Source organism: Perca fluviatilis, chromosome 9, assembly GCF_010015445.1.
Source record: "Perca fluviatilis chromosome 9, GENO_Pfluv_1.0, whole genome shotgun sequence".
NCBI lineage: Eukaryota > Metazoa > Chordata > Actinopteri > Perciformes > Percidae > Perca > Perca fluviatilis.
In genome coordinates, this window is record NC_053120.1 from 39316931 (window position 1) to 39389019 (window position 72089).

The 72089-nt window shown below is 41.5% G+C and overlaps 1 protein-coding gene across 2 annotated transcripts; it reads left to right on the forward strand.

The window, feature by feature from the left end:
• Nucleotides 1-6653: 6653 nt before the first annotated feature.
• On the forward strand, nucleotides 6654-44803 carry prdm5 (PR domain containing 5). 2 transcript variants are annotated; one of them, XM_039812444.1, is made up of 16 exons: nucleotides 6654-6958; nucleotides 7734-7817; nucleotides 8652-8774; nucleotides 10705-10870; nucleotides 11263-11440; nucleotides 12485-12577; nucleotides 12715-12836; nucleotides 13544-13623; nucleotides 17103-17187; nucleotides 17869-18026; nucleotides 18549-18642; nucleotides 22568-22728; nucleotides 26170-26263; nucleotides 33990-34075; nucleotides 37056-37135; nucleotides 39736-39807. In XM_039812444.1, the coding sequence occupies exons 1-15, from the start codon at nucleotides 6860-6862 to the stop codon at nucleotides 37110-37112; spliced, it is 1680 nt and encodes a 559-aa protein (XP_039668378.1). In that variant the 5' UTR covers nucleotides 6654-6859; the 3' UTR covers nucleotides 37113-37135; nucleotides 39736-39807. The 2 variants fall into 2 exon arrangements, with proteins under 2 accessions (XP_039668378.1, XP_039668377.1); XM_039812443.1 differs by lacking the exon at nucleotides 37056-37135 and adding an exon at nucleotides 42984-44803 and having other exon boundaries at nucleotides 6658-6958; nucleotides 39736-39840.
• Nucleotides 44804-72089: the final 27286 nt, after the last annotated feature.

A 72089-nucleotide genomic window follows, 5' to 3' on the forward strand; every position in this document is an offset into this window, starting at 1 on the left:
ATGATCCTGTAATGGGGTCTGGGCATTAGCAGAAGAGTTCTTCGTGTGTGTTTCTGTGTCTTTTGTGCAGGTGTTGGGAGATCAGAGCTGGTGAGGATAACCTGGGATCTTAGTGAAAGCTGAGTGAAAGTTAATGGGATGGAGGGTCCTCAGAGTGCACGAAGGAGAAAAGGGGTCATGACATTTAATCGTCCTGCCCCGACAGGCCAAGGCCCTGACAGCGAGGTCAGGGGGGACAGAAATGGACCAAGGAGGACATGGGTGGGGCAGACACACACAAAGACCCTCTCAGTGCAGTGATCAGGCCTGTCACCCGATAAGTCTCCTTGTAACCCTCTCCCGTGGCTTAACTCTCTGAAATACACCTGGAACATGACCCCGGGCTACTGACGTCACCATCTCAAATATAATAGTGATCTAAAGGGATTTAAAGGGTTCGAAGCGTAAACCCTTTAAAAACAGCAGTCTGGTGAGCTGTGGTCGAATGTCACAAAGTACATTTACTCAAGTACTGTAAGTAAAAATGTAAGATACTTGTACTTTACTTGAGTCTTTTCTTTTCATGCCACTTTTTATTACATTTCAGAGAGACATATTGTACTCCACATTCTCTACATTAATCTGACATTAATCTGACAGATTCAGTTACTAGTTACTTTACAAATTAAGATTGTTGCACACAAAACGTGTGTAGTTGATAAAATAAGCTGTTTTATTATAAATTAAACTACCCAACAACATACAGGCCTATAAGTACAGCTGAAATGATTAGACCATTAATCACTTAGTTGATTGATAGAACAGTGTTGATTGTTTCCGGTTTCTAAAATGAGGATTTTTCTGCATTGAGTACTACAATTTTACTTTTAATACTTTAAGTACATTTTCACGATGATACTTACATACCTATACTTGAGTAACATTTTCAATGCAGTATTAGTACTTTGTTTTTTCTTTGTTAGCTGTTTTCTTTGTTCTTTATTTTGTGCAAAGTAGAGTATGTTGTGTATGGACATTGGACCATGGATGAAATTACTTTTGTATTGGTGTCATGTAATTCTGTGTGGGATGGGCCACTTAGTGGCATGACACGTAAATAAAATATCATCATCATCATCATCATCAGTACTTTTACTTAAAGGACAAATCCGGCGCAAAATGAACCTAGGGGTTAATAACACGTGTACCGAGTCAACTGTTCTCTGGGATATGTTTTCATGCTAATCGGATGTGACCAGTTTTAGCGCAAACTGCTAATTAGGGCCCGAGCGCCGACAGCGGCGAAGGCCCTATTGAAACTGAAGGAATTATTCTTTCTTTCTTTCTTTCTTTCTTTCTTTCTTTCTTTCTTTTCTTTCTTTCTTTCTTTCTTTCTTTCTTTCTTTCTTTCTTTTTCCCGTCAAATGAATTGGCTTTTTGAGGGCCTTAACATATTCAAAAACTCACCAAATTTGGCGTATTGAGGATTTGGTATTTTAAGGGTTTCGGGAATAGGTGCACAAAAATGGCTCGCTAGCGCCCCCTAGAAAGTTAAGAAAATTGAGCCCCTGCAGTGCGTTTAACGTAGACTCACGAAACTTGGTACACATATGTATCATGTCAAGATGTACAAAAACCTTCATTAGAGCCATACCCTAAACCCAACAGGAAGTCCGCCATTTTGATTTCAAAGTTCGAAATTAGTGTGATTTTGGCCACTTCCACATGTCGTACTTTACCGAAACAGGAAGTGGGTGTAACTCGAGTGTACGTTGTCCGATTACCTCGAAACTTTTCAGGATTCATAAGAGTCCGACCCTGAGGACAAATAAAGGCCGATATTTACTTAAAGTCATAGCGCCCCCTAGTGGCAACAGGAAGTAGGCCTAAAAGTCAAGGTGCTATACTTTAACGAACTCCTCCTAGAGATTTCATCCGATGGACTTCAAACTTGGTCTGTACCATCCCAACACCTTAACGATGAAAAGTTATTAAAAGAAAAACTTTTCGTCAGACGGTGTGTGGGCGGGTGGGCGGCCATTTTGAGTGTTCAGCGATGAACAAAGAAGTTGTTGTAACTTCAGTGTACGTTGTCGTATTCGCTCCGAAATTTCTCATGATTGACAAGGGTCCAGGCCTGAGGACACCTACAGGCCAAAATTGACTTTTGGTCATAGCCCCCGCCGCTGGCAACAGGAAATCTGCCTTATATGACAAACATCATCCGATTTGCATGAAACTCAGAATGTGTGTCTGCGCGTGTGATACTGAGCCGCCCTATAATATGGCCACGCCCACTTACTCAGGCCACGCCCCTTTCATAACATTTGAACCATTTAAGGTAGAGTCTTGTGTGAGGTGTCATTGAACTCAGCAGAGACTTCTTTCTTCATTGGTGATGGTTTGACCGGCCCCTTATGCTTAAGCCCCCCCCCCCCTAAAATTTGAACCATTTAAGATAGACCCGTGTGAGGTATCAACGAAATCAACTCAGCAGAACTTCCTTCCTTATTCATTGGTGATGGTTTGGCCCGCCCTTATGCATTAGCCACGCCCCTTTTCACAGTTAATGAACCATATGAGTAGAGTCTTGTGTGAGGTATCGTTGAACTTGGGCGGGGAGTTCCCTTTTCATTGGTGACGATTTGCGCGTCTCTGAGTGCCGCGACGAATGTACGGTCGCAGGAGCGCGGCCCAACCGGTAATCCCAGCGACGCCGCAGCGCGAGGGCCCGTCCATCGCTGCTCGCAGCTTTAATTAGCTTATAAAGCTAGTCGCCGGGGCAGAGGGTAAAGTAAAAAGAAATCGCTATTTCTACACCACTAACAAGGCTCAAAATAGCACCACACTACCACGGTAGCATAGTGAGGGTCCCTACATGTAAACCAAAGAATTGAGAACTTCGTAAGTGTACAGACAGTTTATTGAAAAGATAGATTATAAAGACTATCGTTCACGTATACAGGCAGGCACCATCTTGGGAAAACAGTCACGACCAGTCGAATGACAAACACTGCGCTTGAGCCATGTTACTGGTTACTGGTTACACGTCGTTCGACGTTCGACTGGTCTTGACTGCATATATACGTGAGTGGTACTGTCTTTATAAACTATCTTTTTAATAAACTAGCGCTATAAGCTAATTAGCTGTTTGCGCTAAAACTGGTCACATTCGATTAGCATGAAAACACATCCCAGAGAACGGTCGACTCGGTACACATGTGTTATTGACCCCTAGGTTCATTTTGCGCTGGAATTTTCCTTTAAATAAAGGATCTGAATACTTCTTCCACCACTGCTGTTGAGGCTGACAAAGACACTGGAGCACACCAGCTCATTGACTCTGAGGTAAACATGTACATCATGATTCAGTCTTTGTGGTGATTGTCAACCAACGCCGGTCATCTGGACCAATCATAAAGCAGTTGTGGCGTAGAGCCACGACACAACAGGAAACATTGGCATAAACACGAGCTATAAACACAGTAAAGAGAACCGACATGACGCTGACACTGCTGATTAAAGGGGGAAGACGTTTGCTGAAGAGGTGTTCAACAACAGAATATACACAAACAGTCAGTGATGAGAGATGATGCTAATCTCTCCGCTCAGGGCAAAAGTCAACAAATCAAGGTGAGTAGGGATGAAAAAAACAAAAAAACCTAATGCAGAGGTCTGCTTGGGCGCCTGATAGTTTCAGCATTTTCACACAAGCATATCCATAAGTCACGTTTTACAGTACAGTTGAAACCACATCCACTGCTGAGCATTTCGACTAAGTGGTTTGTCAGCTAAGAAAGAAAAAAAGTCATCTGGTTTTACTTTGTGGACTTTTATTTCGAAATTTCAAGTTTTCCCTCTGATGTAGTTTGAGCTCCATCTTCTCGGCCTTAACGATGAACTGTGTAAGCTTAAATAAATGAATAAACCTCAGGTAGATATTTCAAATGGTACTACTAAGTTGTAGCAGTAGTTGTGGATAAAGAAAAAGGACTAATGTGACAATAGTTATTTCTGTGTAATGTGTAAATGACAACACTTAAATGCATTGACTTTAGAGTTATTAAGCAAAGGTTTAGTAAGAGGGCTTACGTTATGGAAATTTGACCTCTAATTTATATATAGCCTTGTATAATCAGCACTATGTGAAAGTAGTAATTATATAATCAAAATGTTACCAGTCCCCATCACTGGGACAGGTAGGTATGATCATAACTCCTGATGTAACCCTTGTGTTATCTTCCATTCAACCATGCACTTGCTGGTTGAAAACTGAAAATCAACACTTTTTCTAACGTTTTAGTTTTTTTTTTTTTTTTACATTTTTTGTGCTTTTTTCAATGTTTTTTGCGCTTTTTTGACATTTAACGCTTAATTTCACTACCATGTATAAACACCACTACCACCAACTTATTACCACTAGTTTTACACTTATTTTTGGAATTCATGGTCAATAAACCTCATTTATAGAAAATGATACCTAATTTTTGAGTTACAAGCAGAAGTTATGAATTATTTAGACTAATATTAAAGGAAGGATCATCACAGAAGGGTATAGGTCAACGTTCAGTCGGGATACAGTTTAGAAACATTTCCATTTTTTTTCAAATGCTAAAAAATTTAATTAAACACCCTTAAATTCAATGAAAGTGGAGATCCAATATTTTGTTGAACTTGCGAAGCCATTGTGCGGAATCATCCATGTTATTTTTGGGTAATCAAAATAAGGTAGTTAAAAAGAAACCCATATTTCTGATATAGTAATTTTGAAAATGGATCAAATTTGACCCAAAGACAACACAAGGGTTACGTTTTTCATCCTGGAATGTTTGGTTGAGATGGTTCCTTCAGGCCAGGAGAACCATCTGTCCCAGCAGCCTTAGGTTGTTGGTAAATTGTGGTTTCTGGCCCAAAGAGCCAACTGTTTAAAGCTGAAAAGGTCAGTCAGACCACTGGTCTACTGCTTGTTGGTACAGTGTGGTTATTGAATTATAGAACAGATAAAGGCTAGCCAAAACACACAGCCATCACAATATTCTGAGGTTTTAGAGGCTAATGGTGAATGAGGAAAATGATGGTGAGTGGTTTTTTTTCCTGAGCTATGTGAAATGCATGCATTGTCAGTGTAGTGACTTCTGCAACAGTTTACGGTGTAATAACCTGCCAGTATTAAGGGATCAGAATTTGCAATGATATCAAACTGTTACATCAACTTTTTCTGTAACATATGCACTGAGAAAAAGGGCATTAGAGCTGCTGCATTTGGAAAGTTTACAGAAGGCTACGTCTTTTTCTCATACGATATATGACAATGGGAATAACTTTTCAAAGTAACTTTTCCTAAATACTGATATTATTAATTTTCATATTACTGTGAATTATTCCGTGGCCCTTAAAGGAGAGTCTTTGTGGCAAAACTGGCATGAAAATTTCACTTTATGAGGTTTTTTAACATTAATATGCGTTCCCCCAGCCTGCCTATGGTGCCCCAGTGTCTAGAAATGGTGATAGGTGTAAACCGAGCCCTGGGTATCCTGCTCTGCCTTTGAGAAAATGAAAGCTCAGATGGGCCGATCTGGAATCTTCTCCTTATGAGGTCATAAGGAGCAAGGTTACCTCCCTGTTTCGCTGTGCCCAGAACAATTTGGCCCAACCATGAGAGAGAGACATCGGTTAAAAGAGCGTAAAGTCAAAGTGGCAGTTGGTCAGACACCCCCTCTCCTCCTCAAAAACTACAGACACAGAAATGGCACATCCTAAGGAAAGCTCATTGTGGGACTGGCTCTAGTGGCTGTAATTCTGTACCAAGGCTGAATTCGGGAAAGAGACTTCCAGATACAGTATTAGGGGGACCACTAAGGTCTATATAAAAGACTTCAGATACAGTATTAAGGGACCACTAAGGTCTATATAAAAGAGACTTCAGATACAGTATTAGGGGACCACTAAGGTCTATATAAAAGAGACTTCAGATACAGTATTAGGGGACCACTAAGGTCTATATAAAAGAGACTTCAGATACAGTATTAGGGGACCACTAAGGTCTATATAAAAGAGACTTCAGATACAGTATTAGGGGACCACTAAGGCCTATATAAAAGAGACTTCAGATACAGTATTAGGGGACCACTAAGGTCTATATAAAAGAGACTTCAGATACAGTATTAGGGGACCACTAAGGTCTATATAAAAGCATCCAAAGAGCACCATGTCATGAGACCTTTAATTTCTACATACCTTAACCTATTTAAACCAATTAGTAAATGATTCAGACATAACTATTATTATTTGTTATTGTTGTTATTATAATTATTGGAATAGGCCAACTCAATATAAATATTTCACTGAGTAATGTTCACCCACAAAATCATAACCAATAACTCAGCAGTCTCATTGACTCAACAGTCAATGTGAATTTCCCCACTGTGAGATTAATAAAGGATTTTAAATCTTTGAATCTTGAAAAAGTCTCAGGTGAGGGCTTTTATATCATTTATAATACTGTAGGCTACCCTATGTTAGTTACAAAGTTACTAAGATGCAGCGTGTGTGTATACACTAACAGTATGTAGTCGTACGTGTATAACTACAGTACTACTGCATCTCCAGTGCTGCTTTCATCCCGGGCATGCTGGGAGTGCAGCCTGAATGAAACACAGGCTGGACTGTTGCGCGACAGTAAAGGTAGCTTCTGGTTACAAACTTCGGACCAATCAGGACGCCGCTTTGGGTTCCTGCTGCAGGAGCAACAGAAGTTCAACCTGGACCGCTTCACGGAGAAGAAACTATCTGCTCTAAATTCAAACTGACAATGCGTATTCACTTCCGCTGACATTCCTAATAGCCAACAAATTGTCATTGAAGGAAACATTTCCGAGTAATGACAATGTTGGGTATGTATGTGCCAGACAGATTTTCTCTGAAATCGTCCAAGGTCCAGGATGGAATCGGTCTTTACACGGCGAGGCGAGTGAAAAAGGTTTGTTGTTTCTGACTGGGCCACTTTGTAACCGAGTTTACACGCGGGAAGCGTTTTATGTTACTTTTAAAATGAATTCTAAGCGTTGTAGATAGTTTTTCTGTTCGCCTTATTCCTTATAGTCGCTGTCAAAGTCTCAGTCTAAACCCAAGGCTCCTCTGACGTGAACTGCCACGTAGCTACAGTAACTCCAGTTGTTTCTCCCGTTCACTACAATACGATGTATTCATGTCGGCAAAGAAGGGTCTCGCGGCAACACAGTAGCCTACATACTATACATTAATGTTACATTCAGGTTAAAGCGCTCAGCTTTTTACGTCATTTTGCAAAACTGCAGACTTTTCCCCCCTGCTGCCAGATGTATAGAGAAGGCGTATGGAGTTGTGAAATATGTCATTGGGTGAATGGGTTCATATATCAGTAGGGATGTGTTCGCACTCAGAAGGCTATTGTTATTTAAATCGGTGGTACTGTGGTAAAGCAGGTTGAGGATGAACATGAATGCAACACGAAGAACACATTTTGACCACGCCCCCTGGAGTTTGGACTCTTCTGGGACATCAAAAGTAAAAAGAAATGTCCAGTTGTGAAGGATGTACTCACATGTCACATTAAACACTAGGCTATCCAACATTCACCCACAGTGCAAAAATCATGGTTTGGGCAGTCCACTGGAGCGTATCATGTTTTAATTCATAATAATTCATTTTGGGTGCCTGTCTGTTTTACAGTGGCATCGTGTTTGACGAATTGATCCCTGTGTTTTGTTTTAAAGGGAGAAAAGTTTGGCCCTTTTGCAGGTGAGAAAAAGCTGCCTGGCGAACTGGATGAAAGCTCGGACACCAGGCTTATGTGGGAGGTGAATGCACATACATTCTCATATGTTTACACCACATACATTCTCATATGTTTACACCACATACATTCTCATATGTTTACACCACATACATTCTCATATGTTTACACCACATACATTCTCATATGTTTACACCACATACATTCTCATATGTTTACACCACATACATTCTCATATGTTTACACCACATAAATTCTCATATGTTTACACCACATACATTCTCATATTTGTACACATTCAAAGGTTTCAGAACTCAAAGGTGTGAGTGGTTTTACAGCAAAATGTTGTCTCTAGAACCAAATGTGCGTTTTGCTGTTTGACAGAAGTAACTAATAGGGGACTTTATGTTGTTTGTAGTTACAATAAGATGTTCATACAGCATGTTAACACAAGCCTCACACCTGTTAAAGCTGTGTTAAATATGTAATGTGGTAATTAAAAGCTCATATTGCAGTTAAACACAACACACATCCTTTTTCATAGGACAGCTGTGGAAGAAAGACAGCTGCTTGCATTTCTGTCCAAATATGTTCTCAGTTTTTCCTGTGATAAAGAGAACATTTAATTACTTTGCAGATCAACTAACCATACTGGCTGATTTAAAGTGACTCTCATCTCATGTTGCGGGGAAGCCATTGCTGGTAACCACTGAAATAAAAGCTGTGATGTAGTTATCTGTAGCTGCCACATTGGGAGGTACCAGCCTGTGCACATAGGCGTTCATATGTAAGGCCGACACACTTTGACGCACAGAAAACCAACCATGAAAATAACAAGAGAAGAAGAATCAGTTGTTCGCTTCTGACAACTCATGCAGTTCTTGTACTTTATTTCCAGGTCCGTGGCAGTAAAGGAGATGTGCTGTATATTCTGGATGCTAGTAACCCACGCTATGCCAACTGGCTGCGGTTTGTCCATCAGGCGCCTTCACAAGAGCAGAAGAACTTGGCAGCCATACAGGTATATTTCCTCTCAATGGAACATAAAGACCTACATAAAAAGACAGACTAGAGAAAGACAGACTAGAAAACAATACACATCTGTCAGGGTCGGCTATTGATTTCTTTTTGTAAATGTGGCTGTTAAGAGACCCCTAGGAGAGGTATTCTTTTACTTATACAGATAATAAATATTGGAATTTAGTTAGATGTTTTCATATTTAAAGTCTTATGAGTGTACAGACTCTCTCTTCTTAGCCTGAATAAAACCTTCAAAGCAAGATCTGAAAAGTCACTTTGTTTCAGTAGCGCAGGATAAAAATGGAAGCCTTGTATTGTCTTTGTTCTGTGAGACTACATCCACACTAAGACATTTTCATTTTTAAATGGCGTTTTGAAACAAAAACGATCTCCATACGCACAAGAGTTTTAGCTCCAGTAGCAGAACAAATCTCCGTCCATATTAACACGTCTGACGGCAGATATCACATGACCATTCGCATACACTGGGCATGTGCGTGCCGGTGTAAACAGGAAGCACATTGTCTGGCGTTACTCTGCGGTTGAAAACTATGGATGTATAAGGTGAAAATACAGAAAATACTTTGGAGAAAGAACACTGGCTTAAAGGAAGACCAGGAATTAATTTGTTTGTACTGACGACGAGGTGGAACTGTTACTGAATGGTGTGTAATCCTACCTAACCGATAAGACTGGGGTGCGTCGTCATTTCCAAAGGTCTCCGTTTGTGCCGTCCAAACTACAAAGCAACCCCGGAGTTTTTAAACCAAAACAGGGGCTGCAGTATTTCCAAATGTCTCCGTTATAGGGGCTCGGAAACAGCAACGTAGTGTGGATGTGAGGCATAAATGTAGCAGAAGATATCCGTTTTTAAAAGAAAATGTAGTAGTGTGGATGTAGATTTAGATATTCCAGATGACCACGCAAGATTACATAAATATTGAATAAATTACAATACGATAAACAGTTGTGAGAGAGTGAACTTGCATACTACATACCCCAGCATACTGGATCTGGGAAATTTTGCCTCTTGCACTTCTGTGCAAAAGATCAAACAGATTGCTTTCTCATGATGGAAGAAAAATAGAGTTGGAATGAAGAGGAGCCAGGGCCAAGTTCCTGCCGTTAATACACCGATGCCCAAAGTGATTGGTCGTTTAAAGGTCATCATGTGTGTCAAAGCTCTGTGTTCCATCAACAGTGACATTTATTGTGTAGCTTTCTTCTTAATCATTATTTATGTATATTTAGAATCCCATAGTTAAAACAAAATGACTGTTTGATTTTATTTGCATGACCTTTAAGGACAAGGAAGTTAATGACAACATTTTTAAGGGTTTGAGCTTTTGACCTGCGGCCTCAATCAGGCTTAACAGACTGTTGTCTGGGTGTAATGAGTTCAACCTTCAGCCAGTCTCAACTCAGTGTGCATTACCATAAACGGTAATACTGTAGCTGCATTTTAGCAGGAATGCTCCATTCTACTCAGGTTTGTCTGGTACCGCTTTGACAGGGCTCCATGGCATTGCTGTTATTGTGTGATTACTATATTATAACTAGGGCTGCACAATATATATCGTTTTGCAACAGACACAGACACATTTTTTGAGTTAGTTGAAAGAGAGTGTTGGTAGAAAACTACACTTTCAAACGTGAGTGTCATTCCTTTTTCAATGGGGCTTTTTATGTTCAATTTGTTCAGTAAAATAATGTTGGAAATTATTTTTTTTGTTATTCTAAAATGCAACAAGCAATTTGCTGTATTTGAGCAGAACACTCAAATCAGCAGAAAGGCAGAACTGAGTACACTTTAATATTTGTTTATTTATCGCAAATTATATCGTTATTGCGATATTCAGCAACGTCATCGCATTCCGCAAATTTTCCTCAGAACGTGCAGCTCTAATTATAAGCATGTTGTTGTTTCTTAGGATGGAGAGAACATCTTTTACCTGGCTGTGGATGACATAGAGACTGACACAGAGCTCCTGATAGGCTACCTGGATAGTGACATGGAGGAAGAGGAGGAGGAAGAAGAGGAGGAGGTCATCAAAGATGACGACGAAAACAGTAAAGAAGCTAGGCATCTTGAAATGGGTACAGTGGAATTATGTTACCTCATTTGTAATCCTGAACTGATAATTCATTTATCATATACTAGGGCTGTGCAATTAAGCGAAATTCATTATGCAAAAGTATGAATGGAAATGTCACAGTTCAAGGTGTTTTCACTTTTGATTTGTTGTTGTTTTTTAAGTTAAAAAACTGCAGCATCTTTCAAAAAGACAACGAGTAATCGTGTAAATAATCGAGATTTCAATATTGACCAAAATACTTGTGATAATGATTTTTTCCATAATCGAGCAATGCTATCATATACTTTTTCAAAGGCAATCAAACAAAAATGGCCGTATAATTGCCTGTGAGATCTTTGCTCATTGTGTGTGTGTGTGTGTGTGTGTGTGTGTGTGTGTGCCCCATCTCTACAGAGCTAATAATAAAGAAGGAGGACCACCCCTGCCTGCTGTGCGAGAGCAGCTTTCCCAGTGAGGAGATCCTGGCCGCCCACCTCCAGAGTCTGCACCAGAGGCCCAGCACAGAGGAGAAGGAGTTCAAATGCAAAAACTGTGGCAAGAAGTTCCCCATCAAGCAGGCTCTGCAGCGCCAGTGGGTTCTCTTTTCCATCACTAAGCTGCTTGTGGTGTAGTTTTATTTAACGTTGAGCTGTTCAATGAATCTGCAGGTCATTAAGAAGTCTGAAAAAGGTATTAAATCAGTTTGGCAGCAGTTAAGTTTCTTTTTATTAGACGGGATGGTTCAGTTTTTAATGGTTTTCACTTTGTTGCTTCTAATACAAAAAGGCATCCATTAATTCAGAAGGAGGATGTTGCTCGTTCCACAAAACAACAAAATAAGATGAAAAATAAAAAGGCATAGTTTGACATTTTATGTTTATGTGTTTCTTGCCGAGAGTTAAGCGAGAAGTTAGATACGACTCTCATATCTGTCTGTTAAATATAAAGCTACAGGCGGCAGCAAGTTAGCCTAGCTTAGCTTACTTAAGCACAAAGACTGGAAACGGGGAAACAGCAAGCATTGCTCTAACGGTAACAAAATCTGCCTATTACTGTAGCATCTCTAAAGCTCACTTATTAACATGCTATATATTGATGGTTTTAATCCTTCCTGGACTCTTCTCGTCACCATGACACCAAGAAACATTTCAGCTCATAACCAACCATAAAAGTTTATTTGATGGATTAAAAGCTGGAGGTGAGCTTTAGAGGTGCTGGTAGGCAGGGTTTTTTTACTTCAGAAAGAGCCATGCTAACTGTTGTCCCCTGTCTCCAGTCTTAATGCTAAGCTAGGCTAACCCTCTGCTGAATGTAGCTTTATATTTAACGTACAGACATGAGAGTGGTATTGATCTCTTCATCTAACTCTCTGCAAGAAATACATACATATACATATACAAATACATTTATTTCCCATAATCTCAAACTATATATACTACTATGTGTATTCTTCCACTCTACAGATGGTTTAAATTTAGGTCAAACCTGATAATGTGATAACTCCAGTAAGAATTATTCAAATGAATTTATCCTGTTTATCTGCTCATGACAAATTACCTTTGTTTAGCCATCACCCCGATGTGTTTCATTTCCTATTTGGTGCCTAATTTGTTTTTTATTTTGAATCCTTCCCCAGTGTTTTGCATTGTTCTGAGTCACTGGATCCATCCGGCGACTCTAAAGCACACCAGTGCTCCATCTGCCACAACACATTCAGATCAATATCCAGGTAATATACAGTTCATTGCTGTATACAGGGAATTTACCATCTCAATAACAAGCTGTACGATGTGTAATGGACACATGCCATTTACTTCCTAAGACGCACAGTTAGATAAAGTCTTCTTCTGTATCCTGTGTGTACAGTTTTGAACAGCATAAGGAAGCCTGCAAAGGAGATGCCAGGTTCATCTGTAAAGCAGAGAGCTGCGGCAAAAGATTCAAAAGCAAGGACGCTCTGAAGAAGCATAAAGGAAATGTTCACACAGGTTGGCGTCTCTGTCTCTCCCTGTATGCCTCTCCGTCATTTTTTATTCTGTCTCTAGCACACACATATTCACATGCATAGCATGCCTACTGTATTGTCCATTAGCAGCCTCAGCACTCAAGGAACTGCAATAACAGTACTTGACCTCGATCAGTTAAAATCTTGGCAACGTTGAGGCACATCTCTAATTACTTGTGCTACATAATTGTTGACCTGTGTGTTCTGGGGCGGCTCACTCCTTTAGATAATTGGACTTCCATAGCTATTTGTGATGGGATGTAGGGCAACGGGGATCTGCGCAGCCTGAATCAAGTATCAACCCAAGATTAAGACATTAATCTCAGAGGCTGATAGAGCTGAGATCCGGCCCTTTATGTTTTACCAATGTGGTCAGGACAAGGGTGTGTGTATGTGTGTGTGTGTGTGTGTGTGTGTGTGTGTGTGTGTGTGTGTGTGTGTGTGTGGGCGAGGGAGGAAGTGGATCAGACTCGTCAGATGTGGGTCATGCGATTCAGTTGAGGATAAGGGGAGGGTCCCAAAATGGTAAAATGGTGGGATGATGAGGAAAGTTCAGATTCCATTAAAACTTTGTTTTTCTGTTGCTGTGCCATGCTTGTCTTGAAATAGTTTTCGTGATTGCCCACTTCTGTTATCAGTCCTGTCGGTTAGGTTGGGTCATTTTTCATCTAGTTTTTCTTTCCTTTATAGGGAGTGCACGTCGGAAACTCACGTGCACCATATGCAACAGAAAATGCTCCTCCGCTCTGAATCTCCAAGAACACAGGAAGGTGAGTCTCTGCAACATCTACTGTACAGCTCAAATCACCCCGGCCAGACACTTTGCTTCGGATCTGAGAGGATTAACTCAGCTTACGCAGTTCTGCAGGATCCATTTTTACAGTGACGTCTCTTTTTTGCTGTACAGCTGAATCCATCATACTCCACTTTTTCTATAACCCAGTCTAACCCCTAATCTAGCTTTCGGCTCTGCTTCCTGAGCTTCTGAGTTCACTTTGTTCGGTTATTCCGGGTTATTCCCTCTCCACGTGAGGCTGTCTTTATGATCAAGTTGTTACAAATATATTCTGGGTGACAAAGTGCAGAGGTCTGGCTTCTTTTTCACTGGCTCATCCCACACGTCTCGTGAAATTTAAGAGGCTCTGTTGGCAGACAATAAGGTTTTAACCTTGGCGTCAAGATTCTCCCTCTTATTGATGGATCACAGAACTGAACAGGGCTGTGTAAATACCATTCTAAAAATGTTTTTGTACAAAGAGATATCTGTGTTGGTACTGTGTATTACCACTATCAGCCTTTGTTGAGTTCATGAACGCTTTTACATTTGGTGTTTAGACATCTTCAAGTGGGCTACACTTTGTTGTGCACAAAGTAGGCTAATATTTATTCCACTTAAAGCAACATTAAATAAAAGAAGAGTGCAATTCACTCATACACCGCTGTTGTAAAAATGGACAGCTGTATGCGTGCATTTGTTATGATTACAAAATGTTAAAAAACTAGCGAGTCAATAACTTTGATAACCCAGCCAAACATCAAGCAAGTGCAACAACACAATACATAGCAAGTCAGCCAATATTACTTATCCAGCAACAGTAAGATGGCCTGCTCAGCATCTGTCTTGCAGCCTTTTATTTTGCGAAGCTCTGGCCAACGACTAAAATCTAGTTTTTCTCTTGTCCCTGCGGCCTCTTGCTCAGACACTCACTCCTTTTCATTTCATTTCATTTTTTATTTATTAAACAGGAAAAGATTAAAGACAATCGGGCCTGACTCAGTGTAAAACTGATTTTCAGCAGGTTCCTGCTCTGCAGAACATAAACACCACATACACAACAAAAACTCCTAGACAGAACAGTAACAAACACACAGACCAGGAGAATGAGCAACAGGGCAAAGCCATAAAGCTGACTCAATGGTCACAGGTATAGGTAGGTTTTCTCTTCTTAGTTTTCTCTTCGTCCTCTTCGGTAGGGCTGGGTACCGTAGCCAATACTTTTTAGGCACCGACCGAATTGCCTCTAAAGGATCGAGTATCGAAAAATGCCTCGTCATTCAATACCCTAATGAGATTTACTAAGGAGTAAATCTCATCAGCGTCAGTGAGCCAATTAGGATCCAGCATGCTTCTACCAAGATCTAATAATGCTTGTGATTGTGAAATGCTTGTGATTGGCTGTCGTACACGTCGTAGAGACAAGCAGGAAAAACTCTACGTTACACCGAGACGGGGCTCACGTAGTAGGAGCTGAGAAATAAAAAAAAAAGATTTGCGCAGTAATGTTGTAATTTCCTTTTGTTTCATAAAATTGGTATCGAAAAAACTATTGTTTAGGAACCGGTATCGAAGTCACGGGATTGGTATTGGTACCGGTATCAAATATTTTTTAACGATACCCAGCCCTACTCTTCGGTCTCTTTGCCTCTCCCATGATGTCCGTAGAAGCTGCTGAACCTGGTTCCGGTTGTGGCGCCATTCCCGGCCACCATTAAAGCTTAAAGCTTTCTCCGTAAAAGTCAAGGCAGAACAGTTGGAGGACATCAGAGGGAAAACCAGAAAAATATTTTCACCAAAAATATGATCCAGTTCCACCAAAATCAGTGACATAGTTGGTGGTTTGTGACTTATTGCCATAAAGCGTTATGTACTTCTCCCGGGAGATTGTACTGCTCTCCAAAGTTACATTACATTACAGTGCAAGGAAAGGCAATTGGTGCGCAGAGTAGTAATGATGGAGGCACCATCAAGCCAGAGTAACATCAAAAGAATTTATTTTAAAGTGAAATATTTGCATAATTATGCTTTAAACATGTAATTCCAATGCAATGAATATAATTGTATTAAATAATTATCCAGAATACAGGAGATTGGTGTAGATATATTCAATATTCAAAGTTGCTCTTTGCTGTATTTATCGGGATTTAGAAAGAAAGAAAAAAAAAAGAATAGTTTTTTTTCAATGGATTAATCACTGTTGTTTTCTAGTTCAGAAATCAGGACAGCACTTTGGACGACGTTGGGCATTGGGTTATTATGCAAGTTGTCTCACAAATCGTCTTATTGGTTGCCATTCATTAACCAACATTCCTGATTAATTATCCCTGCTGGTTATTGTGAATTTTCATTTCCTCTTGTCATCATGTATCATCCAGATTAATCAACAGGCATGAATCCACCCTGTCACCTAATTCATCTTTGAGCCACCTCCAAACTCTTCAACACTTAAAGTCACCTGGAAGTTGTGACATAGTTCTGCAGTGCATCATTTAACCTACTTCACCTATGAGTCAGTATTCTCCTGTTTCAGACCTCCGGGGAATTTTAAAATAGGCGTATGTAATATTGTAATATTATGTGGCCTCCTTATGTGTCTTTGTGCCATTCCTGCTATTATATGTGGCTCATGATAGCAGAAAAGATTTCCAATCATGCACTATTTATACATGCACACATTGGGCCCTATCTTGCAAATGCACCTGCGCCCATCTTTGCTCCCATGGGCGTGCTGGTCTTACAGGGAGGTGTGTTCAGCTCAACCCTTTTGAACCATGCGCCCGGCGCCCGGACCCTTTTTTTCCGCCGTCACGGCGTGCACTTAGATAGTTAAAATAGGGCCCTCAGTCTGAACCATTGTCTGTCATAACATTAGGAGGTCTGAAAGGGAGAATGTGTTTTTATAAATTTAGGTCAGCATTATATTCAATTTGACAAATTATGTTTTCCAGTAAAACATTTTAATAAAGTTGTTCATAATAATTGAGTCCTACTTAAACACAAAGTGTTATAATAAATATGTCACACATTGTGCTCTTATAGCTTCCATCAAAGACATTGGGGCATGAAGTATTATTCTCGCAGAGGAGCAATCAAACTTTCCATAATGACACGTTAGCTCCGAAGCAGCTTAAAGCTGCCATTATCATCATTTAGCTGAACAAGCTTTTGCAGTATCAGCTTTACAAGAGGAGCTGCTTTGCATTAGCATATGCTATTGTAGCTGTACGCCGGGGAACTATTGAATGTGCAATTATTGGAGCTATGCTCTGAAGCAGAAAAAGGATTGGAACTTTTCATCACTTTAATTGCTTTTCTGTCAGTAGACATCACTCTAATGTAAACGGACTCGATTTACTTTCTGTTGACTATCGCAGACCGTGATCCTCCAACTTTTCTGTGCTCTTTACACTAAGTTTTTTATTTAAAATTACCAGCAAGACCAAAACTTTCTCTTTTACTCTTTTGTTGTAGGTACATGAAATACTTGACTGCCACGCATGTGACAAGAAGTTCATTTCTACAAATCAGCTAAAACGTCATATGATCACACACTCAGGTAAGAAAATGGTGCCTTAAATACATCAGTCCTTAAAGAAATAGTTCAGATTCTTTAAAGTCGGGTTGTACGAGGTACTTATCCATAGTCAGTGCATTACTTACAGGAGATGGTGGTTTGAAAAAGCAGGCAGGAGTACCGGCAAGGATGCTAAGCAATGTACTGCTGTGGACGGTGGCAGCAGCTTAATGTATTTTAGACACCTGAAAAAGGCCCACTTCAAAAAAATCAATATCTGTTTCAGTGAATGCTATATTTAGAATATTTTCAGCTCTTTACCTTGCCGTCAGACAGCCCTTTTCCGACGGGGAACTGAAGCCGTTATCTATGCTCTCTTCAAAGCCTCCAGACTCCTTTGACAAAAACAGTAATTTTACTTTGCAGAACACTGGAGTAGCTGGTCTACTGCTGCCTCGATCAAGGATAGCTTGTCTGTGTTAAAGTGTGACTTTGGTTTTTTTAAAGGGTTATTTCGGATTCGCCAAAGAGCTTAGATAACGGCTTTAGTTCCCTGTCAGAAAGGGCTGTCTGACATCAAGGTAAATATAGTGTACACTTAAACAGATATTGATTTTCTTAGGTGCTTAGGTGCTGCCCCGGTCCACAGCAGTACATTGCTTTTCTTCCGTATCGGTACTCCAGTCTGTTTCTCCAAACTTCTCTTAATCTTCCAATGATTAGAGAAGCGGCCATATACCTGTGAGATCTGCAGTCGTTCGTTCAAGCGTCTGGACCAGGTGACGGCTCATAAGATCATCCACAGCGAGGACAAACCGTACAAATGTAAGCTGTGTGGGAAAGAGTTTGCCCACCGCAACGTGTACAAGAATCACAAGAAGGTGAGCAGATGTGGTATCACACACACACACACATAACATTACACTGGGGGAGGTCATTGTAATTAGGCTTTCACAACAGCGGAAATGACTTTCTTGATACGATTACATGTAGCTGATTGGCGTTTGCTGAGAAGAGGCATTAATTGAAAGGCAGAGTCACTTCAAAGCTAGAATTATTAGTGAGGCTGTAATCAATCAGGGTCTCGTTGGTGGCGGGTATCTGTGGGGTCTCTGGCCTGCTCCACCCAATGAGCTCCCCCATGTTTACTTTTGGGATTGAGGTGTCACTCAGATAGATAGGCCGGGGATGGAGGGGGGGGGGCAGAAAAACAGAAGCACTTTGAACTTAAAGCCCCTCGAGCTGCTTGTGTTCATCAAGTCAACAAACCAAATTGGCTACAGAGCCTTCTGCATGATCCTCTCACATCAATTTAAGAAGCTTCATCAACATCCACGCGGAGGCAGGCAGCGGCTCGCCTTACACATTATAAACAAGCTGACGCTGCTCTGCTCTCTCTGCAGACCCACTCCGAGGAAAGACCCTTCCAGTGTGAGGAGTGCAAAGCTCTGTTCCGCACCCCCTTCTCTCTACAGCGTCACTTACTCATCCACAACAGTAAGTATAGTAGAGTGGGAGAGCCCCTGTGTGTTGTAGGGCTGTGCAATTAATCAAAATGTCACGATTACGATTCCGGCTCCTAATGATCACAAAAACGATTATTTTGCACATTTCCTTTTGCAAGTAAGATGTGTTCAAACGAGGAAAAGTACCAAGGGAAATTTCACAGCTCGAGGTGTTTTCACTGTTGGTTTGTTAACTGTTTCACTGTTTTTTTTAAGTTCAATAATTGCTTCTAAAAGTCAACGAGTAATCCTGTTAAATAAGTGTGATTTCAATATTGACCAAAATAATTGTTGTTGTGACCCCGCTCACAATGAATACATAAGTAGAGCTTCAACGATGTCTTGCAGTTGCAGCCCTACCCATATTGAAGTGCCAAGAAAGTTAGTGATATTTTTTTAAATTTTACATTTTCAGTTAAAAATAACAAAACAAATCAAGTTATAATGATATTTTATGCATAACATGCAATAACTAAATGAGCCTTGTGAAATATGCAGTGGTTTTTGAGGACAAATGACCTTGGAATAGATTATTTTATCAAGCCATCTAAAAATGTTGACCATCTTAATATCTCTTAGGAAAAAAGTTTCAAAACAAGCCTAGCATCTAGTTTTTATTTGATAGACTGCTATATTTCCATCTGCCTTCAACTCATCCTTACCCCTGTGGATATTTCTCTTAATAATAGACATCATAACTCTTTTAAACATTTCACCAAGGAGACATTACAGAGCGTTCAGGTTGTCTGCTGGTCCCTGGCTGCTGTGACCCAGCAGAAACTTTCCTTCCCCAGACAGTCGAGCCTTGGCAGGATGCAGCGCTGGTCCTCCAATTGAGCCAGATAACAAAGAGATTGTAAAGCTCAAGGCATTTCCTGCCGCTGTCTCAAGAGGCAGGCCATATAATACCAAGACTCGTATTCTGTATCAAGTTCTAGATAGCATGTGGGGCGGGAGGATCCAGTGTGGGATTTCACTGTAGGTAAGAGAATAGACATGCCATTGAATTATTGTGCCTGTCTCTGTGAGTTAACGTTAGTGCAAATACACGTTAGCTCTCTAGCGATTGTCTCAAAATGAGAAAATGAAGCACAGATGTTGCAGAATTTTTAGGTGAAATCACATTTTTTTCTCAAAACTAATGCAAGAACAGTTTCATATTTTTATTCTGAATGCCTTACCTTTTTTGTTTTTTGTCTTGGACTCTCTTTAACTGGACACACTTGCCCTAAATTGCTTGTTTCAAATTGATGAATGCCAAGTGTTTGTAAGATTTGATTATAAGCGTAATCCATGCCCACAAATTTCTACCTAAGGCTTCTTGCTCCACTCCATTTGTTTACGTTTCATTCACAAAAATATCACGTAATATCAGTAAAAAGAAGACTTTAATACTGCTGAGTCCTGAATCAGCGAGATAATATTATGACAGCTGCCATCATACAGTACACCGTTAGGTGTTAGAATGGAGGATGACCCTTATGTTGGAGTGGGAAAATAACATCTACTGAACTTGAATCATGAAATGAAACAAGAAACAAGAAACCTCACAGCTGTCCGTGAATTGGCAAGTCAAGATTCAATTTGGACAATGTTTATTTTAGGCTTATTTTTTATTTAAGTTGATTTCTGCAACATATTTAAACCCCAAATCCATTCAGATTCTGAAGTCAGTTTTTCCCGGTTAGGACTCCTACAGCGTTCATCGTTCAGGAGTTTTTTTTCCCATCTCCGAACAAATGAACCAGAGGATTAAAACTAGTAAAAAAAACACTGAATAAAGCCGTTTTCATGTTAAAAATCTACAATGAGTTAAAAATCGGAGCGGCTGGAGCCAAGCTGCCACAAGCTGATAACTTTAGATCCAGACGTCCGATGACTAAAAAAAACAAGATCTAAAAAGTGTATTGTTAAAAAATGTGGCTTGAAACTGATCAAAAGTAAATTCATGACAGATTCTGGCAGACAACCACAACGCTTGACGCATACGTAAAAGGTATATGACGCCACTGACAGGCTACCAAATGACAAAGACCGTGTCCTTGATTAAAATTTCAGATTTCTCTCGGTTTGATCATTGTTGGAAACATTTGGGAGTATGTAAGTACTCAACTCAACAAACTATATAACAGGAGTAAGACAAGAAACATTTCTGTCAATGTGCCAGTGTTAATTTTCAACTGTGTTGCTTGGGCGACCAAGATGTTTTGAGACCAGAGCAGTTCAAGTCAAACAAAAGTAGTTTTTTATCGTTGAGAAAGGCAGACTTACTGTTACTACATGTTATTGATATGATCTCAATGAAATTGAAAATGAAGTTCATTTTGCTTTGTATTGTCCATATTAACATGATTTAAAATTGCAATTATGTAACAAAGTTGAAGTTAAAGAGATGGGGCAGGATATAGATCTACTAGTTTGGTTGTTTGAACATAAAACATTTTCATTTGCAGACTTTTTAGAACAAGCATGGGCTGAAAGAAAGACAGCTTTGTATCAATGGTTCTCTTTCTGGAAGTGACATACCTTGTTTATTTAATTATTTATTTTTCTGTGGCTGTGGTTTTGTTTTATGTATGACATGTTTAGTTGTAGTTGGACAATTTATGGGTAACACGATTGTGTTGTGGCTGCTGTAATATGTTTTCTTTGTTCTTTATTTTATGCAACGTAGAGTATGTTGTGTGTGGACATTGGACCAGAAACTGTGGATGAAATTACTTCTGTTTTGGTGTCATGTAATTCCGTGTGGGATGGGCCACTTAGTGGCATGACACGTAAAATATCATATAAAATCATATCATATCATATCATACATGAGTCCTATCTGGACAGATCTGGACTACTGGAGTTTTGTTCAAGAAAATTCTAAAAACAAGAAAACGAATGCGACAAGTTCTCGTTAATTATCCGTATGAGCCACTTCAGAACGAATCTGTTAGTATGTGCGGTTCTTGCCCAAAGAAACAGGCACAGCACATTTACGTAGAGTTACGTGTCAGTTGTGGCCTTCTAGTTGTTTCAAGACCCCCGAGAACATTCCTGTGTGTATGTTAACGTATAAATCACTATCATTGCATGGTTTAATACCAGACTGAAGCCCTGCTGCAAGTAATAATGAAATCTTTATGCGTGGGTGTCGTTGACATTAATTATCATCAAGTGGATGTTTCGATTTGATTAAAAACACAATGGACCTCAGCTTTCACTGGTGTTCCAGTTTATTGAGCTGACCATCATCGGCCTTGGTAACAGGAGAATGAGCACAAGCTTGTAACCACTTGCTCCTGCCAAACACATGCGCACGCACACACACACAACAAAAAAAAAAAAACCACACACACACCAAACTACTCTGTGAAAAATTGAATGATCTCCATATAATGGAAACAACTACTCCGCAACAATAGAGGCTGTTGTATGGAGACAGAGCGCAGAGGCGTGAAGGAAAACATCAGGCTGCACTCTGTGAACAGCTGAGATTGTGCCCCAACGTACTGTCGGTGTACTGTCTGTCTGGCATTTTAGTGCTTGTCAGTGGAATGATTAATACAATAAGGGATGTTTTTTTTGCACTGTAGAAAAGTAAGACAGAACCATTTGACATTCAGCTGAAACATATGGCAGAGCAGTTTGCTTTACTGTTTCCCCTGGGATGTGTTACAGCTACAGATGCACAATAAAGGATAACTCCTGTTAAAAAAAAGAAAAAATTACCCAGAACCAGAGTTTTCTAAAGACTATTGTTCAGGGTTGTCTGGTGCAGCGAAACACCCCTCTTTGTATGGTCCTGCCCACACAATCGCCCCGGTGAAATTGGGTCCACTCTCGCTGTGCGTGATGACTGTGCGTTTAGAGGCACAACAATAGAGGAACTGCAAATGGCTCTTACAAATGTTCCTCTATGCTCGCTGCAGGTGAGAGGACATTCAAGTGTGACCATTGCGACGCCACCTTCAAGAGGAAGGACACGCTCAACGTTCACATCCAGGTGGTGCACGACGGCCATAAGAAGTATAAGTGCGACCTGTGTGAGAAGGCCTTTGTCACTCCTTCTGTCCTCAAGAGCCACAAGAAGGTGAGTGTTTGCTGGAGCCAGACGACCTCAATCACAGCCAGTGATTGCATGTCTGCCAGGGCTGTCACTTTGTCCCGAAATTGAGTTCAAGCTTCATTTATGTTGCATTTATTTGAAATGCACATAGTTCAAATGTAACGGTTAGAAAATAGCGTATGAAACCTTGCAAAATGAAGTTGACTGATACAATTATCTTAGCACAAAAGTACGTATAGTTGCTAAGAATATACTTCTGCATTCTTCGTCAGATTAATCATTAGGGGTGGGGGAAATAATCCATTCACTTATGTATCATGATTTTCTTTGCAACGATTTTTAAAATCAATTATTTATATATATATATATTTTTTTACCAACGATTCACCTAAATATTTTCTGTTTGAATGCTAGCACTGACGGCGACTACATTGTATCTGTTTCCAGCAAAACAGACTGAAAGCGGAAAATGCAAAAAATCCATTTTCTAAACTTCTTTACAAATTAAATAAATGTCAGACATACTGTATAATGTGCATTCTTCTTAGAGAACAATGACTTTTTAGAAATGTCTCATGAAACATTGTCTCTAGAAGTGTATTATTCAACTTTTGTTTTTGTTAAAGAAGGAAAAAAAAATTGCAATACTCAGTACTATCAAATCCCAATACTTCTAGAATCGCAATAAATGAAAATCGCAATACAAATCGGATCGGCATCCATGGATCGTGAAAGAATCGAATCGGGACAAAAGCATATCATCAAAGCCCTATTATTCATCATAAATCTTCTGCTGTCAAACTAAATTTAAAATCCAATCTAATCCAATCCATTTTATTTATATAGCACATTTAAAAAAGTGCTGAACAAGAGATAACACATAAAAACACAAATAAACACATAGAACACATAAATCAGCATACGATCACACAGTTCTCATGCTGGGAAGGAAAGGGAAGAAATAACAGCCCGAACATCTACTTTACCAAAATGTGTCCATTGTTTCACATCCAGTTAGTCCTCGTCTCATGAAAGTGATGCAGCTAACTGTTCTAATATCGTGGACTGTCAAACCTGACGGGGACATCCATCTTGACCGATGCTGCCCATGAAGGCTTGGAAATCAATTCCTATGATGATTAGAAATGGCAGTTAGCCCATTAGCTCTGCAGGGTTTCAAAGCCCCAAACAGATCTCGCTGCAGATTATGAGTCCTAAATCTGACAACGTCCGGTGTGATTATGGATCAAGATTGAAACCAAACAGCGTCTTGGCACACGGCTAAAGAAAATGTCTTGGAGGTTGTCTCAGAACAGTAGGGCCGAAGACAGGCCTGTTGAACTGTCTCGCTGCTTACAGGCTTTTGGAGGCTGCTGGGAGATCTGGCCTTGATCAAAGCCAGGTTGCCGAGGAGATGACAACTTACTGGCCGTGTTTACACTCGCAGAGTAACCCTGCTTTTGGCCATACTATTGTTGAGGTCTTAATTAATGTACACCTTGATACTCCGCAACTGTTTGTCTGAGTTAACTTTGGCCCCCCAAACAATCCCATACAGTTTCCACAGCCATCTTTTGTTAGTATCAAATCTAACCATAGCTCCGTGCACCGTGTCTGATTCTGCACATATGATGGAAATCAGACGTTACATGGAGTAAGATAAAGTGACTTTTTGAACATCATGAAAGCCAAAACATCTGATCCAGGTTTGTTAGGATCACAGTATGAGCTTACCGCCATTATTCTAACAGTTATGATGCTTTTGAGTATGATTATTTCCATTATAGATTCCTCTGCCATTTCTTTTTCATATAATCAATTAATCATTCAGTCTTTGAAATAGAAACATTGTTTAAAAAGTAGTCAGAAAATGCCAAGGTGACTTTTTTTTTAAAAACGTTTTTGTTTTACTCAACCAACATCAGAACACGAATATGTTAAATTTATACAATGATACTGTATGTAACAGAGAGAAGCACATTTGAGAATCTGGAACCAGTGAATGTTTAGCATTTTTGATTGAAAAATGACTGAACTAATTGATGGGAAGATGGGACAGAGCGGATGTATACCTTTGTGTCTTTCTTTGTGTCACGCAGTATTTGCTGTTGCAGCACTTGCTTGTGCAAATGAACAGTAGTGCGGCCCATGTCTGGCAGAACGGGCCTGAGTTATTCGTGGAGCGCTCTTGTGTTACAGTCGATGCTTTCTCCTCAGTGAGCCTGGATTCGTGTTATATGAGAGGGCGTGTGTGTCAGCATGTATGTGCATGTATTGTATGTTTTGCACATTATACAAGATAGTCTCACCTCTGTCAGTGCTATTCTGGAAGAATTCAACCATGACTGAAAATTACAGGGTTGGATTTTGAGTAGTTACAGGCACACAGGTCAATTATATATAAAAACTTTGAATCATTACCTATAATTCCCAATAAATTCCACACTTATGATTTGGAACGTGGTGTTCCCAAGTGAAATTGCTAGCATTCCCCCCTGGCTGTCTGCCTGTGAAGGTAGAATAGCAGTGATGTTTGCTCTGTTGTACAAACAACTAACTAAATAATGCAACACTGCTCCATCTGGGACACATGTGTTCATAAATATGTGGATTTGTTTGTTGTGTGTGTGTGTGTGTGTGTGTGTGTGTGTGTGTGTGTGTGTGTGTGTGTGTATGTGTGTGGATGGAGCCTTTGTAACGAAACACCCGAGGTGTGTCTCAGGGGGACACAGTTGTGTTGATGGAAGGAATGGATTTTTTTTTTTTAAAGGTTTTTTTTTTTATGAGGATGGAATGGAATTGAATGTATGCAACAAGGAGAGGGGGGGGGGGGGGGGAGGGGGGAGAGAAGGGGGAGTTTTTTTTTTTTTTTTTTTTTTTTTTTAGGGCGGGTGGGAAGGGAAAAAAGGCAAAATTGTGGACTGCTGGGGGTGAGAAAGGAAGAGGGAAGAGGGAGGAGGAGGATGCATACGTGCACCCTGGCCTTTAGTCCCCCGGGCTTTGGACCCTGGCAAATCTGCATCGTCTGTGTTCTTTGATCCTGCCTTCAGGGCAGCTCAGTGGATCCACTGTCATGTGAACATGTGCATCTCCATTCCATTTGTTAGTGGTGCATTATGGGAGAAAACTACATTTAGTGTATTCTTTACCCAATCAGAGCAGATCAAGTTTTAATCTAAAGAGACTGGCATTTATAGTGGAACTAGATGATGGAGGGCTTTTTTTACCAAGCAAAAAAATACCAAAATCAGATTACATTTGTATGAATGGGTTGAAGACACAGTATGCCAGAGTTAAATTTTCTACTTTTGACGAGTATCTGATATGTATAATGTCCGGACGTTGAATTCCAGCTATCACAGTAGATCACTTTTTACTTTGTAATGTAGGAACGATGTGAGGATGAATGTTACAAATGTTTTTCTTAATATCAACCACATGTCTGTTTTATCATTTCGGTGCCAGACACACACGGGGGAGAAGGAGAAGATCTGCCCATACTGCGGACAAAAGTTTGCCAGCAACGGCACGCTAAGGGTCCACATCCGCAGCCATACAGGTCAGTGGCCCTCCACAGGTCAATGCTTTGTTAATCCACCTTCCATCAGCTGCCATTAACATCACCTACTACAGCCCTAATGATTAGAGGTCTGGACCCGGGATACTAAATACCAACACCTTGTATTAATTGTCATTTGCATTATGTATGATGCTCAGCTCTTACTGTACCACCTTCACACCATGCTCACCGCTCAGGTCACGACTATCCACCTAACAACGTAACATATTACACATTTTAATATTAGAAAACGCCAACATGATACAGCACTGCTTGTTCCAGTCTTTGCTTTGCCACAAAAATAGAGCCCTGGATGTTCATTAAACTGCCTTAAACTGGAAAGCCACACATTCCTGTGTGTTTCCTTACCAACAGACTGGTGCAGAGACCTGGCACGGCCACACACGCAACACACACACACACACACACACACACACACACACACACACACACACACACACACACACACACACAATTATTGGCCTCTAAACTCACTCTCTTTTCCCCTCTCTTCTGTCTTACTGCTGGCTCTCCCTCCTCCTGGCTGTCTCCCTCTTTTTCTCACTCCTACTGAACTTCATCTCTTTCTCTCTCTCTCATGTTGTCTTCCCATTGTCCTGTTGTTTTTTAGGAGTTTGAAGACATCACTTTACTGTGCTTGCTCTCTTGCTTCAGACTTGCATGCTGAAATGCACTTAAGTTCTGTAGATTTCCTATGAACCATGCCAATCCTCCTCACAGGTCTTGATCTTCTAAACTTCCTATTGAATCCAGGTAGACTCTGTCATCATTACCAGCCCACATAGACCCCCTAGTTGGTAAATCCGTTACCTAATATAATCAGTTTTTAAATAACGCTCAGTCAGCTTCATTCACTCCATGTCTTGTGCTGAGTCCATACCACACTTAAAGAAATATTTTGCTGATTTAAATCCAGCACTGTGTCATGGCAGTGTGGGCTGCGTGTTGAGATAAAGAGTGGTTGGCTTCCCTCCGTGGCGCCAGTGCACAGAGCTCCCTGCGGAGCAGAGCAAGTGGCGCGAGAGTGACACGAAACGTGTCGCAGAGGTCCGCCGAAACACGTCGTTTTGAATCATCTGGTGGGTCTCGACAGACGTCTGCCCCCTCCACTGAGGGAAGCCAAACACCGTTCATCTAAAGACACTGCCCCACAAAGATGACACAGAGCTGGATTAATATCGGTAAAGTAAACCTTTAAAACATATGTGTAGCCTCTTCAAACATTCCTGTCAGGTGTTGACAGGATTAGTGTGTCAAAAAGTGTGTGTCTATTTCAGTGCTAGCCGGACAATGGTCCTACCACACTTTGTCAACAGCGTCCTTTGTATCCGTGTGTGCGCGAGCTGCGTATGTGTGTGTTTTTATCGTACATGTGTGTGCGAAGGACAAACCAACAGAAAGAGAGAAAGTATTCCAGTGTGAGCTGCGGCCCAGTCTGATTGTATTTATATAGAATAAACAAAAGAGAGGAATGCTGGGGGAGGGGTGGGAGCCGAGGGGACACCTAAAAGAAAGAAAGGAGTAAAGAGAGAAAAGACCACTCCAAGAAAGCATCCAGCCGGATGACCCTTGACCCTGACTGGCTGTAAATCTGTCCCCTCATTCTATAGACTGGGATTTTTTTTGTTTGTTGCCTTTTTGTGTGGGAGGAAAAAATAAGCTTTGGTGAAAAGTGCGAGTCGTTCCCTGAGCGACAATCCAGACAAGACTCATCTTGTTCTCAAATAGAGGGAGTATTTAGTTTACTACATTATGTAGATTGTGTGAGAAATGTGTAAATCATAAAACGACGATGTTTATTTAAGAAAAACTTTAAACACGGGTAGTTTTTTTTCTGTCAGTAATCTCTTAAAGAAGGCCAGCAGCTGAGGTAAAGACCTTTAAATCGACAGCAGCTCGTTTGTCTTCCTGCTTCACAGGAACAAGTCAGTGTTGATTATTGACCTGCTAAACACAGAGGACTTTGTACAGATTACTTGGAGATTTCCTTCCCCTATCATTTTACCATGAAACACCAAAGAGCATTATGGGAGAAATGGGGAAAGTGAGAAATAGATGAAAGAGAAATTTTAAAACATCTACTTGAGAGCGTTAAGTAGCTGGCAAGACGTGTACTGTATATTTGGCTTGGATTTTGTTTCAGTTTAATTTGGTTAAAACATGGTGCTCAAACAAATTAGTTGTAGTGCCACAGAGGCAGGCGTCTTCTCAGAGAGCAGCTTTTATGAGATCACCGACAACCCATAAAATGTGAGCTGTCAAAAACTTGGACTGGATGTTGGAGACATTGTGGAACTCAGGAGTCATGATGGATGTTTCTATCATTTTCTAAACAGTTCTTTTTGGCCCTGTGATGTGTCCTTCTCCACATCACAGCTCGGTGAGAGTCGATTTTCCCACCATGTGTGCCATGATGTGGTAAATAACCATAGTGGGGTCATGAAAATTATTTGTGCCAAGGGAAATGTTGACAGAACCCAGTGCCTCGGTGTCACACTGACATCATAGGACATGTCATGTGTGGGCACAGTGATCAGTGCAAAGCCATGAGCTGTGTTACAACAAATTGGTGTGGCATTTTAACCCTCGAAAATGCTGATGTAGTGTTTATGTTGTATAATGAATGTGAACCCTTCAGTATTTAGACTTTTTCCACATGCACAGACAGACCAAGGTCTCCAGTGTGTTTGCACATGTTCAGTAATCAAAAAGGGAACACTTGGATACTCATAACATCATCATCATGAACAACAAATAAAATATTTATTTCCTGTAAATTTAACAAGCAGAAACATGAGGCAGAACAAAACAAAAAGCAAACACCATACCAATGTGTCAACTTTACTCAGCTGTCTGAGAGGGGGTATATTTAAGCCACCATGGTTTGAAAGGCCGCACCAATTTTCCCTGGGATTGTCACATATTTTTCTACAAACAAAAACATATGCCTTTACAATTATTTGAAGATATAACAACAAAAAATGTGCACATAGTGGCATTAAAGGGCCACAATTTAGTTTAGTTAGCAATTTAGTTTGACAGCATTAGTTTTTTTTTTCTCGAGACAGAAAGCTCCCTCCTGAGGCACAGAAGCAATTATACAACTTGTAACATAAAGATCTGCGCCCCTTTAATGTACTGATCAGAGAAAGAGCAACAGGCCTAACGTCTCACAGGCCTATGCCACAGGGTATTTATTATTGTCAAATCCCATATTCTGTTATTATCAGGTTATATACAGTAGATAAAATACATACAGGCCATAGCCTGGTGTCTGGTTTTTCTCAGAGACTTAGAGAAAGGAATGGTTGGGCTAACTTTTGTATTAACAGATGACAAGAAAAGTAGATCTGCCTCACTGAACTTGAAGCTTGTGTTACAGTTGTGTACAACCTGAAGCATTTTCAGTAAATACATTTCATCTAAACTTTGAAATATTTGTATAATTACACAAAAGGCCATGCCAGACAACTTCATACAAAACATTCTATGTACATTTTCAGTGGTGTGTTTTCCGGTGAATTGCTATAATAGAGATTGCTCTGAGGCCACTGCTCTTTGTGTGATTGTGGGTTTCTCAGTGAGACCGAAATTGATATTAAAACAATATACAATACAATCAATATTTCTTTCCTTTTCACTAATGGAAAAGAGGAAGAGAAAATAACACCAGGACTTGTTCATGGAAAATACCATCTTTATTTTATAAACACGCACTTGCTATCCCACTAGCACCGGACAAAGGATACTAATTGTCTCGATAATGGTGTCATTTGTTACAGTAATTATACACAGCCATATTTTGATGTTTTAAAAAGCTACACATTGCAGCTTTAGGTGATCTCACAACAGAACAACTGCCCTCAAATTGACATCTGGTAGAACTCTGGAATCACTGAAGCTATTTACGCACAGATGATTTTGTTTGTCTTTACTGTGGTCATGGTTACAATCTTGAAAAGTAAAATCACTATTTACTGAATTATTGTCTCTGTGATAAATAGTGCTGCACTATCGCAGCTTGGGTTCTGTTTTTTCGGGTGCCGTGCAGATGCTTAATTTGGATTGAGGATGGAGTTTTGAGACGCGTGTCAGGAGTTGGGATCTGCTGCATGTGCGGTAAGGCGAGTCTGTCTGATACCTTCACATGGGCGAGTTTAAGGGAATTGTTTGAGGAAGTGGAGAAATCTACCGAGACCCTGGCTATAATGGAAAGGTCAAGTGTAGAAGTTGTTGGGCGTTCTTACAGCTCATCAAAGGCGATCTCTTATCATCTCCAACACACTGATATCACATTACCTCCGTGGCCCCTGTCGGCATGTGACACAGGGCAGAGAGAAGGACAGTGGAGGGCCACTGTCTGGCTGAACTGGAGGAAGATGGGAATTAATTTTTTGACGGACAGCACTAATGTCTTTCAGACCGGAGCCCCGAAGCTACAAAGCGTTCTCCATAACAGGAACGCTGTGCGGCAGGCAAGACGACAAAGCCGGCCATCTGCTAACCAGACACACGGGCGTACGCACACATATACAACACACAAGGGGTGCCAAACGGATCGATTAGCAGACAAGGAGTGTGAGGGCCACAGCGGGGGCCGGGGGAGACACCCAGGGTCAAAGAGATGGTGTACTGTTTCAGCACATGCTAAATCAGTTACCATCTCCACACACATAAAGCCCTGGCTCAGTGCTGCAGCCACCCCTCATAATCCCCAAACAATCTGGCTCAATCTGGAGAATAAGTGGAGGGTTTCTAGTTACAGTAACACTCCGCCAAACAGACACGAAGCCTCTCGCACGAATAACAGAGACCCATGTTGCAAGAATGTTACTACTTAGGTTCCTGAGTAATATTTGTTTATTTCCTGTTTCGCTAAAGGATTGAGTTGCTCATGATTCATTAAGAGCAGGTTGAACCAGTGGAAAATCAATGACTGTTGAATTAAAGCAGTTTTGAGAGGGATATGTGCTCTATAAGTGATCATATTTATGAATGACCTCTTTTGGAATATATGGATAATTATCCAGATGAGGCGCACATGTCCAGAATCAGAGAGTGCATAGGTTAAGTAGGTGAATTGGTGTGCACTTATTGCGAGCCTCCACCCTAGCTGGGTGTGGTGTATTAACTGACAATAGCCAGCTCCTGGGAGGGATGTGAGCCAAGCTACAGAAGTACACTGGCACACTGCGCTCGGGCGCAATTAGCACACTAATGCCTTCCCCAGGACTCCCCAAGGCTAACGCTGGGACCTTAACCCGATACCACACATGCTACAGAAGACATAGGATTTGCTCTCCTCTTTCTCAAAACACATCTGGGATTCAGATTTTCCTGTTTGTCAACAAAACCCCCCTAGAGCTGAAATTGCGCAGAATGGGACAGAATGGCGAGCTGCCGTCTGCACATGTTTCAGTATGGGTAATCAGTGCACATCTGTCACGTTAACCCTTTCCGACACCAACGTAAGGGTTACACATTTCATTACTTTGTGTCACAGCGCTCCTCAGTGTGATCCGCTGAAGCCCTCTTGTGGGGGGTTTACGGTGGGTTTAGACTCCGACTTGAATGTCGTGACAGCTGTCACAGCTTCTCTGTTAACAGACACAGGATTTGTGTATCACAAATGGTTTTGTAGTCCTTTGACAATCCAAAGTTGGAATAATAAAAATGTATGAAGTCGAAGTAGTAGTCGGACACAAATGGATAAATGGGTAAATCTGCCCAGTCTCATCTAGTCAGGGATAGAAAACAGCAGCAATATTAAAATTAACACATGTAAAATATCAAAACAAAATGATACGAAAAATGTACTGCGTATCTCAATCAAACCTTACTTCCTTGCTGTAAAGAACAGAAGAGAAACATTCCTTCAGCACAGTTGTGTTCATAGCACTGGGAGATAATATTACTTTTCTCATATGCTCCCTAGATGGATCTTCTTTGCATTTTGAATCCCAAAGAAACACAGCTAATTAACCTTATTACTTAAAGGGGCAAAACATCTCCCCCATCAATAAAATGACTTGCTTGCCTGTTCAACAATTAGCCACTAAAGAGAGATTACTACAAAGCAGATAAGAAATTAGATTGTTGTACTGACGGAATGAACACAGATGTGTAGCTGTAGGTATCTATTTTTAGCAGAGTTTCATTAGATTGTACTGTGTACACTTGCAGGCATATATTTAAATTCAGAAAAGAGTCATTTCCTATATCACGAGGAAGGGGACTTCAGAAAATGCTTTTTTAAGTTTGATTCCCTACTCTATTTTCTGAACACAGCATATTTATTTAGTTTGCTCTAGCTTCCTGATTAAGAGTATATCTATGAAATAAATTAAGCAATTATTGAACCCAGAATCTTTTCCTGTCTGAGACTTTAATTTCAGTATGGTTCTATAGGTTACCTCATATCCCTTCTATAGATTAATCAGCTCTGGTGCTCCTATCTGGCCTTTGGATCGGCACATGGTAAACAGATCCATGTGTCAGTGGACTGTTTGACTGACAGCCTGTCACTTTCTCTTTGTCATCATCGGTGGGTGCTCAGATAAGATCTGCAGGAGTTTGGCCCGACTGCTTTTGATCCAACTGGGATAAGCCACATTGCCTCTGATGTGCTCCTAAACTGTTGGCCAGTTGTAGCTCCGATAGCGAGCCATGAATTGTAGCCAATATAAGCTTTTGCTCTGCAGTGGAAAGTCAGTGTGTAGAAATGAATGGAGTGAAAGATATCTGGTGTACCAGCAGCCAGGTCAAATTTGCGTTAAGGCTGATTGATGCTTCTGCGTTAAATCGACGCCGTACGTAGGTACGTGGAAATACTCACCCTACGCCGGACCCTACCCCAGACCCTACGGCGTAGCCTGACGTGCACCTCTCAAAAAATGTAACTACATGTCGCGGCGACGCATGTCTCTCGGCCGTGGCTTGGTAGTGTTGCGTTTCCCCCAACTCATTTCCGGGTTGTCCTTCTCCATAAACAACATGAAATCAAGGAGAGGGTTCACTTTTCCTGCTCCAGATTTCCCACCGTGATCAGAAAGCAAAGGGGAGACATTTTGTTTCTCTCACTATGACTCTCTAGAGTCCTCGCTCTGAAGTGAATCACCGTCACTCTCTCACTCACTCTACCACACACTCCCCACCCACACACACATGCCGGCCGTGCTATTCTCCTAACGAGATCGACGCGCACACCAACGCACAAGTATAAACTTCAGGCCACTTACGTAGGCTACAGCGAAAGCTCTGCGTGGAGCCTCCGCAGAACCATAAATCAGCCTTTAGATCAAGTCAGGAAGGGACAGGACAGAGGCAACAACACACACAACTCAACCATCTGTGAGCCAAGGCATTGCATAAATGCCCATTATTTATATTTTTTTCTATCATCTACTTCAGACTTGAAAAAGGAAGATCCCACACTCTACACTCAACAAGAATTGTTGGATATGCGATTTTTGTCTTCGTAAAGTTTTCGGTCATCTGACATTGAAGGTCTGTCTTTAAGTTTGTCATGTTGGAGAATATATACATGTCATATTTTATATTGGTAAATGTGTGTGTGGCATATGTGAGCAAATGTGCAGCATATGTATAATAGAAAGCCTTCCCAAGTATGTCTTCCTGTTTAGAGTTGTAGTCCAGTATCAGTTTCATATGTGAATGATGTTGCCTAATTGTTTTGGTTCCCTAGGTGAGCGTCCATACCAGTGCCCCTACTGTGACAAAGCGTTCAGCAAGAACGATGGCCTGAAGATGCACATCCGCACACACACTCGTGTAAGTTTTCCCCCTTTCTGTGCTCCTGTTTGGAAGAACTTTATCTTTCGGTTATTGTGTGTGTATAGTGTACATTATTTTGTATTCTCCATTACATCATAAGTACAATCATACATTTGTTACATAAACTTGATTGGAGGCATATTGATAGTTTGGATGTATAGAATATTTGCTCTGGTGCATCAAATCAAGAGCTCCCTAAACACTCGTAAACTGTCCAATCACAGCCATTCGTGTCCAGCACACTGTGATTAGCCAATCCTTGCCTCCCAAAACACAGTAATGGATTTAGTGAAGTATTTTACAATGTAACTTATAAGTGTAACTTTTTTTTATCAATGTATCAATGTGTCCTCTTAATTTTGTTACATGCCATGGTGGCATTATTATATATTTACTGAAGCAATATCATTGTTGATGACAAAGCATCACCAAATGCACCATAGGCCTTTGGTATTTGGCCTTTGTAGGAAAAGCACAGATGTAAATAATCAGGCTGGCTCATGAACCAGTCGTACATGTAGCTAGGAAAAGAAATGCATTGTCATTCGTATGTATTCCACGAATTTATTACTGTATGCACCACATTGACTGCTGCTGTATAAGAAACAGGGGTTTTAAGCAGGGGAGGGGAATTCATGTCCCGGGAGTACTACTTAAGTAGCCTGACAACTGACAAGCCAGACCCACATCAATATGTTGGGTCTAGGAACTCACCATTGACAGGGCTCAATCCAAGGGGCGGAATGAACGGTTGTCTTTCCAATTCCCTCTGCACGCAATAGGATAGCGCTACAACCAGCCAGAGCAACGCTAGTTGATAGATTAAACTTTTGCCGTATCCGGTCGGCAAAACTCCGAACACATCTTCCTTTTTTAAGAATGACTTCAGTGCCGTTCTTTGTTCTTTTCTCAAAGAAAAGCTGAACTCCAAGTCTTCCAGAGTCGCGGCCAAAGCCGATTCCAAAGACCGCTGTTCGCCAGCAGCAGCAGCCATCTTCTTTGTTTTCAAGTAGCAAGGAATCCACGCGAACCATTGCAACTCTGTCATTAATTTAAGCCCGCCTACCGACTCTATACACAATGTGATTGGCCTGACCAGAATTTGGTTTTTCCAGCTCGCAAGCCAACGGAGAGTTGCTAGACGACCCTGGCTGCAAATTACATTTGCTGCCACTAGGGTGCGTCTAAAGGGGACCAGTGTTTGAACCCAAACCACAATTTCTTTTTATAATCTTAACTAGTGTTTGTTGCCTAAACTTAACTGTCGTTACTGCATGACAGTCAGCTTATGTCAGCTAAAGTATAGTCACTATCACGACTGTCACCTCACGGTGCCCGGTACCCAGCTCGCAGTACCCTTTTGTTGTCTCAACAACTGTAAAATAGATGCAGAAATGTGACCATAATTTTGTAGCCTGGGTAAACCCTGACGAACTTCCGGCAACTTGAGATTTGCTCTGCAAGTCAGTCTGGCGAAGAGCCCATTCAAACCCATTTCCAATGTCCCCAAAATCGAGGCACCAATCACAACCGTTGAGGCGGGCTTTACGCGATGACAAAAGCACATCGACGGCAAGCAGCTTTTTGTTTACATTCAACATGACGGCTACTGAAGCGCAGCGTCACCCGGATCGTTGGTCTGATTGGTTGAAGGACTATCCAATTGCGTCCAGAGGCATTTGAGCGGCGTCCGTTGGTGACGCCCCTTTGGAAATTAACTGTCAGTGAGCTTTCCCCAGACCCACTCTCAGTTACAACTGAGAAGGGTCTGGTGTCAACCAGGCTAGTAATTTTTTAGGATATCGTACAAATTGTTAAGTTTTCGTACGATAACAATATCATCGTTTCAGGGTCCTGATATTGTGCATGCTGGCTCACTGTCATGGCTTACTGGGACAATTGAATGGGCTTCCCCCTTTTAGTCTGTTAGTCAACTAATTGTTTTGGTCTTAGTCAACTAAGATTTCTCTAGTCGATTAGTCATTTTTTTTATGCTTTTCATGCTGAATGACTTATTTAAAAAAAAAAACGTATGAGCATATCTGGTAACCACAAGATTTGAAGTGGTGCATGATTCTTTTTAGCTTTACAGGTCTGTCGATTAAATCAGCTAATCGATTAGTCGATTAAGAACTTCATTAGTCGAGGACAGCCCTAGAACAGAGCCATTATTAATATTATGAGTAACACGTTTGCTTTTCAAAGTCAAAATGCTGTGAAAAAGGCCTATTAACACTTAATTGCAATATTTTTAGTGTTTTACCATATACCACAATGCAGTTGCAGTGAAAAGGTGTCGAGACAAAGCAAGAGAGAAAGGGATGCTCACACAGCGTCAGGTGTCCCACTGACTCAATCATTCAATCTGGGGCGCTTCGCTTCAGTTTTTCTGTCCAGCCTTCCTCTGAACTTCAGAGTGTGCGTAAAGAAATTCTTACACGTAAGTGACACTCCCTACCCATTTAATTATGAGGTAAATCCCACATTTGCAGGTTCTTTGATGAATCATCTAGTGATGCAAAAGGCAAGAGAAAATGACACACACTTTACTTGACTGGTGTTTGTTAGTGACATCCCCAGTTTTACTGCTTTAGAAACTGGGAGAAACTTTCCGACATAGGACATAGGAAACATTGTTTTAATGGCCCCAACATGTAAATGTAAAGGTAGCCAGGGCTCGGGGTGGAGAAAGGAAAAGGTAGGTTTCTCCCTGGACGTCATGAGGTCATATCCTGGGTCGGGACAGCACTCGTTTCCCAGCATCACTTGAAACAATTGAAGTTCTCTACCAAAGCGCCACTTTCCATGAGCTCTTTGTGAGCATTTGGACATGTGTTGGTGGCACTTTTGATAAATGCGACTTAATATGTATTTCATCACAGATTTCCATCATCAATTCATACAGTTATGACTGTGACATTCAGGGCCTGTCAACACTGTTCATTTCAAAGATTTGTCCTCTCTTAATGTTGTCCAGAGCACAGCGCTCTGCTGTTACCGTGTGCTGATAATGGACGTATCCTGCCCAGGTTGACGTCCCTCGGTAGAAACAGGCAGGTATAATTTTCTAGTGAGCTGCTGATTAAACTGACTGATGTTTTGCTCCTAATGTTCCCAGATCTGCCTTTGCTCACAGCACTCTGAAATATGGGCTGAACAGTTACAAACAGCAGAACCAGATGAAGTCACTGTCATTTGGCTGAGAGAGCTGCAGCTCACTCTTAATGTACACGACGATTTGAGATGTGTGTGTATACCACAAACCACATCGTCTGCTAACTCAAGTGGAACACATTTGATGCCGATATGAAATTCTGACATTTTGGATATTAAGAGATTTTTTTTACAATATGGTTTTGATCTCTGATGATGGCTGTTGTATGATTACAAACGCACATTTTATGTAAAAGGTTTTATCTTTCGTTCTCACGCACGAAGGCTGTTAGGACACTTGAGAGAGTTTAAAAGGTTAAACTTTTCCTTTTTTTAAATTTTCCTGATAGTGATTAAGGCAGACACACGCTAGTAGGAGAACCATTCTAACAATTCCAATTGGGGAAATTATTTGGTCTCTGTAAATTATAGAGTGTAGTTACTCTACCTGAAAAGTGTCCTAAAATAACGTCTATTATGATTTGACACCATGGGCCCTATTTTAACGATCTAAGGTCACGGCGTGAAGGTGCCTGAACCAGGTGCGTTTAGGGCATGTATGAATCCACTTTTGCTAGTTTGATGGCGGAAAAATGGTTCCGTGCGCCGGGCGCCTGGTTCTAAAGGGTTGTACTTAGTGTCTTCATTAATCAGAGGTGTGTTTTGGGCGTAACATGCAATCAACCAATCAGAGATCATCTCCCATTCCCTTTAAAAGCCAGGCGTGTTTGGACCTTGGAGCATTGCTGTTATGATGGAGGATTTGCACCGTAATATTTGTATTGTATTTGTATTTGTTTGTGTGCTGCTGTGCGTCCCTGTGTGTGTAACAAACATAGTGTGCGCGCACTGTGCACGAGCCTAGGAGCATTTTACTAATGCTCTGTTAAAATAACAATGAAATGCTGCGTTATTGACTTTAGAAATAAATACAGAAAACGCCCTATTAAGGTGGACCGGTGCTCTTTGTTGATTTCTAACTGCACCCTGAAGCCTGATAGAGCACAAAGACATCCCGTCGGCATGCTGCTTTACAAATACCCACATATTTCACTTGACACATGAGGCTCTTTTGGCGCAAATAAACACTCTCCATCCAAACTCCATCTTTGCATGTATATATGTGCTATTTGCTTGAGAGTGGTCAAACTCAGAGGAAAAGAACAGGCCACAGGCTAAAGGGTGAACAGCTGCTGAAGAGTGAAGGTCACCAGGTACAGATGTTCAATGTTACCGGGGTCATAGTGATGCATTCTGGGTACACCATATCACCTAAGTCCATCCATGTGTTTCCTGGCCTTTGAACTTTGACCCCTCATAGTTTTTTTTTTCTTTCTTGGTCATACAAGAGTTCCTCATAGAAAAAGAAATGATCCTTGTTAAAGCTGAAGATTTAAGTTGTAATTTGCATTACACAGATCATAACAGAGTCGAGGCGGGTTTCTATCTTACACACACACACACACAGTGTCACATGCACACAAACAGTTGCATACTTAAAGCCGCTCACACACGCATATGCAGTGAACCTGATCTTTACCTCCTTTTGTATCCTGTGTCACTGGGCACTCCTTGCCCCGCCCACATGATAGCGCCTTTCCCAGGACCCTTACTTCCTGCATTCACCCTGTTTCCATGACAACTAAGCTTTAAATGGGTAGAGCCTTTGCTATCAGCCAGACTTGTCAAAAACAGCTTCCCAAAGAGTGACGATCTCCACACTTCTTACTTCTCCTCAAGTCTTTTACAGTAGGTGTCACCGCTGTTTCCCTTCATACTGCAGGACACACCTACTCTTCAAGGCAGCCGTCCACCCTGTTGAACACACACACACCCACACACACACACACACTTGAGATAGCTGCTTTGACTGACACCGAGACAGGCCTCCGAAAGGCGCAGAGGAAATGTTCTTTGGTAAACTGATGAGGTGTGGAGACAGAGGAGTGATATTCTACAGCCCCAGAGAGCCAGTGCTCTGATACATGTTCAAAGGGATTTTCTGTGCTGTGTTTTCCTTACTCTTTTGAGGAATCCATGTGTTTTTGATGGCCCCTTTGCCGGTCATTTCCTCCCTACTGCAGGGGCTGTACAACCTTTCATTTCATATCTTCATAAACTCACAGGGAGAACACCGGGGTGTGAAGCAAGTGAGAGTTATCTGTGTGTGTGTGTGTGTGTGTGTGTGTGTGTGTGTGTGTGTGTGTGTGTGTGTGTGTGTGTGTGTGTGTTTGTGTGTGTGTGCACGCGTGTGTGCGTGTTACTGGGATATTTCCACATCTTGTGTTTTCCACTGTGCTGTGCGTGTCTGTTTGTTTTTCTGTGTGCATGCGTGCGTGTGTGCATGCACATGTGTGTGTCATTACCCTGGTGTATGCCATATGTGACCAAACTGGGCAAGTATTATTTTATGTATTGTTCTGCTGCACACTGACAGATCAAGTGCCCTCTTTAAACTTAGTGTGTATGTGTGTGTGTGTGTGTGTGTGTGTGTGTTGCTGCAGGAAAAGCCGTATAAATGCAGCGAGTGCAACAAAGCCTTTAGCCAGAAAAGAGGACTGGACGAGCACATGAGGACCCACACAGGAGAGAAACCTTTCCAATGTGATGTGAGTATCCAACTACGTCTACTTTATCTCTAATCCAACTTCTGTCTTCCCTGGATTCTTGCACGTGTTTGTCTGTGTGTACTTTCTATGTGACGGCACAAGGCCAGATGTGGGGAAGAGTTGGGGGGGCTCAGTAAGAGGCAGATAGTGATCTTGCTTCTCTGGAGGGGCAGAGTGGGCTGATCTCACGTAAACACATTGAGAGGATCAGAGGGAGAAATTACCCTCTGCTTATAATACTGCAGGAGAAATAATTATTCTCAGAGACTGGGGAGGGAACATGTGACAGAAGATGTTGATGTTATTGTAGACCAGAGGTTTTCAGACTAATGCTGCGTGAGGTAAAAGAGGCAGGTGCAAACTGTTCTAAAAAAGGACAGCAAGTCAAAGTAGTTTGGCTCGCTCAATAGCACGGTCAATTAAAGTGCTTAAGCTACTTCTTCTTGGAGTCATAACTTTTTAGATTCAGAGTGACTAAAATCTTTCACTGATATCATTGTGTCCATTGCAAAACAATGCCCATAAATCCACTTAGAAATCCTTGAAAGAAAGACAAACCTTGTAACTCAGAACTTGCTTGAGAATCATCATGTTTTTAAGTTTTCTTCAGTATCAAAGTAATCCAGCGATGGTTCACATGGACATTCATAGAAACTTTGCAAACAGGAACTGATAATAACTACTTCAGCATACTGTACTTTTACTGTAATGGTGCCATTTTGCTTACTAAATACAAATACAGACTTAAAAACACATTTTATCCCACAGTGTCCAAATTCAGAAGCACATCCAAAGCATTATTGGAACTGTAGTACCAAAACCTGCAAGATTATACCCCAAAATAGAAGTAAGACAAATAATAATAACAATACTAGGAGTTACAGCGCCGTTCAATACTTCTGTTGACATTACTCAGATATTTGCTTTGTTGAAAACCTGAGGACATTCAGACAAAAATCGAATGCCTATTTGAGCTAATAAACTAAAATGTGGGAGGCGCAGTGTCAGACTTTGAAAGCCTTTGATCTAGACAGCTCAGTCATGGACGATACTCTTAAATCGTAACTCTGGAGTCCAAATATCTCTTAATTCTTTGAAGAACATCAAAAAACAATCGTGTCTAATCCATCACCCAACTCTGGATTCTCAGACTCTCGTTTGAGCTTTAACACACTAATAAGCCTTAATCCGTGGCATCGCCTCACGTTCCAAACCAAAAAATGGGCATAGAGTTGTTGTTTGCGACCACAGAATCAGTTTCCTATTCATCGTCAGTGAAGCATCAGTAGACATCCAACATTCATCTGGCTTCTTTTTCCCAGCTGGGGAAGAGACATTCTCATGTAAATAATTCTACGCTAAACTAAAAAGATAATAGAAATAACATGTGGATTTTATTTCAGAGTGGATTTTGAGTCAGACAAAAGGATCGCACAGTTCCAGGAACATTTTCCAGACAAGCTAGAGGGGCTCTATAAGCAGCGTCTGTCATAACAGCATTAAAAATGTTGTAGAAGCATCCAGTAACATCTGGGTTAGGATGAGATGAGAAGGCCCTTCTCTCATCAGCTCCTGCCACTGGTGCATTTTATAAAATCTCTAATATTTTACTGACTGGATCAGATTTGTTGATTGTTTGACAGATATTTGGATAGCACAGCTAGGACATGATAGCACATCAATACGAGTTACTTGTAAATCTGATGATATGTTGCTGTAGCAGTGTTTTCACTGGGTTTGTGGAAGACTTAGGTGTACGTATTGGGCAAGGGGGTTAGGGGTCCTCAAGAAAATGTGACATTTATCAATTCAATTTCTCATTATTTTGGACCATTATCGTAACGTTGGAAAGATAATAAATAAAAAAAAATGTAAGTGTAAAGTCAAAACTTGCTAAAGAAGTTGAATGGGGACCAACTACAATCATAAGTCGCGCCTAACGGCAGAGACACGCTGGCCGCAGAGCCATCTTCATATCGCCGTCCATGTTATCCGATCTGTTCACACCGGCTGCGATCAGCGCCTGCTGCAGCGACCGTTTCGGCGTCTCTATCTCTATTTCTTCTGCGAAGAAACTAATTTCAAAATAAAACACGCAGGTTTATGGGGATTTTGGCTGCTTGATTTCTCGGCTGTGTCTAGAGCGAGACAAGCGATAAGGCACACAGAGAGACAGACAGACAGATAGAGAGTGAGACACCCCCCCACACACCCACACACACACACACACACACACACACACTGCTGGCAACAAAAGCTTTTTGTCTATTTGCCTACTACAGCCATTACTGTAGCAGGCCACACATGTAAAAATGCATGCATAGTTGTCATGAACACATTTACATTACAATTTCATGAGGTTATAAAGTTACCCATGATGAAAAAAATCCATTCTGTAGAGTGGAGAGGAACAGAATCGCTTTATGACCGGCGCAGAGAAATGCGCATCTGGTTTGAGCAGCCAGGCGCCCGATCGGGCACAAGTCTACGCTTCGCGGCCAGTGTGCCCCTACCGAAAGAATTATTATGGTAGGAAAACCCTGTGTACAGTTATTAACTTATAACCACTCACACAAAAAATAGTTGGGAAATAGAAATTTCTGAACCGACCACATCATATTATGACAGGAATCTCCTTATTTTTCACCATGATTGTGTTGAAACCAAAAATGATTCTCGCAGGCATTCTGTTTTTCTTTTGCCACAGATGTCAACTGTCTGTGAGACTTTCTGAATGTAGTCATTGCACTGAAGTTCTTCCCAGATAGAGTGAGGAGGACACATGCTGTGCCTCTCGAAGCAGTATGTTAAACTGCAGCTGCACGGCAGCCAGCGGCAGATTATCATGATTGATAGAGGACGATGGAGTCATTTTGTACAGTGTAAAATGGCTCATTTATGATGGATGTTAAGTTGCATGCATTCCCTCTCGCTGCTGGTGGAGGAAACAAAGTCTGTCGCCAAGGTCCGCCGCGTGTGATTTACAAATCGCTCTCTGTGTCTCCAGCTGTGCCGGTGATAAACCTGAACTCTACAGAGCAGAAGAATTTGGCAAATAAGACCACGGGTTTAACAACTTAAAGTGTGTTTATTAGCTTCAATTATCACTTTTAAAATCCTGTATTGTTCCGTGTGTTTTCTAGGTGTGTGACCTGTCGTTCAGCTTGAAGAAGATGCTGAGCAGGCACAAGCTCACACACAACCCGAACCGGCCAATGGCAGAGTGCCAGCTGTGCCATAAGAAGTTCACCAGGAACGACTACCTCAAAGTACACATGGAGAACGTCCACGGGGAGACGGAGAGCTAGAGCCAATTATGGAACCGCTGGCTGACAATGATATCTGATTCCTCAGATAAAGTTCAGTTTCCCTATAACCAGTATGGCCTATACATACTGTATACACAGATGGAGCGATAGCAGAAATGTTGTTATTAAAGATACACACATGTAGGATATGGAAAACATTTGGGCGAGTATTTCAGAATTGAAACACAGGCTGTACATTTGTAATTTGTAAAGTTTTGTCATACTGTTTAGTAGGGCTGCCCGATATGAGGAAAATATGCGATAATGTTGTTGAATATCGCGATAACGATATTACTTGCAATAAATACACAAATATTAAAGTGTACCTAGTTCTGCCTTTCTGCTGCTTTCAGTATTCTGCTAAAATACAACAAATTGCTTGTTGAATTTGGAAAACCAAACGAAAAACTTTTCTAAAATTATTTTATTGAACGAATTGAACATTGAACATAAAAAGCACCATTAAAAAAAGATGACAGTTAGATTTAAAGTGTAGTTTTCTACTGATACTCTCTTTCAACTAACTCAAAACATCTCAGTGTCTTTGGCGATGTGTCGCAGCCTTTGGCGATGTGTTTATTGTGCAAGTTGATATCGCGATGATGATACAAAAACCATATATTGTGAAGCCCTACTGTTTAGGTATTGTTTGAGCTGCCTTCAGAGCCGCTGTGTCTGCTCACAGAAATGTCTGTTATTTCACTTTAAGTCTGTCGGACTTCTAACCAGTGTTACTGATCATACTGTTACAGCCTGACCTCTTCCACTGTAGCATTTACTGACCAACTGTCTGAACACATTACTGTACATCTGTGGCCAGTAGACCTTGAAGCGCACCTACCTGTACGCTTTCTACATGTTTACACCGGTTCTTTGGCGTCCAAACATGTTTAATATTTAGACTCTGTTAAGCCCCAGAGCACACTTCAAAAGCATGTTGCTCCATTTATTATTTCAAAATAAAAGTATTTAAACAGAATGTTTGAACGGGAGATGGAGAGAAGTGAAGCTCTGAAAACTGTAATTCTAACCAGCTACAAAATCTGAAACAGCACACATGTAAGTTTTTATTTACATGATGGCCAGAGACTATAAACATACAGTACTGTCCTCAGTCTGTCATGCTCCTATTTCAGATCTGTTGGGGCCCTCGTTTAAAAAGCGATCAAGAAACCTTGCAGAGCAGAAGTTGCATGGCTTTTTAGGTATAATCTGGTATAACTTTAAAACGGTTGGACGTACATTATTAATTTAAGATGAATGAGTTCCTCCCTTTCCCACGGCCTTTTGGTGCTTAAAGTGTGTTACTGTTTCTGCGTCCCAAATTGTCTTAGGGACATGAAGAGAATCCAAAGTACTGTGTGTGTTGACTTTCTTAATGTATTGAGTATGTTTTCATATGAATGGCCCAGGGTTATTGTGCCTTTACGGTATGTGTTTAAGTTCTTTGTTCATCATTGTTCGATACAGTATTTAATGTATTTCAATAGAAGTGCAATTCTCTCCTGTTTTATGTCCACACCCAGTTGCTTCCTCATGTACTGCCCCTGTGATTAATGCACATTCCCGCTGTTTATTCTGCATCTGTAGACTGTGAATTGTCACTTCACACTTTTGTATTTTGAAATATATAAAACCTCATCACCTACCAAACATCCATTTCCTCCGCCCGTTCTAATTATGTGTTTGTGAACTGTTGACGTTGGGGGTGGGGTTGCAAGCAAACGCTTTGAGAGTTGATTAAAAGTGTTCGCTTTCTCGTTGTTAATCTAACCCCTATTCTTGGGTTGCCAGTCTGCTGGGAGCGAGGGCTAATTATGCTTTTTCTTCTCACTGAGGCCACAGTCACCACTTGCCTGATCCGTAAAGCCACACTCTAAATAGTGCCTGTGATGGTTTCTCTCTGTGGATGTGGGGAGTCTTTCTCACGTCCGTCCCCTGCAGAGGCTCTCTAGTATCTCAGGATTTATCTGTGAGAATCTCCGCAGCGGTGGAGTGAAGTGGGAGAGCTGCGAGTCTTTCTCATCTTCGCTCTGTGAAGATTGTCGAACGGGCTGCTGTTGAAACTCAATCAATCTTGCCATGTGTGGTTTTGGCTTCCTAAAAACACATAACTCCTACAGTATGTCTATCTTCACCTCTTTGAGTGTGTGCTGTTTGTTTTAACAATTAACTAATTACTGACTTTATGATAGATTACATTTCAGCTCCGCTGCATAAAGAAATCAAAACCAGCATGTTTCCGGCGCTCCCATCAGCCTCTCTCTGCCAGGCTTCCAGAGGAGCGTGGTTAGTGATAACTCTCAGATCTCATGTGGCCAGGTTACCCTGCTCTCCCTCTGGAGCTCGGTTCACCGCGTGGCCGTGCAGGGCGTGGCTGCAGTCGCCCGCCCTCGCTGCCCGCTGAGCTTGTGCTGCCCGCCGCCTGCTTGTTAGTGGTGAGGCCTCCAGGCCATACTGACGCACTCTCAAATACAGTAGCATTTATACTGCATCTCGTAAACAGTAGTAGTAGTAGTAGGGATTTCCAACAGTGGAATATTATTGTCTGCCACATGTCTGTCTTGTTGGACTGACAGGTCAGACTGGGTGTTGAGATATCTCTGCTTTTTTCTGTGTCTGTAACGGGGGCGATTTAAGCCTAAAAAATAGTCTGTTAATCTGTTAATCTATCGTGAGCTAAGGAGTCCTCTAGAAATATCACGGCGTCGTGAAACTAAACCCAGAATCTAGATGCCTAGATCATACAGAAAAAAATTCGGAGCCATTTTAAGAAAATAGTGCTTGTTAGCCATTAGTCAAAATCGCATTAATCTCTCATTTTTTAAATTGATAATATTGATACTGCATTTTGGAAATGTCTGCTTTTTCATAGATAAATATCCAATTTAATTTGTAATACCTCCTCACCTTTGTAGTAACGGCCCAGTGTCTGAGCGTCACAGTAAGTTTTCTCTGAATTGTTGGTTTCTTTCTAGTTACATAATTACCGTGACGGTCCAAAATAATGTTTAATTGCACAGTTAGCACAGTAGATTGTCGTTTAGAAAGACTGCGTTAAAAGGGTGCCAGGCACCCCTAAAGCTCTGATCCTAGAGTCGCCCCTGGTCTGTAACGATGTCCACGTCTCTGCTCTTCCATTTCTGCCGCACAACCTTTGATTTTCTCATGGGACTTTCCCAGTGACCCAGTGATCTTGTCCTCCACTTTTTGCATCCCTGCCTGCATGCGTCTCTCCCTTCCTGCTGGGTGTATTATGCCAAAGCTCCCAGTCAATGTGTTTCTAATTACATGTTTTTACTGGAAGCCCCAGTTTCCTGTGTTGCCTCCCCATTTGTGAGTGCGGCCAAACTGGGCCCCGACCAGCGTCCTCAGAGGCCAACACAAGCCCCGCCCACTGCGCAGGAGTATTATTACCACGCCGGAGCCGGGTTTATGGCAAACCGCTGTCACGTTAGGAATGACACGGACACGCTTGTCTGACCTCTGTGTTTGGCCGGCGTTGCCATAGCAACAGGTAGCTTTCCCCTCCACTTCCCCTGACCAGTAATGTGGAATGTGTGTGCCCGGCGAAGAGTGCCATGCTGAAGAATTTTAATACGAGTGGGCAGGGTGTGTTTGGTTATTCTGGGTCACCCTTTCAGCATGATGGATGTTCCTTTAAAGCCACATTTCCATGGAAACAGACTGTGGCAAAAGCCTTGACACTGAAAACCAGCATAAGGTCAAATGCTTGACACAAGGCCATAGGGCTTGAGCCGAAAAACTTGCCTGTCTGAGGAAAACACACACACACACACACACACACCATTCTCACGATATTTCCGTCTTGCTTGCTGATTTACAACATGGTTCTAATTTAATCTTCAGACTCCACTCCAGGCTATATCAGGTCAGGTAAACAGGGATTATTTCATTAGGAGAAGAACTATCATTACACCGCACACAGCTACTCCCAACTATACACACAGCCCAAAACGTCACTTATACACACTCATGTAGGAGAGATAACACAAAATGCAAGCAATGTGCATGCAGTTTTCAGCCAAAAAGCTAATAAAAGCCCACTGTGCATTACCAAACAGCAGACAGACACAGTTAGCAACCAGCTGGTGAACATTGTGGAGCATTTAAGCAGCTAAAGAGCCAGATATTTCTTCCAGGAGTTGGAAGAGACTAACCTGATGCGCCAGATGGTTTGTCACACATAACCAACTGAGAAGCCGTTATTGGAAACCATTTGGAAAAGTGCAGTCACTTTCAGGAAATACCTGGCAGGTGATGGGATGAACCATCTGTCTATTACACACGCCTTTGTTGTTTTGAACGCCGCCACACACACCTAAACCACGCCAGCAGCTCCTCATCGGACGCTGATTGGTTCGGTAAGCCGGTAGTTCAGACACAAACTTGACACAAAGCCTGACAAGATGGATTTTCGTGTGATGGTATCATGGTATCACGAAAATCCAGCTGACTGGTAAGGTGGGCACCAGACTAGATTTACTTAGACTAGACTATAATTATTTATTAAGGAATGGACAGAATTACTGAAATTGTCTCAAAGTTTGTTTACTTGAAAGTAGAGTCAGTTTTACAGGACTCACAGCATAAGTACAGAAAATGACAAAATCCTTCTACAACAGCTTTTTCTATGAGTAAAAATGAAGTCATAATACAAAAGGCGATGTTGTCTCCCACAAGGATTTATCTCATGAGAACCGTAACAGTATTTTGGCTTTCTATCATGCAAACAGTTTAATATTAACAGAAACAAGAAGAGTTGTTTAACACTAGACATAAAAGGACTTTTGGACTGTTTGCTAACAAATTTGCCAAATCCGCTTCATAAGGTTTTAATAGGTCAGTGTTTTGTTCACAGCTTGTTCTTGCTAAAGTGGCCAAAAAATCAGTGAACGCTGGTTTGAATAACTATATCATGACTCAAACTATATTAAAAAAAGTCCCCTCTAGTGAAAAAAATGGGAACGTCATGTTATTTTACATCAAATTGTGTTTCCCCACGTGGAAAGACTGCAAAATCAAAATAGAGTATATTGATGAGGAAACAGCATGCCCTGATTGTTTAGGTTTGAAGTGCCTGCAGGAAATGGAACCGCATTTGATGCACTGCAGCACAATGGTGCCTTGGCTCGCGAGAAAGACGCTCTACAACATAGAGAGGCGAAAAGCTGGCCAGGAAACGCTCCAGAAGAATGATGGAGAATTGTCTCCTTTTCCCACTTTTGTCTTCTTTGGGGAGGTTCAACTCTGTAAGAATGGCTCAGCCTATGCCAAGTATAGCTGCTAATTCCAATAAACAAGAATGTTGACTTTTTCTAACTGTGAAGAAATGCGGGAGATGAAAGGCCCCCGCAGTGTTACAGGACATAGAGGCTCATTCTGAAAGTCTGCGGGTTCAAGACATCAGTCAGTGTGCCGGTCCACCTCTGGAGCTCTAGTGTTGCTCAAGTCTGTCAGCACGTTGTTGCTGGGTGCCATCACTCCTCAGCCTCATTAGGAACTACAGCGCTGTCCTCGCTTGGTTGATGTCTCGCGTCTCTTTTTCGTGGGCCACGCATTGTAGCAACAGAACAGATATAAAAGTCATTAAAGGTCGGTCCTTTACAATGTGTGATCTAACAAAAAATGGACCACAACAGCAGCCTGCAGGGGCGGAAGAAACAAAGCTGATGTCGTGCTCAAGTTCAGCTGTCAAAGGAGAAATTCAACCTGGCAGAAAACATACAACAAAACAAGCAAATCCAATAAGATTCGGAGCTACGCCAAGGTTCAATGTGACCCACAGAGGGGAAAATGTCTATGATGAGCTGCCAGGAACCAAATTCAATCCATTCTATTTAGAAGTCTGAATATTTGAAAACGCTGTGTAAAAAGGCTTCCTCTCCTGCAACTAGACTGGTCTTTGTGCGTCTTCCCTTCACCGGATTTATCGTGAGGTGATTAGTGATGACAGAGAAGACTCAACTGGTCTAGCCAAAACATTTGTGCAAATGTGATGATAGAAGCGCCATAATTCCTCTCTATTCTCTTTGGTCACACTGCTGCTCATCCTCCCCCTCCCTGTTATTGTGTCAGCCCCCATAATCTTGGCGTTCTTTTTTTTGTTTTTTTTTGCGAGACCTGTGGTACGCACACGGCCCAACACAAACAGCACCAAACTCTTGTTGGGCTGGAGAAGCCGGGGGAATGACCGCATGGGCAAGAACACACACAGAGACAACACTGAGCCCAGGATTCACTCGCAAGTCAAATCACTAAAACATTAAAACACTTTGAAGTCAATATGAAACAGTTGGATGAAACGAAAAGCACATTTCAATAGATGTGAAATATCCTAATATTTTTTTTTTTTTTAGTCATGTGAAATTGATATATTTGGAACAGCAGTGAACAATCTGTGGAATTAAATGTAACTATTGACATAACATTGGCCTTATTGTCCCCCCCACTCATGCTACATTTCTGTTTTGAATTTTGCACCATGTCTGAAATGGAGTCCTGTGTGAGTTTGGAGAAACCAAATACCACTGTGAGGGTCTGTTTCCTGTCAGAGAAGCAGGAGAAGCAACACTGAGATGCACACCTTTCATGTGCTGATTTAGGTTTCGGTCCAATGGACCGTCGAACACAGACACACACACACACACACACACACACACACACACACACACACACACACACACACACACACACACACGGAGACACACAAGGAAGTTAACTTCATGGAGAAAGGCCTCCAGTGTCTTAGACCCTTCTGAAAAGTGTGAGGTGGGACCGGGGTTTCTGTCTGGGCCCTCTGAATTAGCCACGCTGAACCTGTTAACCCAGACCACACACACACACACACACACACACACACACACACACACACATATATATATATATATATATATATATATATATATAAGTGCGTGCACTGAATGATAATTCCCCTGCCATACAGGGACATCATGTGAGGGGAGTGACTGTTGTCAGAGCAAACAGCTGCTGTGCCAAAACACATCTATCTTCCACAGGAAGTTATTGGTCAAACAAATGTAATGAATCTGTTGTTCTTGTCTTGTTGACCGTGACCATATCTGTCTGTAAAACACACACACACACACACACACACACACACACACACACACGATATGCATACATTGAAAAAACAAGCTTGCATGTTTGTGTGTTCACTTTCTCTTCCTCACGCCCGTTAACAGAAACTGTCGAGTGGAAAGAGAATCAAGGCCGTGGACCTCTTACATAAAAGAAGGCTGTTCCACTCCCACGCCCATTTGGTTTCAGCGGGTAAGTAAAATAAAATGCCAAAACCCACAGAATTATTAGGCAAACTTTATTTTATGCTTGTAACTAACGTCAGCATTTTAAAATTAGCAAGGTGTGGAAAAATAGAGTAGGGTTCAATTTAAAGGTGCTGTAGGTAGGATTGTGAAGATCCAGGACTTAGCCAAAACATTTGAACATCAACAACTTCTCAGTCACTCCCCCCTTTCTGCTAAAGCCCAAAACGGCCTCCTAAGCCCCTCCCCCCACAAGGGAGAATGAATGTGTGTGCATGAGCAGTGATTGACACGCAGTTAGACACCCCCCCTGGCCCTGATTGGTGCATCTGAGCAGTGGATTTTTGCAAATCGCACTGGAGCCAGAGGAGCCAGATTCTTTTTTAAATGACCTGCTTCATGTAGTTCTACTGGAACATGGGGTCAGTTTCAGCAAATTTGACAGAAAGTTAGTTTTATAAGTCTTACTGCACCTTTAACGCTGATATTAAACTCAAGTCTGCTAATTTGCTGTTTAGATTAGCTTGTTATGATTTTTTACCATTTTTATCCTGAGCAGGAGCTTAAAAACTACTGAGAAAGTTTTTTTAAGTTCTATATTTTGTGTATAACACTGGCATTGACAACACAAGAGAGGTTTATGTTTTCGTATTTTTTTTTCCAGAGGATATATTTCATAAGAATCGGTTTCACATGGTTTTATAGGGCTAACAATGAACGTTAGCTTAGGCTAACATCAGGACAGAATAATTATTTTTAACCAATGAAACATTACCTCAACATGACTTGTCAAATCTGGAGCAAGAGAAACAGCGTTTTAAATGAGGATGCATAAAGGATTGATTGATTGATTTATTAGACAGTAACAGACAAGATGCCAACACAGTGACATTGTACATTTATCAGAGCTGTCGAGGATAACACAAGAAAGTTACAAACTTATTTCCATTGTGGTCCTCGTAAAAGGAAAGGGAAAAAAGGCCATTAACACAAATGACACCTCACTGCTGGGGACCATCTAATGCCTGGGGACCATGGATGCATTACATAAGCAATCTGGATATGGCACCTGTTCATCCCAGTGGTCACTTGTGGTATTGCAATGGCGGCCCAGAAGGCATTTGACAAGACACCTCGAAATTATATATATTATATATATATATATATTAGGGATGCACCGAATATTCGGCCACCGAAAATTTTCGGCCGAAAATGGCCCAAAAGGGCATTTTCGGTTTTCGGCCGAAATACCTTTATCACCGAAACAATACGGCCGAAAATGTTGTGATGACGCAAACAGAAAACGCGACCTGCACGTGTGTCAGTACCCGATCCGTTCCACCTGCAAAGCGTCTCCTAAGCAAAGAGGTTGAGACGGACCCACGGTGAAAACAATGAAAATACGCTCTTAGAGTCTGTCAGCACACGTTTTCAGTGAGATCTGTTCGGATCCTCTGCACTTCATCGCGACTGTACTTGATCCGCGTTATAAAGACCATTACTTGGATGCGGAAATAAAGCAGGGCGCACGAGAAATGATCCAGGCCGCGATGGATGTGGAGAACCCGCGTGGAGACGGAGACGGAGCAGCGCCCAGCGCAGGAGGAGATCAGAGCGCAGAAACAAAGACTCGTCTCTCTGCACCAGATGAGGGGCATGCACCCTCGTTGTCTGATATGTTCAGTGAAATCCTGCAAGAAAGTGCCTCAATTAATAATAATAATAATAATAATAATAATAACAATAGGTAAGCTATTCTGTTCTTAGGCTACTGTATACTGTATGTGACTATCAGATTGTAGCCATATTTCTGCTAAATATTTTTTTAATTAAACTTTAATATTAATTTATACAATTGCAATGCCTTGATTTTAGTAAAGTTAGTACACAGTCATAGCCATAAATGCAATGGTACTAATAATTGGCTTAATTTCTTTCGGTGTTTCGGTTTCGGTTTTCGGTCTTGGTTTCCTCTTTTTTCGGTTTTCGGTTTCGGCCAAGAATTTTCGGTGCATCACTAATATATATATATATATATATATATATATATATATATATATATATATATATATATATATATAGTATAATAAATTATTACTCTTTATATAAATACGTCCAGAATCTGGTTCTTATAAGTAGGGCTGGGTATCATTCAAAAATGTTAGATATAGGTACCAATACCAATGCTGTGACTTCTTTACCGGTTCCTGAATGATACTTTTTTCAATACCAAATTTATAATACAAAAATAAATTACAACATTACACATTAGAGCACAAATCTTTTTATTTATTTCTCAGCTCCTACTACTTGAGCTCCGTCTCTGTGTAACGCAGATTTTTTTCCTGCCTGTCTCTATGACGTGTAGACAGCCAATCACAAGCATCGTTAGATCTCGGTAGAAGCATGCTGCATGCTTATTGGCTCACTGACGCTGATGAGATTTACTAGCCTGACGTGGTCATACTCAGATTCTAGACCTTGAATGTTGTGGGCGGGGCTAAATTCGGCTGGCATCCAGGCTAGAGATTTGCTCTTTAGTGATCGAAAATGGGTATTGAATGACGAGGCATTTTTCTACGTGCGATACTTTAGAGGCAATTTTTGTCGGTGCCTAAAAAGTATTGAATTCGGTACAAAGCCCTACTTTTAATACATCCATGCTGGGGACCCTACTCTCTTCCCATTGGCTCGCAGATCCCAGAAGGGAGGACCCTTCTCCTAATACAGTATAAGCAGATGCTAAAGCTAAAATGGCCCCCAATTGTATTACAACTACCATCTATAGTGGTCACACCCTGCAGGTGTACTACACACACACACACACACATACACACACACACAAACACACACACACAGAGGCACGAGGAGAGCTCAGTCTGTCATGCTACATTTCTTCTTCGAAGAAGAAAAAAGATGGCACACATGTACGACATCAGTCGATGCTCTGCCTGGCTGCCTCTGGGCTGTCATCAGAAGCAAATGATTTATGCCCGTGTTCATGTTCACTTGTTGGAGAGCTGATAAAATAAGGAAGTGCAGATACCTGTCCCCCCCCCGAGCTGTGCTCTGTTAGACATCAGCCTTGATCCCATAACTCCAGGAGCCCAGCCCTGTCACGCTGAAGAATGAGTGAGTCTGACCCAGGTTGTGACTCAGGGCCTTCAGATTCTCATAAATTACACCCTTGTTATAAATAAAATCCCATTTGGAGAGCGACACAGGGAGAAGAAGTGGTGGATTTCAGGGCAGAACACTGGAACACTGGACAGAAAATACTGCTTTTGCCTGCAGACACATTACAGTTGACTTTTCATCAGTGGTGGAAAAAGTATTCAGATCCTTTACTAAAGTAAAAGTACTAACACCACACTGTAAAGTGAAAAGTCCTGCATTGAAATGTTACTTAAGTAAAAGTATGTAAGTATCATCAGGAAAATGTACTAACTTATAAAGTATTAAAAGTAAAAGTACTCAATGCAGAAAATTCCTCCCATTTTAGAAACTGGAAACAATAAAAACAGTTCTGTCAATCACCTCAGTGATTAATGGTCTAATCATTTCAGCTGGACTTATAGGCCTATTATTGTTGGGTAGTTTCTTTTATAGTTAAACATCATATGTCATGTGTTTTACGTGCAGAATCTTAATTTGTAAAGTAACTAGTAACTAAAGCTGGAACAGATGAATGTAGCGGAGTAACTAAAGTAACTAGTAACTAAAGCTGGAACAGATGAATGTAGCGGAGTAACTAAAGTAACTAGTAACTAAAGCTGGAACAGATGAATGTAGTGGAGTAACTAAAGTAACTAGTAACTAAAGCTGGAACAGATGAATGTAGTGGAGTAACTAAAGTAACTAGTAACTAAAGCTGGAACAGATGAATGTAGTGGAGTAACTAAAGTAACTAGTAACTAAAGCTGGAACAGATGAATGTAGCGGAGTAACTAAAGTAACTAGTAACTAAAGCTGGAACAGATGAATGTAGTGGAGTAACTAAAGTAACTAGTAACTAAAGCTGGAACAGATGAATGTAGCGGTAACTAAAGTAACTAGTAACTAAAGCTGGAACAGATGAATGTAGCGAGTAACTAAAGTAACTAGTAACTAAAGCTGGAACAGATGAATGTAGCGGTAACTAAAGTAACTAGTAACTAAAGCTGGAACAGATGAATGTAGCGGAGTAACTAAAGTAACTAGTAACTAAAGCTGGAACAGATGAATGTAGCGGAGTAACTAAAGTAACTAGTAACCTGTAACAGATGAATGTAGCGGAGTAACTAAAGTAACTAGTAACTAAAGCTGTAACAGATGAATGTAGCGGAGTAACTAAAGTAACAAGTAACTAAAGCTGTAACAGATGAATGTAGCGGAGTAACTAAAGTAACTAGTAACTAAAGCTGTAACAGATGAATGTAGCGGAGTAACTAAAGTAACTAGTAACTAAACCTGTAACAGATGAATGTAGCGGATTAACTAAAGTAACTAGTAACTAAAGCTGGAACAGATGAATGTAGTGGAGTAACTAAAGTAACTAGTAACTAAAGCTGTAACAGATGAATGTAGCGGAGTAACTAAAGTAACTAGTAACTAAACCTGTAACAGATGAATGTAGCGGAGTAACTAAAGTAACTAGTAACTAAAGCTGTAACAGATGAATGTAGCAGAGTAACTAAAGTAACTAGTAACTAAAGCTGTAACAGATGAATGTAGCGGAGTAACTAAAGTAACTAGTAACTAAAGCTGTAACAGATGAATGTAGCGGAGTAACTAAAGTAACTAGTAACTAAACCTGTAACAGATGAATGTAGCGGAGTAACTAAAGTAACTAGTAACTAAAGCTGTAACAGATGAATGTAGTAGAGTAAAAAGTACAATATTTCTCTCTGAAATGTAGCGGAGTAGAAGTAGAAAGTGGCATGAAAAGAAAAGACTCAAGTAAAGTACAAGTACCTCAGACTTGTAGTTAAGTAAAGTACTTGAGTAAACGTACTTAGTTACATTCCAGCACTGCTTTTCAAAACAATACCTGCACAAAGAAAGGGAAAAGCTGCTTTTTCTTTCTTTTAAAATGAAAATAACCAGATAGCGAACGCAGAAGGAGCTGGTTTGTAATGTGGGGTCTGAGACAGTTTACCTCCATGTCCTTGAATGCGTCTTTGATGCACTAGCCCTCGGTCTTTGTGCCTCAGTAGCAGACAATGATGTTTGTGTAGGACTTTCCGCTTGTTTCTCCTGGCAAATGTGGGCAACCCGTATATTTAACCTCTGCTCCAAACCTTTACAGTCATTGCACTCACATCTTCTTTTTCTTTTAAATCCAGCACTCCAGTTTAAACTGATACCATCACAAGGTTACTCATGCACACCAGAACCGGAGGCCGCTCACACCACGGAGCGCTAGCTGAGAGCCATTGTGCTTGAAGTCATTTCAAAGCCTCTGATCTTCACGACAAATGAGCGAGGCCACTCTTGAGCTCCATTAGGCAGAGGGGGGCTGTTATTTCATTGGTTATTTACTGTATTTGTTTTCTTTGCTGCAGCTCGGGACACGGCCGGCCACAGGTGCAGGCTGAGCTCGGAGACCACCAAACACAGCAGTCTCTGTGGGGAGAGTAATGACCCTTCCTCCTGCTCGGACCGGGAGAATGCACTGCAGATCACCTCTGGGACGTTGATACGGACCATTTGAAAGGGATTTCTGCTCCTAATGTGGTCTTTTACTCAACCCATTCAGCTTTTTTTCTTATGCAACAGTTACTTTGTATGTATGTATTTGTTTTTTCTCTATTTTTAGTTTGTTCATGTATGCACCTTTCACCAAGGCAAATTCCACATAAGTGTACTTACTGTGGGAATAAAACCTTTTCTGATTCGGATTGTGTGTTGGCCTGAGGTACATAGGATGAAGACATTTATAAAAAAATACTTTTAATTCCATAGAAAGCAGCAGACTGTTGCTGATTGATATACAGTATATATTTGTGATTTTAAAAAAGAAACAAAGTTCAACATTTTGGTACACACATTGCCTTCTTGGGGAGAGTTAGATGATTAGATTGATGCCACTTTATATCTGTTAGATCTAAATCTACAGCCGGCGAGCTCAGCTTGGCGTTATGGTTGGAAACAGGGAAACAGCTACCATCTACTGCTACCATCACCTCGAAGGTCTACTATGTAACATGTCATATCTCATTTATTTATTTCATACAAAAATATGAAGTGTAAAAACATCGAGTTGCTGTTTTATGGGAGATTGTGTCCAAAACTTTAATTTCTTAGCCGGGAGCAGATAGCCACTACTAGAGATTTTTACACTTAGATTTTTGTTCGCATTTAACAAATGAGAACATAATGTGTTAATTAGTAAGCTTTAGAGGCAATGGTATGCTCATGTTTGCCCTTGCTTCCAGTTTTTATGCTAAGCTAAGCTAACTGCTGCTGGCTGTAGATGTAAATTTACTGTACAGACATGAGCATGGTATCAATCTTTTCATCTAATTCTCTGCAAGAAAGCAAATAAACTTAATTACTTTAGGCATTCACTTCATAACTTACTCAGTAATGAAATGATGCTGGAATAATCTGGTTAAATAATTCCGTATCAAACAAAGAACCTTTCCTTTTATTCACAATGTGTACTTTTTCATGGGCGTGCAGCATAAGACGACATATGTTTGAGATTGCCGTTGGTTCATCTGATTTTTGAAATGTTTCTCATCTTCAAAGCTCCCTGAGGTTTCAGTAGCCTCAGCTTTTGGCCTTTACATCTCTGGAAGTCATAAGCAACCTAAATTGTAGTTTTTCCATATGCCATAGAGTTTTCAAAACAAATTGTAATTCTAGATAGCAAAGGTATAAAATCTGGCCACGTCTGTCAGGCTGCTTCGCGGTGTTACAGGAACAGGATGCTTCGGAGGGGCCTTGTTTGGAGTCGGCCTTTTGTGAAGAGCTGGTGTTTGGAGCTGTGATCACGCTTTAGCCCGGGTCTCCTCTGCAACAGCTTTTGATTCTCCGTCTTTGTTCTCCAATCAGAAACGTGTTTCAGTTTGAGTTTCATTAAAAGCATGTCCTGAAATTGGATCCATCCCTTTGTACAGCCGCCCAACAGGAACAGTGTGCAACCTAACTGAAAGCAGATCATCCTACCCGTCATCAGTGGGCTGGGCTACACATGTATGTGTGTGTGTGTGTGTGTGTGTGTGTGTGGACGACACACCTATGTTGTTGTCTGCAGTGAATGTAACAGTGTGTAACATATCTGTGCTTGTGAAACACTATAGCACAAAGTGTCTAACGTCTTATATGGCCTTTCAGCAACATTTACTCAGCGTGCATGACATCATTTACCCTTCAGACGTATTAACGATTGTTTCATTCTCTCCTCCTGCCAAGGGAACACCCTCGCTCGCCTGTAACAGAGCACAGCAGCACACTTAGCATAGACTTTCCACAGGAAACAGAGGCTTGAAGTTCAACAAGTCCTCCAAACCATACGACGATACCAGTCGTCTATTCCTACTCTCTAATAAGACCCACAGGAGCGGTTCGTAAATTACCCCCCCCTAGTGGTAAGCCAGAGACGACAACGCTCGCGGGTTTTAAACCGTTGTTAACGTTGTAAAACGTGTTAAGCTAACGATCGTGGTTCGGGTTAAAATCAGACTTCACTTGCACGTGGTGCAGAATGTGACATAACTCAGTTTGTTCCATAAGGTAAAAAAAATAAACTGGTGTGCTGTGTTTGTTTGACCAATCCATTCCCCCTCAACCTGCCTCCATGTCGCTCTTATACTTCGTCACTCCCGTCATAACTACTACGGCCACTAGAGGGCGACGTCACTACAAATCTAAATATGAGTCGTAATCGCTGCTTGAACAAACAACGTATTTGGGCGTTTTTCGGGGGGGGGACAGTCGTCTTGAACTTGCTCTGTTGCCGCCTGGAACAAGTGACAAGTGTCCATCCTAGAAATTTCATCCTTTGCTTACAGATGCTAGTACACTATCACACATGCCACAAAGAGTCTCATCCTTGTCAACTTAAAATAGGTTTCACTTTTCCGACCTTACACAAAGAGCCCCTTGGAACAAACGAGGTGTTGAAGACTCTGGGACTCGCAGCAAATTGCTACCATTTAGATCTGCCTTTATTCTTCCACCTATTGAGGAAACTGATCCTGTATAACAACAAGGAGTGTGTGTGTGTGTGGGGGGGGGGTGTCCAGAATGCATTCATTAGCCCAGAGCTGTTGTGTAGAGATCTCAGGCTTCTTTTTCACATTGTTACAGGAGCTTCACATTCAGGCCTCCTGGGAAAGGGAAAGTGAGCAGAGAAATGTCTATGCAGCACATGTAGGGAAGAGCTTCCAGATGTGACATGTCAGCATCAACGACACTCAGTGGTGAGGTGGGGATGTGTTGGGTAGGGGGGGTTGGTGACTGACTGACAGGCTCTCAGTGTGAATGAGAATATCACTCAAGGAGAGAAGAGAAAAAAATAATCATCTCTTCAATGGCAAACTGTGTTTGTATCTCCGGATGCTTTGGGGGAAAGTTGTGTTTACATGGGAGTGACTGCACTCAGGTTTGTGTGCATGTTTCGGTGACAACATGTGCCTTGTAGTCAACATGAGAGTGGGTGTGAGAGAAAGAAAGAAAGACACACACACACTCACACACACACACACACACACACACGCACACACACACATATGCATTGTTTAATCACAGAACAGCTGTGCATTTATGAGCTTGCCTGTGCATGTTGAGAGATAACCCAATTGCCTGACAAGAACGCTAACATTAGTTCTGCAAAACCCCCTATTGCTTACAATGCCAAAGTTTTTTTTTATGTCCAGTGTGTATGAGTATGGTTTAGGTTAGGGACAGTGTGGAGATGGCAAATAAAATATGGTCACAGTATGGTTAGGGTTAGCCAACAAAAACCCTTTGTTATGGGGGGAAATCATGGTTACGGTGAATAAAAATGAGAATGTTAAAGTTTGAATCTGTACGATTTTCACAAAATCAAATCCCCTTTTGTGATACTATTTATGGTCAGCATTCTTTCTGCAATAGCCATTCAATGATTATGTTTCTACAGCATATAGTATTCATAGTAGTTTTCATTGTTAGTGGCAGAGTCCACCTTTCACGATGCACGAGGGCCACACTGTTTACTGTTCATTCTCTTTAACCATTACGGAGCAGTATTAAGCTACTGGTTATGATAACCAAACATTCCTGCTGCCGCTGCTTCACATTCACAGGAAATGAATCAAAACAAGACGTGGTCGTTTTGGGGATTTTTTGCCATTGGATCATTTTGGATTTTTTAAAAAAGTATAATGGAATAAGAAGTAGCTGCCATAATGAGCTGATAGATAAAGAACTAATTTTACTGTGTCCTGCTGTCGTGAGAAAACTACATATAAAAACATGAAAACCGATTGCTGTATTAGTTTGTTTGGCTGCTCTACTTATTACTCTGGCGTAATAAGGATGACATCTTTGTTTGCAGGCCTGTGAAGGTTGGAAAACTCCTGCAATAAAGTTGGATGTGCTACACGCTCATCCTTCATCCTCCTTCATCTCCACACCCTTTCGTTTCCACCTGGCTACATCAAGGCCACTTCCTGCTATGGCACTAAACGTTGGCAATGGATGTAAATTATTCGGAGTAGAATCATCCATAATTCCTGGGATTCTGGCCTTTGAGAGCGCATGTCTGGTGAACGCATGCATCTGTGTGTGTTCATTACTGCGTGGATACACTAAATTGCAGTATGTGTGTTTGTGCATACCATCGCTAAGTCTGTGGGCCATATGGAACGTACAGTACAACCAGAAATGGGAAGCCCAGCTGGAGAAGTCGAGGCTGCTGAATTCCTAAAGAGGAGAACATTTTCCAGCCAATACTGACGATGACACACCTTCAATGGGGTTCAAACACATGTGGAGGAAGGCTGAGTGCTTAGGTACCTCGTCCAACTCAGTCACCAGGTCGGCTTCATTACCTCCAAAGTGCGCCTTGGACTGAGCCTCATTCAGGTTAAATGGACGATAGAGAGCCGATCGGGCCCACGGTTTCCTGCCGGGCACAAAGTCAGTCTCACAACCATCGAGCCATATGTCAGCCAGATGCTGCTGGCCTCAGTCCCCTTCAAAGAAACAATTAAGCACAATTATCGCAACATATAAATGAATTTCATCCATGATTAAAATGTTTGGGGCAGGGGCGCGAGCAGGACGCACAGCCAGGTGGTTGTAATCTTGATGGCGGTCGCAGTTGGGCTTCGCTTAAAGAGGGCAAAAGAAAGAAAAACCTGCCGAGCTGTTTATTCAGGCACTTGTACGTCTGGTCAAGTGCCCCCTCACTGCATGTTCACCCCACCAGCGAAGGCATCTGTCCCTTAATACCACTTTAATGAAGGTCATTCATTTTAATGGAGCCTCATTTTAAACTCCAGTAATTAAAGCTTTTGCGGTGCACTTGACTGGGAGGTTGTTGAGACAGTGTGAGTGCCAGTTCTCCAAATAAACAGTACCCCTGCAAGCCAATGGGCATCTGAACACCATAATGCAGTCCACAGTGGGCCAGCTCACAGTCATGGAACGAGGAGAATGCGGTTCAGCTCGGAGGAGGAATATAAATCTTGTTCGAGAGATGAAAACCACATTTAGTTTAGTGGCAAGAAGGATGACAGGTGTCTCGAGCATGTTCAGAGGATAACAGAATGATCACGTATAATCGGGTTTGAAAGGTTGAGAGCACAAGGAGGAACTGAGGAGTGATACACTGAGATCCCGATGTCAAGTGTTTGTCAGACCGCAACTGAAAACTGCTCTGCCTGCCTGGTGAATGATCAAACTGCATCACGTTCAGTGTAACGGTCTGTGTGCGTTTATGGCATTCAAGAGAGAGACATGAAAATACAGAATCTGTTGAGAAAAACAAAAAGTGTGTGCTGAGGTGAAAGATGAAGACCTATACAGTTCCTCTGTGTCTCCTCTGCACAGTTGGTCAAGGTCTCCTGAAAAACGACCGTACAGTCGTCCTTAAAGCTATAGCACATAGTTTCTCTGGCCCCCCATGAGGAGTATTAGTAATGATAGCAACACTGTCAACGCATCCACATGACGCAAGCCTTCGGTGAATGCGCCACCCCCACCCCTCCTTCATGCAGTTGCTGGTGGCACAACATTTAGCTCGAGTAAATGAAATAGCAATAATTCCTACTCCTAATATGTTACAAAACCCATTGCTAACCTGTTTGAGAGCAGTAAGGCGACATCCCTGTCTGACTGTGTCTTTTTTCAGCGCTCTCCAAAAAGGAAAAACCCCCCAATGGTTATCCGTGTTTGTCTTCGCCGCCGGTCACTTTCTTTTATGGATTTTAGTCCTTCTGCTGAACGTGTTGGTCTATTCTTAGCAATACAATCACTGACTGAAACATTTCGTGGGCGCTTCTTCTGGTTTTCAGTCATGCCTTCACCTGTTGCAGCGGTCCTCCTCGTCTCCAAAGCTGAACGCTGCTGTCGTCCTGTCTCAGCGGTGACGTCAAATGCATCACTGGAGCTGCTGCGCCCGAAAGTCACAGGACTACACCATTTTGTAAACACAGCCACTATGAGAAAAACAGAGAGTTGTGTGAAGCTGATAGGCTTAATTAGCTTTGTATCAACTCATTTGGCAATGGCTTGAATGGAACGGACATTCATTAATATAAAATAGTCGTGCACTATAGCTTTAAATAGATGTGCGTCTGCAGCACCATGCAGCACTCAGGACAGACATGAGGATGATGTGTTTTGATGAAGTGAGTGATGAGGTAAGCTGCTATAGATGGTACTTGTCACTGTCACACTCACACTATAATGAATTCCACCACAGTTAAAAGATACTTTGACATTTATTGTATTAAAATTTCCATCTGCATGCTGGTGTCATATAAACTAAATAATGTATAAAAATGAAAACATGAGATAAAAATCTCTTAGGCTGCGTCTCAGCTAAATTGAAACCAACTTCCCATGCACATGCTTAAATATATCCCTGGATAATTTATGTGTTTACTCCTCAGATTAGAGAGATCCATCTTTCTAGGTGTGTCATCTACCCAGCATGCTTTGCTGCTTCCTGGCGTCAGATGGTATAATGTTGATGTATGATCTGTGAAGAGGAGCCTTGTTTTATCTCCTGCGTGGTGACATGGGACGGTTGTTTTATCTCCTGTGCAGAGGCATGGGATGCTCGTCCCGCTCCCTCGGCTGCCTGCCTGCCTGCTGAGGGCCTGATGAAAGCGCAGGGCCACCTTGTCCAGATGGCTAACATCCATCAGAGGAGCAACATGTCAAACGGCGAGGGCAGAGGAGAGTCATCCGCGGGGCGAAGGAAGGGTACTGTCTCGGTCAAACAGGGTTTAAGCCTAACAAACACCTCAGCAGAGGTCCTGTTGGTAGAGATGTTTGGAAGGCAGCCGTCACTTTTTTACATATTAGCAAGTAGATGTACAATGCTGCAAATCCAACAGGGATTCAGGGTTTGGGCCAGAGAGAGCCATTGCCACAATATGCACTTTAAAACATGATTTTTTGGTTTTATAGTGTTTATAACAGAAGTTAGTTTTCTTTCTCCAAAGAAAACCCAGTAATTATGTCCACTACACCCCCGTCCCATCCCCCTTCCCTCAGTAGTGAGTACTGACTGACACACATTGCTGCGCGAGCAACAACATTATTAATATGTATAAATGCGTACAGCAATGCCAGGTAATTCCACTGATAAATGAAAACAAACGGACACAAAGACATGCAAACGATCAGCCTTATTCTTGCATGTCTGTATTCATCGACTGACACACTCAGCACACTTTGAAGTGGCCTTTGAAGGCTAATGATTGGCATGTTGCCCAGTCTCAATTCTAAATGTGTCCTATTTTTGCTAAGTGACCTCCTCTTTAGCAAATAAAAACAAAATGCAACATCCATTTGGAGGCAATTGCCCAAGCAGTCTGATCAGTACTCGTTTCAATGGGGCCTTTATACAATTCTGCAGTTTATCCTCCAGGCTAAGTGACATTTGAATCTGTGAACATAATTTCTCTCTCTCTCTCTCTCTCTCTCTCTCCCTCTCGCTCTCTCTGTGTTTCCTGATTGCTTCCACACACTCGAAGCAAGTCCAGCTGGAGACTGTAAAAATAGACTTCATGTTTTAAAAATGGGTAGATTAGCCCTTTTAAATTGGCTTCTTTTCATGTTTTTGCATCCCTGTGTGTCCAACCTGGCAAGAGCCGGCAGGTTGAGAACAGAGACTGAGTGTGTGTGTATGTGTGTGTGTTGCATGGGAATGTAGAGGAGTGCAGAGAAACACTAATTGGCAAGAAAGTGGAGAATAAGACCTGTCGCCTGCCAGATGTTTCTGTAAAAGCCGTTAGCGCGGCGCAGGTCTATGGCGAGGTGTCGGAGGCCTACACATGCATCAGAGCGATCCTGGACCGCTCTCCTGCTGGACACCTGGCTTCCTGCCTCCCTGCACAGCTGTGCACCTCCACATGCAACATCATGTTCAGGCTGTTCCATCTTGCTTTTCATGTTCCATGTTGTCAGATCTTGTTTACTGTTAAACAAGAATGCCGTGCAGAATCTCGTTTGTGGTTGAGTCAAACAAAAGACAGCAATAAGTCAGAATGAAAGGTTTATCTTATTCCCAGTTTTATTACATAATGACTATGGAGATCCTGTCTGCGCAATGACTTGTAGATAAACACACTTGGTAAAGGTATTTCTAACCTCACCCACAATGTTTTAGGTTTCCCTTTTCAGTCTTTATTGTGCAGACAGTGCTATAACTATTTTGTGTAGCCGTTCTGGAGCTGGACATTTATTTGCAGCACTTCATAGCCTCTTGCATACAATGTGACTGGAGGGATAAGTTAAGGACAGGGATTACTGATGCTAATTCAGGACTAAACAACAAGTGTTTGGAGCATTTTTTGAGCACAATTTGTGATGCCCACCTTTTCGTTTTTCAACAGTCTGTCATTTTTCTATGGCACATTATGAAACCTATTACTCTTCACTCATCACTTTTAGGGCGACAGACGGAGAGACTGGAGGGAGAGGCTTAAAGTGAACCTCAAGCAAAACCCATCTGGGAGGCTTAATTACAAGTAAGCTCTGTTTAATAAGCACTGGATCATATATCGCAGTTCAGCATGTAGAGGAGGAGAGAGGAACCTCCAGAGGCTCAGGAATGTCAGTGTTTGTGTTTGAATGTACATGGTCGCATGCCAGCACTGAGGAGCTGTTTCAGACTGGCACTGTAATCGACTCTGGCTGGGGGAAATTTGGCTATGGAAAGTGAATGAGTAAGTCTCTCCCTTCCCTCAATGACTGCTGATGAGGTGCTCTTGGGCAAGGCACTTAACCTTCGCCTTTCCAACACAGCACCCAGGATTGTGTGGAATTATGTGAAAGAGAAAGCAGATTGTTGCTACAAAAGATACATTAATTCAACTTTGCCTGGATAAATACATTTTTAGAACAAGAGTCTACATCCATGCTGACTGCTCTGTAAGGCTGCACAGGCACAGCAGTGCTTTTAGCTAAATGCTCATATCAGCATGCTAACATGCTCACAGTGACAATGGCTCATGTTTAGCAGGTATACGGCTGCGTTTAGCCATGTGCTAAAAAATGAAGCCATTGTGGATGTGCCTAAGACTGCAGTTCCTTGAATGGCCTTTTGAGGCTGGCTGCAAAAGGGAGTCAATAGCTTGGTTAGCAAGGTGCAACTGAATGCTGAACAAGGCATTTATAGGTGACCAAAATGTCCCAGTTATGTTCATGAACTGAAAACACACTGTAAAAGTGTCACAGTTCTAAGATGAAAACATGGACACCCCAAAACAAGTTCATGACTATTTAAATGTACACATTGCCATGGATGGGCATTGCTAAGCTTCTGTCCCGATTAACAGGTCGCTGTGGTAGCGACTTGTCAATCACCAAGTCACAAGGTAGCAAGCCGTAAAGCATACCCTGCTTTATTGTCTATTTTACTCTAAATGGGACCCTGATTTACAAAATGAACATGATGCTAGATCGAGCAGACTTGAATCTAGCTATTGAGACCATAAACTCACTATGAAAATGTTAAATATTAAATGTTTAAGGTGCTTCCGCATTGGCTTCACTTTTTAGAACCGGAAGTTAAAAAATGCAGCTGGACCAATAATATTTGTGCACATTCCTGGTACTGTTAACCTCACCACTGCGCAAAAGATAAATTAATTTGCAATGCAGTAACTTTCCAGAATTGCTAAATCCAGAGTATTATAAACCTTTGCCCAGTACCGTAATACCGTAAACCTTTAAACTCATAGATCTGTAACTTAAATTGTTTGTCTTGCTTATCTTATCTTACATATGCTGTTAGTTTATGCTACCAAACCGTCTTTGTTTTCAAGAAAAATCTAAATAGTCATAAAATCTGACTACACAGATATGGTTCTTGTGATTGTAATTGCTGCGATGACATCATCGCCGCGGTGGTTTAGCAGTGCACACGGCTGCACGGGAATGTTTTGAGTCTCTCCTCCTAACAAACACACCCCTGCTGACAATTGCAGACTTTACGAAGGGTCACATTACTCAGAAAATAGCGAGAGAAAGCCCGTCTACCACCACCAGCATGATTTTATAGCACAACATTCAAGCATCTAATCTAGCACGCAGATTAAACCACTGAAACAAAAATGAGGGCTGAAATGCAGCGTAACACACACTGATGGGAATTACCCAGAAAAACAAAAGCATGGAGGTTTTGTAAACTTTGGTGGATGTGATGTGTGACCAGATGAGAGACTCATCTGTTTTGTCAGATGACATCACCCCCATCCTGTCTCATCTGATTCAGTAATGAGACAGCACGCCACTTCCACGCTGTAGGCTTCATCTTCTTTCAGAGACAACCATTACTGCTCTACAAGGGTACTGAATGGTCATTCATTCATTCAGGCTCTACTGCATGGCTGCCAAGCTCCTAAGGGAGGAAAGTCTTGGCCTTCTTTAAAAAAAGAAGAAAAAAAAGAACAACCACCTGGTCTATGGCAGCATGGATCTCAGGAGAATTCCTCAGATAATCAAACTTCATGTACCACACACAGACCAGATGCTTATTACATCAACCAAACTATCGCACTCCCTTGATTTTATCCCACATGCAGCAGACACACAAAGAGATTGTCATTGTTGCGCATACAAAACAAATATGTATTTTAATTACCATTGATGTTTTTAGCCATGGGAATCTGTTGATCACCAAAATAGCTACAGAACTACTGAAATACCCATCAGCCTTAGCTGTACCTTTTGTTAAGTGCTATTGTTAGCATCCTAACACTAAACTAAGATGGGTAATCTTGATCTGCTTAACATTATGTTAGCATTGTTATTGTGAGCTTGTCAGCATTGATTTAGCTCAAAGCACCGCTGCCTAATGATGCCTATGATTCAAACTGTAATTATGAGCAGCCAAGTCCAAAAAAATAATCGGATTCAGAGATATCAATAAATTCTGACAGCAACAATATATCTCATTGGGTAAAAAGAACTACATTAGTGTCAACAAACCTGTGGCAAAATGGCTGCTCGCCACCATCACTGGCTGCTGCATCTAAATAAAATACAATACTATCACTAATGCAGTCTTCAGCTAATTTAAAAGAAGCTATGCACTACAAGTACAGTATATCTGGTTTCACTTGTGAACAAACTGTCAGGTTGTTTGACTGAACTAACAAATGGAAGAATAATGACCTGATTGGCATTGAATTTGGTGTGCTCATTCAGGGCCCAATGTAAGAAGCTTGTTGATTTAGGTGACACTGATGTTTCCTGTGGTAGCATAATCAGCCCAAACTAGGCTACTCTTGCATAAATATCCAATAATAGCTGTGAAAGGCTAACTATTTGGCCTTGGTCTGCACTCTTACTGAGTGCTTTCTCGTTAACACCTTTATCTCAAAGCTATTTCAGCTTTACGTCACCAGTGTCTCTGATTATCGGTCATAATTCAGAATTATCGCTTTGTTGTCCGCGGGTCAATTCAGTCTGCTGGCACTTCAATTAGTGGGATGTTCTGCTGAAGTTCTGTTGAAGGAGAGATGAAGGATTTCTGACTTGACTAATAGCCTGAGCTCTAATCTGGGGTGTTGATTGACGCTGTCTTCAATGGCGGTGTTTACACAAGGTCCCGCCGTTAGCGTCTGTCATCCAGTCACCTCTCATACATGTCATGAGGTGCCCTGTGTCCCTGCTGTCTGGCCCGGAGTCAGAGTACGATACACAAACACAACTCCTGTCGTCGCTAACTAAACTTCCACGTGCTCTTAACGTTAAAGGCAATAACATTGTGTACGTACTTGAAATTCTTTTTCTAGTTTGTGTCTAATGTACCGGCCGGCCCTCTGCTTTACATTAGGCTATCGCTGCTCCTGTCTGCACTTAGTCGACATAGTTAAAGACAGGTGGGCTTGTGTTCCTCCGTTTCGAAAAAGCACTCTTGACAGTATCAATAACCTTAAGCATTTTACTTCCTTAATGATAAAAAAAAACAAAACTTAATTTGGTTTCTGTTTTATAATTATATTTTATTGGGCCTTTGTTGAGTGCCACGTTATGTTACTCTCTTTGTTTTTATCACCTAAAACCAGAAAAGGAACTGTCTGGAGGTCATATTTAAAGCAACACTATGTAACTTTTCCCACTTCTGTCCCCCTACAGGTTGGAAGTGGAATTGTCCATTACGTTACGTTGTCCAGTTCATTCAAACTTCAGATCCGCTACCCGATCTGGCTAACTTGCATAATGTAATGTAATGGACAAGTCCACTTCCAACCTGTAGGGGGACCGAAGCGGGAAAAGTTACATAGTGTTGCTTTAAGATGTCAACTAAGAAAACGTAACTACAAACCCAACATAAAGTTTCTCAAATTTTTTTTTGTTACCTCATTTGTTTTCTACCTGCTTTCTACACACGCTCATCTAGACCAACATGTGTAAATCAAATGATTTCCTAATTTTAATCTCAACTCTCACATGACCATAACATAAAGTTGTTACTGCACTCAGATTCAACTATTAGTTGAACTATTCAACTATAGTTTTGGGGACCTGCATTGCTAGGACACGGGCTGTCAACTTTGTGGTGCGCTAGTGACTGGAGAATGTCAGACTTAAAAAAAAAAAAATATATATATTTTTATATATGGACTTTATATAAAGTCTATATATAGACTTTATATCCTACGAACGTTGATACAATTTTTTTTTTTTCTCCACAGTGTTAGCTAACAATCGTTAGCAATTTAAGACATCAGTCAGGTTACAACATTCAACATTTGGGAAGACCCATGCTGATAAGTTTATAGTACACTCACAGGAAGCTTGTTAGGGTTACTGAAAGGAGGAGGTCTAGCTAGTGTTGTTCTCGCATTGCCAGACCTTCCTCCACAGCGCTGCGGAGGAGGGTCTGGCTAGTCCCCACAGCATTCCTGGATGGGAGAGAAATATGCTCTGGTTTATTGGCATTTCTTTTAACCAATCACAATCATCTTGGGCGGTGCTAAGCGCCGGACGGAGCCACGGTGCCTCTGCAAAATAGCCTCTGGAAGGAACTTGTTTTGGTGGAACGTGTACGTTCAAAAGTAGTTTTAGTCGCGCAACATAAAACTCAGATTGGACAGATAGTCTAGCTAGCTGTCTGGATTTACCCTGCAGAGATCTGAGGAGCAGTTAACCATAGTCCTCACAAATCCACCGGAGTTTAGAACGCCAACACAAAGAAAGAGGAATGAGAGGCACATCCGGCATTTAACCAAATAAGTACACAAGTCAAAAGAAACACCAAGGATACATATATACAATATATATATATATATATATATATATATATATATATATATATATATATATTGTTACGGGGAGTGACAGAACGTACCCAAATGCACAACCAGAGGTGTCAAAAGTATTCATATTCATTACTCTAGTAGAAGTATAGATACTAGGGTTTGAAAAGACTTTTGTAGAAGTTGAAGTATCAACTCAAGCTTTTTACTTAAAGGGATACTTCACCGATTTAGCATTCAGCTTTGTATCAGTAGAAACCTGATAGTATTTCTGAATGACCGTGCCTCCCTCCCTCATGTCCCCCTGAGACGAGAGATTTCTGCATTTGGGGCCTGGAAAAAAATCTTCCGATGACGTAAAATGACGATTTTTGCGTCATTGGAAGATTTTTGGGCCAGAGGCAAGGACTACAGCTACAGCCAGTAGTAGGATCTACTTCCGTATGTTTTCAACACGCCCACAGGGGGTTGGACTGCCAAGTCTGGCCGAGGTATTCCGAATGAAAACAACGTCAGCCATCTTGAAGCTTCGCTAAACAGGCTTTCGGTTTTCAGCAGAAAACATTTACAACAATTATCTGCATTCAAACTACCGGACGTGTGTACCACCGGGATACATCGGTACAGATCGGAGAATATGGAGGAAACGTTATTACAGACGCAATACTCGGCACACTACGCCGAAGCCGCGCCGCACGGAGACCAGCGGTGTCGCTCAATGCCGCTAGCGGGCTAGGGGACATCCTCATCGGCTAGGTGGAAAGCTAACGCTAGCTGTCCACCTGTCCCAGCCATCCTGCTTGCAAGTGTCTGCTCATTAAACAACAAGCTGGACTACATCCTCCTTCAACGAAAATCCCAACGTGAGTTCAGTGACTGCTGTGTTTTGTTGTTGTTGGAAACATGCCTGAACAACAGTGTACCGGAACCGGGACTATCCAGCTACCAGGCTGCCTCGCCCGCGTGGAGGTGGGCTGTGTTAAACGGACTGGTGTAGAAATAAAATCCAACTAGCTACTGGTAACTGCTGGTGGAGCTTGTGACTGTTAAATGCCGACCATTCGACATTCCACGCTAATTCACGGCTGTGTTTATACTCTGTGTTTAGCTACACCAATGCTAGTATGCGTTAGCTGAACTTTACAGATCCTGCTTGCAAGTGTCCGCTCATTTAGACCACAAACTGGACTACATCCAACTTCAACGACACTCCCAACGTGAGTTCTGAGACTGCCGTGTTTTTGTTGTTGTGGAAACCTGCCTGAATAGTGTACCGGACTGTCCAGCTACCAGGCCTGCTAGCCCTCCGAGCTAGAGATGCTCTGTCGCCGGGTAAAAGAGGTGGGCTGTGTTAACACCGAGTGGCGCAGAAATGTGGTGATTTGTATCCATTTAACTGCTAACTGCTGGTGGAGTTTGTGACTGTTAAATGCCGACCATTCTACATTACACGCTAATTCACGGCTGTGTTTATGCTCCGGTGTTTACAGCCCACGCTAATGCTAGTATGCGTTAGCTGAATTTACGGAGCCTATAAAGTGTGTGTACTAAATGTAGCCTGTTTCGTATGTCGTTTTTTATATAATGTCGTTTTTATATATGTTAAATGTGTAACACCTTGAGTCACGATGAAACGTTGTTTCATGTATATGGTTGAAATGACAATAAAACACGCTTGAGTTGAGTTGAATGCCTCTGTCGGTCTGTCAAGCGGTAGGCGTGGCTTGGGAGTGGACTCAAAGCAACGAAGCAGGTGCATTCTGGGATTTGGTGTTTTTCATCCATATAAGACCAAAACACATTTTCTGGCTTTTTCGGCCTAGAAGGCACCAATTTAAATTTTTTTTTCACATTTCTACTACATAAGTGACCCAATTTAAAGATATATTCAGCTTTCCAGCGGTGAAATATTCCTTTAAGTAAAAGTGTAAAAGTACTGGTTTCAAAATTATTTAAATTATAAAAGTAAAAGTAATGTAAGGCAGATATCTTCGAAAGGGGGTCCTCAGAGTCATTGCAGGGGTGCCTCCAAATTATTGTAAATGTTTGAGTCTTTAAAAAAAAATTAAAAATTAAAATGCCTTAACATAATTCCAACATATTTTTAGCAAATATAAATTCCCACTGATGATAGGCTTACTGGCCTATAGGTAAGGTAATCACTAAGATATCAGCCCACATATACAGTTAATCCTAGATTTACTGTGCCACATATGTAACATTAAAATATGATTTATAAAATCATGCCAACAATTAATATTTTAATAGCTTATGAAAAAAGGGTATGTAAGAAGGCTTTAGGTTGCCCTTACAGTTATTGTAGGCCCAGTTTAATATGCAACTTAATTTCATACAATATGTAGTAGGGGGCAGTAGCTAACGGTAGGCTAACGTTAGCTGCTGCCAACTGTAGTGTTAACTAGCGTCCTGTGCGGCGATGTTTCAGTTCCCTCTAACGTCCGTTTTCGGAGCATCAGAGAGAAGCGCAGTCATTAAAGTGGCACCTAAATAAGGCACCGAAATCCACGTTGCTATTCGGTCCGGTAGACAACGGTCGTTAAAGCACCGGTGGCGTATTAGCACCGGGTTTGTGCAGGTGTGATGGATCACGTACAAACCAATAGGGTGTTGGAATAGCTATGTTATATGTTTATACTTCTCATCCAACCACAAATCACATTCACTCTCTCCGGGCGATTTGGATAGGTTTTTTTTGT

Excerpts from the sequence above, each read along its gene's own strand:
- prdm5 (XM_039812443.1), top strand. The coding sequence starts at position 6,860 with ATGACAATGTTGGGTATGTATGTGCCAGACAGATTTTCTCTGAAATCG. Across the intron at positions 12,837-13,543 it reads TAAAGGAAATGTTCACACAG|GGAGTGCACGTCGGAAACTC; the intron begins GTTGGCGTCTCT and ends TTTCCTTTATAG. Across the intron at positions 18,643-22,567 it reads TCACTTACTCATCCACAACA|GTGAGAGGACATTCAAGTGT; the intron begins GTAAGTATAGTA and ends TGCTCGCTGCAG.